Below are 72,089 nucleotides of genomic sequence, written 5' to 3' on the forward strand. Positions count from 1 at the left end.
GCCTTCTTGCGCTCACGGTGGTCACGACCCAAGTTGGCACCCCAGCCCTTCATGAACTGCCGACCACGCTTGGCACAGAAATGCCACGAGTCGATGGCGGATGGGGGTGAGACAAGGACTAGGAGTGGGTGCGAGCCTCCACCCAGCGAGCGGTCACGACCTCGACGAAGCCAGCTTGGGACAACCAAAATGTCTCAAACCGGAATCGGGGAGGGATCGGGGGACGCTCATCGGCGGAGGAGAGGAGGAGGGGGGCGTGGTCAGAACCAATCCAAGTGATGGCCCGGAGGGAAGCAAGAGAGCACCAGAGGTCCCATTCTGGGGAAACTAGGACCCGGTGCAGGACGGACTGGGTTGGAGTAGCCTGACGGTTGGTCCAGGTGAACCTGGCACCAACCCTATCTAATTCGCAGAGACCAAGGTCAGCAATGCAGTCATTGAACATTTGCATACGTGCAAAGTTTACATGCGAATTGCTCTTGTCCTCCGCGAAGCGAAGGAGGTTAAAATCTCCCCCGACCACCACCGGAAGCGAAGCAGCTGAGATCTTCCGGTGGAGCTCCTCGAGGAAGGAGGTGGACCGGCTATGGTCGGCGGGGCCGTAGACAATAATAACCTCCCACTTGAAGTTGATGCGCGCTCATAAAGTTCCATGCTGACAAAAAATTGTCTCCGGTCCATACTACCGACCTCAAAGGTGGCATCCTTGACACCTAACAGGATGCCACCCGAGTGGCCCACGCTCCCACTAGAAGGGAGCCAATGCCAGGCGAAGAGGTGGGAGCTAATACGGTCGAGCTCAGGGAGGGAAAATTTCGTGCGCATGGTTTCTTGGATGGCGACAATGTCTTCATCACGCATGTACTCGATGAGTTGGCGGCGGCGGCCATCATGGCCGAAGCCGTGAATGTTCCAGAAGAAGACACGCATCAAGCAACCATTGGGGGGCTGCTTGACCCCAGGACACGAGATGCGCTTTGGGCGCGGAGAGCGGCGGTGCGAGAACGGGTGCGGCCCCGCAACTCCGCCATGGACAGGGGGAATGCCACTAGCCCGCCGAGGAGGGGGCTGGGTGGCATCCTCTGACACGATCGGCAGGGCGGGAGGCACGAACAGAACAGCTCGGGCCTCCGCGAGGTGACCGTCAAGGATCTCACGGGCCCTAATGGCCTCAATCTGGACTAAGGGGGGACCAACCTCCCCCCTGGACAGGATCGCAGAATCTGACGCAACCTTCGCAAGGTGACCGAGTGGAACCGACTCCAAAGCAGAGAATGAACAAGTAGATGCCGAGGGGGGGGGACTGCCGGCGTACCTGGCTCCAGGTTCCGGGAAGCCGCCCGGAGCTCCGCCCGCTCGTGGATGGGTAGCGCCGGGCCTCCCTCGGAGCGCGCCGCGGGAGGCAGTCACCGGAGAGGAGGACGACCGGCCGCGGCGAGAGTAGACCGCGGCTCGCGGAGGGGGGGCTGGGCGGCCACAGGAGTGGTCACCCGAGTCTCCACCTCCGTGCCCAGAGCCGTCGTGGGATGAAGCACGCAGCCAGGGGGCACCGGAGTCGGGATCGGGCTCGGCAGGGGAGGCGCAGGGGAGGCGACGGGCAGGGCCGGTTCGGCGAGAGGACCCGTGAGCTGGGGAGGGGCCGCGACCGGAGGAGGCGAGGCGGCCACGGGGGGGGGGGGGGGGTCAGTGGGCGGGCTGTTGACAGTCGGAGCCACCACAACCCCACTAAGGCTCATCATCGGGCCCGACGGAGCAGCGATGATCACAACGCCAGGAGAGTGAGCCGGGGATGTCGTCTCCCCCTCGGCGAGCAGCGACGACGGGTCAGGGACCAGCAGCGGAGTGGGGGAGCGAGGGAGTGGCGACCCGGCGGTGGCGGGGGAGCGAGAAGAGGATCCGGGGCAGACGACCAAGCCGACGCTGGAGGCGTCGCTGGCCTCGGGGGACTCGGCCACCGAGCCGAGAGGGGCCTCGAGAGGCAGACCCGGTGCGCTCTGCTGCCCATGCCCGCCGGTGGCCGGAGGCGACGGAGAGCGAGACTAGGACTGGGAGTGAGAGTCCTCTGATCCCCCCTCGTCCTCCGACCAGCGAGAGCAGGGGCGCTGGCAGCCGTGGTAGTCTCCGTCGGCCCCCGGGTTGTCGCCAGGGGGGCCATCGTCGGTGAAGCGGGGACGACCGACGTGGTTCGGAGGCTCGGGGGCGATCTGGAGGTCGTAACCCTGGTCATTGAAGAACACATAGACTGTGGCGTGGAGCCTGGAGGAGTCTAAACACTTGACCTTGACTCGGACCTCCTCTTCCTTGCGGAGGGAGAGCTCGTCCACCACCACCACCTTGCCCAGAATCCTGGACATCTGGCGGATGACAAGCTCAGACCGGGCGATGTCGGGGAGGCCTCCCATAAGGATCCAAGCAGTATCCAGGACGGCCACCGTCGTGGCATCAAGGACCGGCTCGGTGATGTTGATGACGAGCTGGTTGAGGGCGAGGGTGATCTGGCCACTACACGTGGCATAGCCGTAGCTGACGGCGTCGGGGAAGACCACTGAGAAGATGTGACCGGCAGTAGGCGTGACCACCCAGTCCCACTGGCGACGGTAAAGGTGGTTAAGATCGGCCTCGATCATCTCCGGAGAGGCCACCCCGTCAACCACAGTGACGACTGCCTGAAGGGAGGGGGTGGGCGGCGGGATGAACCTCCAGGTGGAAGAAGCCCAGCCCCTCGATACCGTGGTCGTACATCATGAGCTCTGACGACACCAGACGATCTGGGCACAAGAGGGCGGGATGCCCAGGGTCTTTGCAAATGTAGCAGCACTGCGGGATGGAACGGTTGACCTGCGAGTGTCCCGCCACCCCGCAGTTGAAGCAAGGGGGCGAGGATGGTTGGAGATGGGGCCCGGAGCGGAGGAGGAGCCCGGGGCCGGAGGGGGGAGGGCGACCGGGTTGCCGCGGCCCTGGCCGTGGCGCTTCTTCTTCTTGGCGGGGCCCTGGCGGCCGCGGGAGGGGGCGCCGCCCGGGGTGGCCCCCGCGGAAGGGGCCGAGGAGCCGGAGGCGTGGGGTGGCACATACTTCTTAGCATCGGGGACAGGCGGAGGAGCTTGGGCGCGAGGGGATGGGGGGCGTGCAGACCGAGCCGGGGATGGGTTGCGGCCGCGCCGCAGGGACGGAGACGGCGAACGCCTCCGCGAGCGCCAATCCCCCGAGGCTGTCGGGCGGGGAGAGCGAGACCTGCCCCGGGGTTCGCGACGGGCCAGGGATCGATGCACATCACGGCGCCCATCGCGGAGCTCGCGCAGCTCCCGCCAGAGTTCCTCCTCCCGTCGCAAGGCATCGGGGGAGGGGTGCGCAGCCTCGCGTCGGTCGACCGAGCGGCGCTTGGGCCGGGACACCCCCGTCGTCCCACTCGCGCGGCATAGCCTGGCACGGCGGGGGATGGGCGGACGCCGAGGGAGGCCGATCGGAGGAGGAGGGAATAGGCAGGGGGCGACGGGTGAGAGAGCAGGGACGAGGGAGGCGGCGGTGGATGGGACTGAGGCGGACGGGAGGCCTCCTGACCTGAGCCTAGGGCACGAAGCCAGCCCAGGACCAGCCGGCCGATCCATCGGGCGGGACAGGGGCCCAGAGCGGGGAAGCCGGAAATGGGCCGGGACGCGGCCCAGTATGCCATCCACATGCGAGGCGTGGCCCAGCAGGCCAACCGCAGGCGAGGCGCGGCCTCGGAGGCCTGCCGCGGGCAAGGCGCGGCCCAACGAGCGAGCGGGAGCCTCGATCCGTAGGGTTTCCCCCCGAGGAGCATGGCTCGCCGCCGCCGCCACCGCCGACGACCCGACCGGACGGGCCCACCACGGCCGACACCGGGAAATGGAGGCGCGGAAGCACAACGAGGAGGATCCAAAAGACGCGATGAAGGGGCGGAAGGGCGACGCGCGGGCAGCCAGAGCCGCGGACAGCAGATCACGGTGAGCCGCAGGCGGGGGCTGAGATATCGAGGCACCGCGGGTCACCGGACGGTGCCACGACGAGCGCGCCCGACCCTGGTCGGAGCGGCCAACCACCCCCCACGATCGCAGCCGGCGGCGACGACCCCCTCCCACACGCAAGGCCGCGCCTTGAGTCCCACCCGCCCGAGTCGAGCTCGAGGGCGGCGTCGGCGTCCGCTGCGGCCGCGAGCCGGCGGCCGAACCCCACACGCGGGGGGCTGAGCCACCGGCCCGGCTGGGCTCAACGGAGCGACGGGAGGCGGCGGACAGGGGCGAGGGGCGGCCTGCCGGAGGAGACATCGGCTCCTCATCGGCGAGGTCGGCCCAGCGCACACGGGGGGCGGGGGCGTGAACGGGCGAGGGGAGGGGGGCGGGGCGAGCACGTCGCGAGGAGCATGCGAGGCGCAAGGGAGCTCGGCCACCGGGGCGGCGCTGGAGCCCGGGAGGGCGTCGGAGGGGACGGCGAGCGCGAGCAGGGGCGGGTCGCCGCCGCAGTCTCTAGAGCCCGCGTCCATCTCCGCCATCTGGGAAGTAGAAACTACATGTGCTTTACTGTTTATGGCGGTGCATTTGAGCTCGGAAGTAGAAACTACATGTGCTTTGCGTCATCTCTATTTCGTGTAGGATAAAAGATTCATAGATTTTATTCATTAATTTTACTTTTAGCATGTCCCACTCTCCATAATTTGTTCTTTTTTCAAAACTTCAGAGCACAAGGTTATCACCCCCAAGGTATCTGGCGGTCTGGATATTAGGGATGTCAGAGCTCACAACACTGTTATGATCTGCAAGTTCGCCGCAAAAATCCTAAAGGACAATGACATCCCCTGCTATCAATGGTTTGCTCAAAGGTAGTGCCGACAGAGGACACCCTTAGCCAGTTCAAGCTGTGACACCGTCATTTGGAAGACAATTAAATCATGCATTCATTTGGTCCTACAATCCTCCTCCTGCTCTTGGGGGGGAATGATTCTCTTATCTCTTTCTGGCACGATAAATGGTCGTTAATGGGTCGGTTGCATATCGCCTTCCCTACCCTCTACTCTTTTGCTAGAGACCCCTATTGCAATGTTTCTTCCCGGTTCACGCAAGGCAGATGGACGCTCAAACTGCGCCCGAATCTCTCTCCTTTGGCTAGCTCTGAACGTAATCAGCTAGTGCTTTGTTTACATGCAATTCAATTCATCAACAGCAACCTAGACAAGCGCCTGCCATCCATGCGATGTTCAGACCTCAGCACCTTCTTCTACAACCTTTTGACATTCAGAGGTGTCACCTAGCAGTATGGCAGCTATGTTTGGAATGCCATAATCCCTTAAGGCACAAGGTTTTCCCGCGGCTTGCCTTTCAAGGGCGTTTAAACACCAGAGACAATATGACTCGCAAGCATTGGACTACCATATCTCCTGTCGCGGACTGTGCTCTATGCCCTGCTACTGAATCCATCAGCCACATTATTTTGAGATGCCGGCTCGGTGGAGAACTCTGGGGAAGGCTGGGCCTTAGGGATGGCGCTACCGGAGCTGCAGATATTTCAGCTTTTGTTCAGACCATTGCAGAGCGAAACTACTTTGGTCAGCTATGGTGTGTGCTCTTTGCTGCGTGTGCAATGGCTCTATGGCAGTCGACGAATGATCGTACCTTCAACAACAAAGTTTGGTCACCGATGGTGCTATGCCACACTACTGTAGATATGCTCAAACTATGGAGACATCGAGCAAGGAGACAGTTGGAGAAGGAGACGCATGCTTCTTTCATGGGCTAATAGGCTTCGTTGTTGATTTATCAACCTTCTGTAACTCTCTCTCCTCCGCCATCTCCTTCTCCTTCTTTTTTTTGAGTAATATCTCCTTCTCCTTCTGCAACTTTCCTTGGAAGCTCATTGTTTCCATCAAAACTTTACCCAGGTAATTGGCCTCTGGTCACCCGGGCTTCTGCCCGTTTTGAATGCATAAGATAGACAATGATCTGCCTTTTCTTTCAGAAAAATGTTCAGGAGAAGGTGGGCTCATACTTTCAGTGCTGCAGCGCATGGTACTGAAAAGCAAAATTTTCTATCTTTTCTTTTTTTAACTCAGGGGAAATATGGTCGGGTGAAGCCCAATTGCTAAGCTGCTGTGACCAGAGGCCCTGCCTTTTCGTCAAAAAAATTGCTTTTTTATTAGTGGTACCAATTGCTTTTTTGCTAATCTGCTGTGACCAGACGATGTATTTCATTTTCCTTTAACCCAGGGAAATACAGTCGGGTGAAGCAAGCCAAAGCCCAATTGCTAAACTGCTGTGACCAGAGGATGGATTTCATGTACCTCTCGATCTCCATTCTCATTGGACGTTTTTGACAAGTCATGAATGTTAACTACTACTCCCTCCATTCATAATTATAAGATGTTCTAATTTTTTTCGAATTGAATGTATATAGAATTATAGATACGTACTCTCTCCGTAAAGAAATATAAGAGCGTGATCTACATGCTCTTATATTTCTTTAGAGGGAGTATGTTTTAGTGAGTTTGTTCACTCATTTCAGTTTGTATGCAATCCATATTGAAATATCTAAAACATCTCAGGGAGTATTAGACACTTGCAACAAGCAGTCTGTCCAAATATTACAAAAGCTAGTAAAACGCACACTAGAGGCAGATGGTTCAAAAGCACCATTGGATTTTTTGTACATCAAAAGCCTTCCTGCAGAGCTACACACCAAATATTCAGAATCGAGAAACACCAAGACAGTGACTTGAACTACTGAACATGGCCCAGCTGCATCTGTTTACAGCTCCCAGTAGTATCTGGGATCATCCATAGAGTACATCGTACGACAGGCGAGCCAGGGGACGAGGGGAGCGAGTAGTCATACCAGCAGTAGTTCTCGCCGTAGTAGTCATCATTTTCCGTCGCTAGCTCGTTGCGCAGAGAGCGAGCCTCCGTTTCATAGAGATCATCCATCTCGATCACTTCACCTTCATCCGCCTCGATAGTATGGAGTTCGGGGCACGGAACATAAGGCCCTACTCCTGGCAGCTGGACATGCCTGATATTGGCACAGCGAGCTTGGAGTTCAGCGTTAACTTCGATGTGGAGGCATTCTCTAAGGTCGAGGAACTCAAGGTGGGGGCAGCCTTCGAGGATGGCGTATACCCCTTTGTTGGTCAGGCCATAGCCTGCCATCTGAAGGAGCCGCAACTCATGCAAGCTCTCTGCTATGGCAAAGGCCTCCTGATTCTGTCTCGCCTCCCAGGCCTCATCAGACTCCTCCTCCTCCTCGCCTTCATCCATCAATATTGATACTGAGTCGAACCAAGGATAACGGACTCTTAGACGTTTCAACTCTGGGCGCGCTGCGCCGATCCTCGTGAAAAAATGCCATGGCTGCTTCTGATGAGAGCACTCTATCTCTTGTAGCATTGGACATTTAGCTGCAAGCTTAATTACTACGTCCTCATCATCCCAAAAATCCCAAAAGTACATGGTACCGATGAGCCGAATACTCTTTAGTGAGTGGCACTTGCAGAGACAAATATGTAAGTAGACAGGATATCACATGAACCAAGAAAAATCAGACAAATACGGTAAGAGTGGTAAGACTCTATAACAAGTTTAAACAGTAAACATGTTTTCCCCTTAAAGTTAAGTGGTCGGAGACATCTACCGTACGAGAAAGAGGTAAATACACCCGAAGTCATAGAACTTGCACGCGATGGTCAGTTTGGTGCACAAACTTGTAAAATACGTGTTTCTGGTCATCAAACTTGCACGATCATTCATATACGGTCACATTTCATGTACACGAACGTATCCATGGCCTATGTGGCATTCCAGTTTGGCCAGGGCCCACTGTTATCCGCTGTAGCATCTAAATCTGCAGAGAAGCCTTTGCCTTTTTTTATTTTCGTATTAAGCCCCTAAAAATAAAATTAAAAAGCAAGCGATATGGGGGTTTGAAGCTGCAACGTGCCCTAGTAGTCTCACGTGTACAACCACCAGACTATTGACTATTCATGTCTATATAGCACGACTAATTTCTGTATCATATAAACATTGACTGAAAATAAATTTTACAAGAAATATAACACGGAAAAAATGAGCACCGTGGCTCGACCATGTGACCTTGTGGTCAAGGTTAACTAAGATTACCACCGACAACACAACACGTCCAGATGTAAGAAAACAATTTATATTCTTGTGTTTGTGACATTCAAAAAATATTTATGTGTTACAAAAAAGTTATGCGACATTTTAAAAAGTTTCAAAAACTTGTATTTAAAAAAATGTTAATCAACACAACATGTCTAGACTAACATTTTTTCAAATACAAGTTTTGAAATTTATGTGTATTGAAACATATACTCCATATGATACACATATGTTTTGATGTTTTAAATACTCCAGTATACATCTATGTTATGATACATACATATATACATACATATATATATATATATATATATATATATATATATATTAAATACTCCAGTATACATCTATGTTTGGAGTATTTTAAAAAATATATGCTTAATACTTTTGAAACATATGATTAACATTTTTTTCAAATACAAGTTTTGAAACTTTTTTCAACTATGTTTTTAACATTTTCGGATGGTACAAAACATTTTTAAGCTACACAAACAGCTTTATACATTGTATAGGCATTTAAAAAATGTCATGACCAGTTTTTTTGGAATGCACGAACATTTTAAAATGCAACATATCATTTTTAATTACACAAATGTGGTTTACAATGTTTAAACATTTTTTTAAATGTCACACACCTTTTTTGTAACACATAAACATTTATTAAATATCACAAACACAAAAATATATTTTTTTCTTACATAGAACAAGAAGGAATAACAACATGAAAAATATTTATCCCATTTGGATAAGTTGTGTTTTCGAAACCCGGTGGTAATCTTAGTTAACATTGATCACGAGGTCACATAGTCGAGCCACGGTGCTCCCTTTTTTGGGGTTACATTTCTTGTAAAATTGATTTTTCGGCCATGTTTATATGATATAAAAATTATTTGTGCTACCTAGACATGAATGATCATCGGTTTGGTGGTTGTTAACCTGAGCCTAGTAGTGGTACGTCCCTAGTTCGTAACCGAACCATCCCTTGTTTTTCCATTTTATTTTAGGGGCTTTATACGTAAATAAAAAATAATTTTATTTTAGGGGCTTAATAAGTTAAAAAAATAAGTGTATAATACGTAAATAAAGAAAAAGTCTGCAGATCTACCATGCGTCGCGGGCTTACGGTGGGCCCTGGCCATGCTGGCATGCCACATAGACCACGGATACGTCCGCGTACATGGAATGTGGCCGTATATGAACGTTTGTGCAAGTTTGATGACCAGAAACACGTATTTTACAAGTTTGTGCACCAAACTGACCGTCACGTGCAAGCTCTATGACTCATGGTGTATTTACCTCTACGAGAAATATCAAATGACAGTCTGACTACCTCAAGCTTGCTAATTTGTCAATAAGCAACCTGTCATATATATCACATAATGATGCACCATAAATATCAAATAAGACTACTATCTCAAGACAACTTATTTGGCTATAAGCAAGCTGTCGTAAATATGTTTCCCTAATTGCAGAGACAAATACAGCCATACAGATGAGCCAATTTTGTTTTTCTTTGCAAACTACTCTGCTCAAGCATTTGAAGGGTCTTTTTTTTAAAGACCCGGTGTACACCGGCTTCATTGATTTAGCAGAAAGCAAGCGAAAAACAGGGTGATCAACTGATCATGGTGGTTTCGGTACAGATAGTGCAAAAAATAAGGAAAAGGCAAAAACAATCCGAAGGCTCTATCTCGCGGTCCTTTCCCCAAAAGGGGTCTCTATGTCTTTGGCACCGGCTAACCGCCATTGCTCCATGTTACTTCTGATGGCCTGAAGAACGCTCGCTGCATCCGGTATCTTCGCTCTGAAAACCGCAGCATTTCTTTCTCTCCACAGCTCCCACGCAACCATCAAGATCATTGATCTGACCCCTCGCTTGGCGCCAGCTTCAGCCCTCCGGACGATGTTCTGGCATATACTTCTCGAAGAAAGGAGGTGAAGCCTGTCCTCTACAGCCAAAGCTGAGCAGCCGCACCAGCTTGCAATCGTCCGCCACACCTCATCCGAGAAAGGGCAGCTCCAGAGCAGGTGCACTGAAGTTTCCAAACTTCTGAGGCAGAGAGGGCAAAAGTAACCATTTGGCCATCATCTTCTCTGCAAACGATCATTACACCAGAGCCGGTTATGTAGCAGAAGCCACGCGAATATCTTTATCTTGGCAGGGGCGCAAGCTTTCCAAATCAGATGTTTAAAACTGCTCATCCCCGTTGGCTGAAACTACATCTTATACGTGGCACCTGCCGTATAGCTACTCTGTCTCCCCTCAATCCATCTAATCTTGTCCGCCTCATTCCCATTAGTTTGTGCGTGCTGCAGCAGGCGCCACAGTCTCAGAAAATCGACCGCGATCTCCATCATGTTGCCATGCTGAAGATCAATCAACCACTGCTCGTTGTTTAGAGCCCCTGCCACTATTATGTTCTTTCTTTTAGAATGATGAAATAGCATGGGGAAGGCGTGCTGCAGCGAGGACCCCCAACCCATTTTGATTTTCAGAACAGAGCAGTCTGCCCATTACCGATCGTCACAGTGGTGGCTTTGTCGAAGGCCGCCCTGTCATGCTCATCACACGGTGTCTGAAGGCCCACCCACGGTCGCCGTGGCTGTCAGTAGCCTTAGGCTAGTCATAGTGGGAGTAACCTAACTAGTAACATAGCGCATTTCGAGAAATTTTTGCTTATATGACATGTAGTTAATGAGAAGTGGTAACATAATATGTTACTGTTATTGCACTGATGATCTTCTTCAGTAGTTTCAGCACTGTTATTGCAAAAGTTGGCAGCGCTGAGGGAACGCTCCCAACCAGCACTCTTCTGCCTGCGTTCCACCCGGCCAGCCGAGCCTTGATTCTATTCAGGATGAATTGCAGGTGAACTATCTGAAGCCTGGATGGCGAAATTGGAAGGCCCAGGTATGTTATCGGGAACTGAACAGTGTTGCCACCAAAACCCTGTAGCACATCCGACAACGACAGCCCGTCACACCTTATAGGTGCCACAGTCAATACTCTGATTTTAAATGTAGTCCCGTGGCATCACTGAAAGATTGTAGGAAATCCAGGAGGGCGTCAACCTCCTGTTTAACCGGATTTGTAAAAAATTACCGCATCATCCGCGTATAAATTGATACGCATGCTTGTGTCGCGGCCCGGGAAAGGTGCCAAGATGCCACTGTCAGAGCAACTCCAATGGGACGACCCATTTCGTCCGCCGCCATCCGTTTGGGTCGGTGCGGACAAAAAAGAAGACCCAACGCGCCGACCCAAACCCAAATCAAGTCCGCTTCGCGTCCACGTCGATGCATTTGCGGCCCAAATTTCGCCCCAAATACGTCGTCGCGTACGCGGAACGGACGCCACGCGCACCTTCTCGGTGTCCGCCGCATCCCCCGGCGGTCGTCCAACTGCCCGAGGCCTACCTGGTCAGATTAATTTATGACCTCGGGCCCACGCGTCAGCAACGGCGGTCGTCCTTTTTTAAGCCAACCGTGTGGCGAGGCCGTCCTCATCCGCTTCCAGCCAGCCCCCGTCCCCATCTAGCCACACTCGCTCCCCCGTCGCCGGCAAACCCTAGCCACCCCAACCGTGCCAGATGGGGCTCTTCTCCCGCGCCGGCAGCAGCAAGGCCAAGGACAAGTCCCCCGCCATTCCTTTTCCCCCGGAGTTCCTCCCGCCTCCGTCGGCGCCAGCTCGCCGCCCGAGGCAGCGCGTCAGCGTGCCAGTGCACCAGGCGGAGTGGCACTGGCAGCATCGCGTGCCTCTCCCGTACCCCTACGCCACCCTGCCGCACGACTGGCACCTAGATCCGGAGAGGATCCCAGTGCCGGCGGCGCCGCGATCGGCTAGGGCGCATGCAGAGGAGGTGCGGCGCCGGCGGGCGCTCCTGATGCCGGAGCAGCGCCGTGACCCCGCCTACGCAACTGACTCGCCCAACTGGGCTCGTTGATTCGCCTTCAAGCACGAGGAGGCGAGGCGACGCGGTGTTCGCGAAGTCGACCGCACTGTGCCACCGCCACCGCTCGTCGTCCGCGAGGAGGACCAGGCGGATGATAACCCACAAGTATAGGGGATCGCAACAGCTTTTGAGGGTAGAGTATTCAACCCAAATTTATTGATTCGACACAAGGGAAGCCAAAGAATATTCTCAAGTATTAGCAGCTGAGTTGTCAATTCAACCACACCTGGAAACTTAGTATCTGCAGCAAAGTGTTTAGTAGCACAGTAATATGATAGTGGTGGTAGCAGCAACAAAAGTAAAGACAGCAAAAATAATGTTTTTGGTATTTTGTAGTGATTGTAACAGTAGCAGCAGAAAAGTAAATAAGCGTAAACCAGTATATGGAAAACTCGTAGGCACCGGATCAGTGATGGATAATTATGCCGGATGCGGTTCATCATGTAACAGTCATAACATAGGATGACACAGAACTAGCTCCAATTCATCAATGTAATGTAGGCATGTATTCCGTATATAGTTATACGTGCTTATGGAAAAGAACTTGCATGACATCTTTTGTCCTACCCTCCCGTGGCAGCGGGGTCCTATCGGAAACTAAGGGATATTAAGGCCTCCTTTTAATAGAGAACCAGAACAAATCATTAGCACATAGTGAATAAATGAACTCCTCAAACTATGGTCATCACCGGGAGTGGTCCCGATTATTGTCACTTCGGGGTTGCCGGATCATAACACATAGTAGGTGACTATAGACTTGCAAGATAGGATCAAGAACTCACATATATTCATGAAAACATAATAGGTTCAGATCTGAAATCATGGCACTCGGGCCCTAGTGACAAGCATTAAGCATAGCAAAGTCATAGCAACATCAATCTCAGAACATAGTGGATACTAGGGATCAAACCCTAACAAAACTAACTCGATTACATGATAAATCTCATCCAACCCATTACCGTCCAGCAAGCCTACGATGGAATTACTCACGCACGGCGGTGAGCATCATGAAATTGGTGATGGAGGATGGTTGATGATGACGACGGCGATGAATCCCCCTCTCCGGAGCCCCGAACGGACTCCAGATCAGCCCTCCCGGGAGGTTTAAGGGCTTGGTGGCGGCTCCGTATCGTAAAACGCGATGATTTCTTCTCTCTGATTTTTTTCTCTCCGAAAGCAGATATATAGAGTTGGAGTTGGCGTCGAACGGCATCCAGGGGGCCCACGAGGTAGGGGGCGCGCCCTAGAGGGGGGCGCGCCCCCCACCCTCGTGGATAGGGTGTGGCCCCCCTGGTCTTCATCTTTGGCGAGGATTTTTTATTATTTTTTCTAAGATGTTACGTGGAGTTTCAGGTCATTCCGAGAATATTTGTTTTCTGCACATAAAACAACATCATGACAATTCTGTTGAAAACAGCGTCAGTCCGGGTTAGTTCCATTCAAATCATGCAAGTTAGAGTCCAAAACAAGGGCAAAAGTGTTTGGAAAAGTAGATATGACGGAGACGTATCAGCTCCCCCAAGCTTAAACCCTTGCTTGTCCTCAAGCAATTCAGTTGACAAACTGAAAGAAAAAAAAACTTTTACAAACTCTGTTTGCTCTTGTTGTTGTAACTATGTCAAGCCAGCATTCAAGTTTTCAGCATATATCATAACTAACCACATTTGCAATAATTCTCAAGTCTCATAATTACTCATATCAATAGTATAATCAACTAGCAAGCCATAATAATAAATCTTGGATGACAATACTTTCTCAAAACAATCATAATATGATATAACAAGATGGTATCCCGCTAGCCCTTTTTGAGACCGCAAAACATAAATGCAGAGCAACTTTAAAGATCAAGGACTGACTAGACATTGTAATTCATGGTAAAAGAGATCCAATCATAGTCACACCCAACATAGATTAATAGTGATGAATGCAAATGACAGTTGTGCTCTCCAGCTAGTGCTTTTTAATAAGAGGGTGATGACTCAACGTAAAAGTAAATGGATAGGCCCTTCGCAGAGGGAAGCAGGGATTTGTAGAGGTGCCAGAGCTCGGTTTTGCAATAGAGATAAATTGTATTTTGAGCGGTATACTTTCATTGTCAATGTAGCAACTAAGAGATGGCGATATCTTCCATGCTAAACACATTATAGGCGGTTCCCAAACAGAATGGTAAAATTTATACTCCCCCTCCACCAACAAGCATCAATCCATGCCTTGCTCAAAACAACGAGTGTCTCCAACATACAGGTCCCAGGGGGAGTTTTGTTTGTAATTAATTTTGATTTAGTTTGCATAAAGCATGGGACTGGGCATCCCGGTGACCAGCCATTTTCTCATGAGTGAGTAGCGGAGTCCACTCCCCTTGAGAATAACCCGCCTAACACGGAAGATAAGGACAGCCTTGGTTGATACATGAGCTATTCGAGCATACAAAACAGAATGTTTATTTGAAGGTTTAGAGTTTGGCACATACAAATTTACTTGGAACAGCAGGTAGATACCGCATATAGGAAGGTATAGTGGACTCATCTGGAATAACTTTGGGGTTTAAGGGATTGGATGCACAAGCAGTATTCCCGCTTACTACAAGTGAAGGCTAGCAAAATACTGGGAAGCGACCAACTAGAGAGCGACAACAGCCATGCACATGCATTAAAATTAATAAACATTGGATGCAAGCATGAGTAGGATATAATCCACCATGAACATAAATATCGTGAAGGCTATGTTGATTTTGTTTCAACTACATGCGTGAACATGTGCCAAGTCAAGTCACTTAAATCATTCAAAGGAGGATACCACCCCATCATACCACATCATAACCATCTCAATAGCATGTTGGCACGCAAGGTAAACCATTATAACTCATAGCTAATCAAGCATGGCATAAGCAACTATGATCTCTAATTGTCATTGCAAACATGTTTATTCATAATAAGCTGAATCAAGAACGAGGGACTCATCATATTTACAAAAACAAAAGAGGTTGAGTTCATACCAGCTTTTCTCATCTTAGTCAGCCCATCATATATCATCATAATTGCCTTTCACTTGCACGACCGAACGGTGTGAATAATAATAAGAGTGCACGTGCATTGGACTAAGCTGGAATCTGCGAGCATTCAATAAACAGGAGAAGACAAGGCAATAGGGCTCTTGGTTAAATCAACAATAATGCATATAAGAGCCATTTCAACAATTTAATTATGGTCTTCTCCTACTGACCCCCAAAGAAAAGAAAAGAAATAAAACTATTTACACGGGAAAGCTCCCAACAAGCAAAAGAAGAACGGGAAATATTTTTAGATTTTCTTTTTAATTATTACTACTACAGCAGAAAAGTAAACTACTACTAATTTTTTTCTTAACATTTAACAAACACACAAGAAGAAAGCAGGAAGAAGAAAATAAACTAGCATGGATATTACAGTGAAAGAGTATGAGCACCAACATCTAGCAATGAGTGTGTGTGAACATAAATGTAATGTCGGTGAGAAATACGTACTCCCCCAAGCTTAGGCTTTTGTCCTAAGTTGGTCTATTGCTGGGGATAGCCTGGCGAATACCCATAGGTATAGCTGGGGTCGTACTGCGACGAGGAATAGTTGGGATCATACTGATGTGCAGCGGTTATCGCCTGCTGAGCTGCAGCATGGAGTCGGGCTGCCTCCGCTCTCCTCTCATACTCATCTGCCTCCTCTCTGGTGATAGTGTATCTTTGTTTTGCCTGAGCATCAAAGAAGGCAGGAGCAGGGAGAGTAATACAGACAACGTGTCGTTTGTTAAAAATTAAACGATATAAGAGAGGTGATTCAGGCCTCTCGACAAACTGGTGCGAAGCCATGGAGTTATAATCTAAATATGCAGGAGGCAACTCCGTATCACCCTCATGAATATCTATCTCAAGAAAATGAGCTAAGCGGGTTGCATAAATTCCTCCAAAGAAATCTCCATTATGTCTATTATGATGCAACCTACGAGCTACAATGGCTCCCATATGATAAGATTGGTCTCGTAACACAGCACTCCTGAGAATGCTAAGGTCAGGTACACACATGTGACATGCTTCATCCTTAGCATTTATGCATCTACCGATGAAGAGAGCAAAATAATGTATAGCAGGAAAGTGAATGCTCCCTATGGTAGCTTGCGTTATATCTCTGGATTCCCCTATAGTTATACTAGCAAGAAAGTTTCTAAATTCAGATTTAGGGGGATCCCTAATACTACCCCATGATGAAAGTTTGCAAGCAAGAGTGAAATCCTCTAGGTCCATGGTATAAGATTTGCCATAAAGATCAAACATGACTGAAGGAGAATTACGCGAAGATGAATACCCAAACCTCCTCACAAAGGAACTTGTGAGATCATGATACTGGGGGCATTTGTTAGCCTCAAAATCCTCAAGACCGGCATTGCGTAAATATGCTTTGTATTCTTCTTTAATTCCCGCACGGTTCATAAAATTTTCCGACGGCCATTCACAAGGCCGTACTGGAGCGTCTCTTGGTGGATCCTCGTCAGCATCGCGCATAGCAATCATGGGTCCTTGCTTCTTAGAAGAACCACCTTGGAACATCTTCCTAAGCATATTGTCTTTCTCTGAAAAATTTCTGAAATTTTTAGTAACTTCAAACAAAAGTGAACCAACTTCAATAAAACTGATAGCAACTACTCCTACAAGTGCCTAGAGCCTAAATCAAGCATTAGAACTACTTGGAACCATATAAATTCAACATGCAAGATCAAGAACATGGTCACCTATGCAGCACAAATTAGCAAAGAATAAAGCACTAGAACAAAAACTAATTGGACCAATGGAGGAGTCACATACCCATAAACAATCTCCCCAAGCAGTTTTGCGAGAGGTGCTTTGAGCAAGGAGATCGAAAATCACAACAAAAGTGGCTGGAACTCGTGCTTGAGTTGGTTTTTCGGGTTTGTGTGTGAAAGTGCGTTATATCGACTAGAGGGGGGGTGAATAGGCGATTTTTATGAAAGTCTTCAAAACGTGGAAGTTATGAAGACAAACGATAGAAATAAACCTATTACCCTGCAGCGGAAGGTAGACTACACTAGGCAAGCCATAGTCTAGTATTCAATAGAGTGAAAGCACAATGACTAATAGCAGCAATGTAGTAAGGATCAGGTAGGAAGATATTGTGAAGCCACACATAACACGCAGTCACTCAGTGAAGACAAAAGATAGTGCGAACATACAATGACTTCACAAGGAGTAATAGTAAGTAAAGGGAAGGGAAGATGAAACCAGTGACTCGCTGAAGACAATGATTTGTTGGACTAGTTCCAGTTGTTGTGACAACTGTACGTCTGGTTAGGGCGGCTAGGTATTTAAACCTTAGGACACACAGTCCCGGACACCCAGTCCTAAACACGCAGCTCAGGACACCCAGTCCTCACCGTATTCCCCTTGAGCTAAGGTCACACAGACCTCGCCCAATCACTCTGGTAAGTCTTCAAGGTAGACTCCCAAACCTTCACAGACTTCGTTCACCGGCAATCCACAATGTCTCTTGGATGCTCAGAACACGACGCCTAACCGGCTGGAGGATGCACAGTCCTCAAGTGTAATAAGTCTTCAGATCACACAGACAAGAAGACTTAAGTGATGCCTAATTCTCTTTGGCTCTGGGTGGTTAGGGCTTTATCATCGCAAGGAATTCTCTCTCAAAGGCTTCGAGGTGGGTTGCTCTCAAACGACAAAAGCCGTATTCTGAATCTGAGCAGCCAACTGGTTATGGTTGTAGGGGGTGGGCTATTTATAGCCACTTGGCAACCCGACCTAATTTGTCCGAAATGACCCTGGGTCACTAAGGAACTGACACGTGTTCCAACGGTCAGATTTCAAACTCACACGACAACTTTACTTGGGCTACAAGCAAAGCTAACTTGTCCGACTCTGGACAAGATTCGCTCTCAAAGTCTTCGCTCGAAGACATAGGTTTTGTTTAAGCATCACTTCAGTCATTCTGACTGGTTCTCTTGGACCCCACTTAACAGTACGATGGTTCCTATGACTCAACACAGAAGAAAGAGAACTACGAAAGATCTAAGTCTTCGAGCTCCATAGGCTTCATGTGGTGTCTTCTCTTGTCATAGTCTTCAATGTGAATATCTTCATATACCACCTTTGACTTCAATGTCTTCATACATTTTTAGGGGTCATCTCTGGTAGGAAAACCGAATCAATGAGGGACTTCTACCTGTGTTATGCTGCAATTCTCACAAACACATTAGTCCCTCAACTAGGTTTGTCATCAATACTCCAAAACCAACTAGGGGTGGCACTAGATGCACTTACAATCTCCCCTTTTTTGGTGATTGATGACAAACTAGTTGAAGTTTTCAACGGGGAATATAATCTGTGAAATTGTAAAGGATAAGGAATTGTCTTCATAAGTTGCAAGGGCTCTCCCTGAAGATGTGCATATAAGTAATTTGCTTTTGGAATGCAAATGCACATGGCAGGTTGTACTTGTGGAGATCCACTTCAACTTATGATGACAATCCACTATGAATGTGAAAGTATATGAAGATAACGACATGCATAATGGAAAATGGACGTCTGCAGAATGATCTAAGTGCGGAATTTATCGTCGCACATGCGGAATTTATCATCGCAACACAAGGTGGCAGATAAGTAGCAGACGACCATTTAGTTTACGTGTTACAACTCAAAGAACCAAATGTAGCAAAACGAGAGTTGTAAGCACGAAGCAAAATATAAAGCACCCGCCCATATGGACCCGCTTGAAGACTATCAACCTCATATGCTTCTCCCCCTTTTGTCAGTAAGGACCAAAAAGGTTTGAAGACATAGAGCATCTACTCGTTCCCATGAGGAGTAGGTGAAGCAGCAGGGTCGTTGGTGGTGTTTGGTGGTGCTGAAGAGCTTGGAGCAGAGTCAAAGCGTGTTGAAGGAGGTGGCAGTGAAGTAGCATCGTCTTCATCCTCGATCACTCTGGCATTCACAGTCACAGCAGAGGAAGAGAACTCAGAGTCTTCAAGGGATGGAGTTCGTCGTAGCACTGCCCTTTGAGAAGGTGTGGAGTCAAACTTGAATCGCTCAGTGAAGCCATCCTCTTGAAGATTATCTTTAGAACACATCAGCGTTAGCCCTTTCCATGTGCGGCGAGAGGTTTCATGGGCAACAAAAGCATTCTTGGTGGCAAGATTGCGAATGCGATTAACATCCACCAAGAGGCTTTGCATCTGACGCTTCAGCCAGTCATGATGCCTATCCTGTTTCTGATGAAGAGCCACAAGAAGCTCTCGGTCGTTGAGAACACGAGTGCGCTTCTTGGGTCGTGGAGCAGTTGTACTGTCAGTGGCTTCAGTGAGAGCAGGATGCGGTGCACGTGTAGTGCCAGCCAAAGGATACACACGAGTTACGGCTTCCACGCCTTCAACGTTCTAAGAAAAACTCTGATGCTCTGCATTCTGAAGACTTAGGGGTTCCTTGGAAGGCTCAGTATAGATGGCTTCAATTGACATATCCACACTAGGCAGAAAAATCCGATGATTGCGAGCAAATGGCTGATATGAGATAGTGGAGTGAAGTTTGATCAGCCGCATGACCCATGGGGCATAGAACTTCAAGCCAAACATATCAGAGCCTGATGCAGCAAGTTGGCGAATGAAGAAGTCCTGTGCATTGAAGCATTTTCCATGAAGAATATAGAAGACCAAAGTCTTCATTGCACCTTCAAGCTTGGCATGTGGAGAGTGTCATTTGATTGGCCAGAGAGTTCGCCTTATGATGTGATAAATGGTTCTTGGCAGATACTCAAGGTCTTCAACAAAGAACTCCGTGGGATAAGCAACATCTTGGGGCAATGGCTTCATCATACTGAGCATCTGACTCATATTAGGTTCAGTCTTCTGAAAGATGCTCTCAATAGCTTCACTATGAAGCTGACAGCCATGCTCGTATAGATCGCCAGGAGTGGGCAAACCAGTGAGCTCAATGATGTCAAAGGCTTTGGCTTTGTGATGAACGTTTCCTGTCATCCACTCCAGGACCCAAGTCTTCGGATCTCTGCTATACCCGCGGATGTGAAGTGTGGCATAGAATTGGAGCAGCAACTCTTCATTACAATGCTCTTGGTCAGTGACGAATGGCAGCAATCCAACTTCTTTGAAGCAATCCAGAGCTTCTTCCAGACAGGGCAGACCGGCTATAGCTTCAATGTCAAGACGCTTGTGGGGGAAGATGCGACCTTGATTGTATAGAATGCAGGAGTAATAGCTTCGCTGCGGATAGCTCCAGGACCGATTAGATGATATCCTTTCCCTTGAGTAGGGGTTCTTGGAGCTATTGAAGAATGTGTTGTCTGCTCTGAAGCCATTGATATTGAAGGAGCCAGGTGCTGATGCAGGACCTGGGAACCTTGGCAATCTTGGGATTGGCTTCTGTACCTGAGGCCTGTGCTCAACATGATAGTCGAACTGGGGACCGGCAGCAGACTCAGGAACAGAAGTGGCGGGATCAGTGGCTTCGCTGACTTCTAGTGCTTTTGTTGGTGAGGGCTCCACATTAGCTTCAGCCATGACAGCATCAGTGGCTTCAGTGGTGTTGGTGGTGGCAGCCTCAAGATGTTCAACCTCCACTTGACGAGCAGGAGGATCGGTCACGATCACGTTCTCCTCGAGAACTGCTTCTTGGTGGGACAAGGGAGTGACAACTTGTGGGACTTCATCTTCCACGGCTGATGCGGCCAGATTGTCTTCAGCAGAGACTTGAGGCCTTGGACCTTTGCGAAGCCTGCGCAACGCGGGTGACGCCTGTGGAGTTGCTGTTGGCTGGGCCTCAAAGTCTTCTTCCTCTTGTGGGCGATCCGCCCATGAAGCATCCTGTGCAATTGGCGTCAGTGGACGACCAATGCTGATGAGTTCGCTGTGCGTGAGCACAGGCGATGATACATGTTGGTGCTCTAGCTGAGGAAGGGCTGCATCATCTTCAACATGGTCATGGTGACCAATGTCTTCAGCAGCGATGGGATCAGCTGCTGGAAAGTCTTCAGCTTCATGAGTCTCTGTGAAAGCAGGCTCATGGACAGTCAGTTGACATTCTTGTGGATCGGCGTCGGGGTGAACCATGGAAATGGGTTCAACAATCAAGGGCTCTGTGGGAGAGGCTTCAGGATGTTTCCTCTTCCTAGCTTCAGCCTCAGCAGTCCTCGTCTTCTTGAGCTCTGAAGCGGTTGACCGGATTTTTGGCTTTGAGCCAGTCATTCTAGTTGGGAAGACAATGGGATCTGCTTCCTGCCTTGGTGCTTCAGGTTCAGCCATAGCGGGCTTCTTCTTCTTCTTTGCAGCCATCCTGGGGTCGATGCCAGGACGCCCAAGGGCCTTGCGCTTCTCAGCCTCATTGTAGGCTTGCACACATCTGTCAGCCAGAACCTTCATGCGCTCACGCGAACCCTGAGCTTCTGCACGTTTCTTGAGAAAGGCTTCCTTGAGCTCGTGCAGCATAATCTTGAAGTTCTTCACATCTTGCACGCTGAGCTTGGCCATATGCTTCTTGAACTGAGATTTCTCAAAGTCAATCTTCTGCTTCAGTTCAACAATGCTCTGGGCGATAGCTAACTCTGAAGCAATGGCGCCATGGAAGGCGACACTGAGGCCAATGGGTAGTTGGAGATCTTCGAAGCTGATGTTTGGCGTGTCAAACCATTCATCAATGAAGTTGTGGATGATTGTTATATCAAAGAGAGGCAGATCATTGAAGATTTCTGCTTCTTCTTTGCTCTTGATGAGTTGCTCAAGAGCGTCATCTGCAAGATCTTCATCACTTGATAGATCAATGGCATCATTGCGCAGAATGGCAGCAGCTGTTAGCTCTTGGCCGGTGTGTGGCAGAGGCATCTTGACCTTCTGGGGCTTGGAGATGCGTGATAAATCTTTGGACTGCACACTGTCTTCAGGAGGTGCAATTGCCAGTGGCTTCGCCCGTGAGATTTTTGGTGAAGGGGCAGGCTTTGAAGCTTTAGGCTTCTTCAACTTCTTTGGCTTCGGCGCTGCAGGCGCTTCATCTGATTCAGCGTCAGCTGCAGGCTCATTCGCTGCAGTCCCTTGAACCAAGATATGGGTGATGAGGCCTTCAAGGTTGTAGAAAGGACCGACGACATTGGGTTCTGCATCTCGTGTGCCATCAGCCCTTGGAGCTGAGGGACCAGGGTTGAAGTCTAGTCCCAATGTCTTCTTGTTTTGCTTCGCTGAGTTCTGGGCAAACTGGAAGTTGCGCTTGAACAGAATGTTGTCACGACACCATAGTAGTGACGATGGGTGTGCATCAACAGGCTGTGGCCCACGGACCATGCAGGGATAGAAGCCTTGTTCAATGGCTTCATCTCTGGACCTGGGTTGAAGATTCTTGTATAGGATGTCTCCCTACGGTCTCTTGATGGCATTTTTCTCAGCATATTCCTGGGTTACAAATCGGTATTTGAACCATTGTTCTGCCCAATATCTTCGAATCCATTGGATTCGGGTCTTGCGCTGATTCTAATCCTCTTCAGGATCTGTCTTGTATAGTTCTGAGAGGTCATCTGGCAGATCTCTAGATGTTTCTCCACGACGCTTTCTGCCACCCTTCCTTGCTGATTTCTCTGAAGCCATGAACTTTAAACTGAAAGGCTTCAACACGTTCAAAGGCTTCAAATATTTTCGCTTGCTGGACAAATAGGAACTTGCTTCGGGAGAATTTATATGATGTTGTAAGAATTCTGCAAATGAATGCAGACTATGAGAACCAAGGGATTCTCCCACGGACATGTACCTGTGACAGCATTAAGGTGCGAGGGAAGGGGAAGAGGTCATATGCATTCTCAGAAGATTTTGAATATAAATCAGTTTAGAAGACATTGACCTCATCGTGCGAAGACATTCACTCATAGATAAGGAGTTGGTTCCAGATTTGTACGAATCCAGAGATTAGTACAAGTGAGGAATCTAACTACTTTGTGAAGCATAAGTGAATATACTAGGCATGTTATGAGATGCAGTATGAGAGAGATCTAACTTGTGTTAATAGAAGCTGCTTGTGGTAGAAAGTGACAAAGCCATAGGATCAATGGTGCCGTAAAAAGGAAGTTTTATTTACCACACTAAGAACTGCTAGACGGAGTGGAAGATGAGGCCGAGCAGTTCGATCTTCCGTGCCCTAACTTGGCGACGGAGGACACCTACGGCGACGGCGGAGAGGACGATGTCCGCGGTCGGCGTGAAGACGGCGTCGGAGAGGTTGCGGCAGCAAAGCGCTTCGTCGCCGGTGTCGTCGAGGGCTAGCGGTGGCGCTAGGGTTCATGCGAGAGTGGAAGAAGAGATAATGACCGCCGTGAAGTGTGTATTTATAGGTATAGGGGCGGCACTGCGTTATTACACAGGTGCCCCTGGCGATTCGCATCTAAGGAACACGTGGCCATTATGCGGAATTTTGGGGTTTGTTTCACGTCCCACGCACGCCTGGATTGTCGGGTGGTCGTTCCTACTTCTCCGGGTTTCATGTGGAGGAATGAGCATTGAAAACGGACTTAATGGTTGTCTCTGTATCTTCTGCTAACAAGGACGCAGGGAAGACATTCGACAGTTTCAATAGAATGCATATGATTTGGAGAGATAGAATTTGAGATAGAAAGCATAGAGAGGTTAGGGTCCGATCACATTCACTTAGTTCAAAAGATTCAACAAGAAGACATAGCTATAAGTGAATGCTGTAGAGGACAGAACACTAGTATATATATATATATCTATATAATCAACATAGTGAAGATAATCATGAAGACATGTTGAGATTGAAGCCAAACCAAATGTGAAGACATAGCAAGGTAATGCCATGAGTGAAACACTTCAAAATAGAACATTTGGTGGTGGCGTTACCCACCGTATATGAAGTATTAGACCCAGACACGGCGCACAATTATCGTGGCGCTCCGAAGTCAAATTCCACATTAATGTATTCACACTTAGAATGTATGTCTTCATTGATTGAAGATATACTTTACTTCGTGTGTTGCACATCTAAGTCATCAATATGCATAAGGGTTAGGATGTGTGCCTGATCACAGGACATTTGAGGATTCCAGGATATTTAGCTCACACTGTAACTTGCAAAATCTCTTCTCATCCAAGGGCTTGGTGAAGATATCTGCCAATTGCTCTTCAGTGTTGACGTGTATGATATCAATATCTTCCTTCACAACATGATCTCTGAGAAAGTGATGACGAATTTCAATGTGCTTTGTCTTAGAGTGCTGAACTGGGTTGTTGGCAATCTTGATGGCGCTTTCGTTGTCGCAGTAGAGTGGCACTTGCTTCAGATGAATGCCATAGTCTTTGAGCGTTTGCTTCATCCACAGAAGCTGAGCGCAGCAAGATCCAGCAGCAATGTATTCAGATTCAGCAGTGGAGAGAGATACACAGTTTTGCTTCTTTGAAGACCAACATACAAGTGATCGTCTCAGAAAGTGACATGTGCCTGATGTAGACTTGCGATCAACTTTGTCACCAGCATAATCAGCATACGAGAATCCAACCAGATCAAACTCTGAGCCCTTTGGATACCATAATCCTAGAGTTGGGGTGTGAGCCAAATATCGAAGAATTCGCTTCACAGCTAAGTGATGCGACTCCTTTGGTGCCGCTTGAAATCGAGCACACATGCAAACACAAAGCATAATATCTGGCCTAGATGCACATAGATAAAGTAAAGAACCAATCATGGAGTGGTATACCTTTTGATCGAACTCTTTACCATTGTCGTCAGGACCTAGATGATGCTTGGCTGGCATTGGCGTCGTGAAGCCTTTGCAGTCTTGCATACCGAACTTCTTCAGGCAATCTTTGAGATACTTCTCTTGAGATATGAAGATGCCATTGCGTTGCTATCGTATTTGAAGACCGAGAAAGAACTTCAGCTCTCCCATCATAGACATTTGATATTGCTCTTGCATCATATATCCAAACTCTTCACTGTACTTCTGATTGGTGCAGCCGAAGATAATGTCATCCACATATATTTGGCACACAAACAGTTCACCATCATATGTCTTCTTGAAGAGAGTGGGGTCGAGAGAACCAGGTATGAAGCCTTTGCTCTTCAGGAAGTATTTGAGTGTGTCATACCAAGCCCGAGGGGCTTGTTTGAGGCCATACAGTGCCTTGTTGAGCTTGTATACCATGTTAGGATGTTTTGGATCTTCAAAGCCAGGCGGTTGTGCAACATACACTTCTTCTTCAATCTTGCCATTGAGAAAAGCGCTCTTCACATCCATTTGATATAGAAGTATGTTATGATGATTTGCATAGGCCAGCAGTATGCGTATGTCTTCAAGTCGAGCCATAGGAGCAAATGTTTCATCGAAGTCAATGCCTTCCACTTGAGTATATCCTTGAGCAACGAGACGAGCTTTGTTTCTGACAACTTGACCATGCTCATCTTGCTTGTTGCGGTATATCCATTTGGTGCCTATTATGTTGTGCTTCCGAGGATCGGGACGCTTGACCAGTTCCCATACATTATTCAGCTCAAACTGTTGAAGCTCGTCTTGCATAGCTTGAATCCATTCAGGTTCCATGAAGGCTTCTTCAACTTTCTTGGGTTCTGTTATTGAGACGAATGCGAAGTGCCCACAGAAATTTGCTAGCTGAGTTGCCCTTGAACGAGTGAGTGGACCGGGTGCATTGATGCTATCAATTATTCTTTCAATCTGCACTTCATTGGCAACGCGAGGATGTACAGGGCGAAGATTTTGCTCTTGCTGATCATTGTCATTGTTAGAAGGAATGTCTTCAGGCTGAGCATTGTCTTCATGTTGATCAGGTGCTGAGATGATAAGTTCTTCTTCAGGATGAGCTTCAGAAGGTATAATTTCTCCAGTTCCCATTAGCTTGATTGATTCACTGGATGGAACTTCATCTAGCACATTTGGCAGTTGCTCTCTTTGTGAACCGTTGGTCTCATCGAACCGCACATCCACTATTTCAACCACTTTGTAATGAAAGAGATTGAAGACTCTGTAGGAGTGCGAATCCTTTCCATATCCAAGCATAAAACCCTCATGTGCTTTTGGTGCAAACTTTGAGGTGTGATGTGGGTCCTTGATCCAGCACCTGGCGCCAAATACTCTGAAGTAACTGACATTTGGCTTCTTGCCAGTAAGGAGCTCATAAGATGTCTTGTTCAGAAGCTTGTGAAGATAAACACGATTGATTGTATGGCATGCAGTATCAATGGCTTCAGGCCAGAATTTTCTTGGAGTCTTGTATTCATCTAGCATCGTTCTGGCCATCTCAATGAGTGTTCTGTTCTTGCGTTCGACGACCCCATTCTGCTGTGGCGTGTACGGGGCTGAGAATTCATGTGTGATGCCCAAGGTATCAAGATATGTATCAAGGCCAGTGTTCTTGAATTCAGTGCCATTGTCACTTCTGATATGCTTTATCTTGGCGCCATAGTTGTTCATTGCTCGATTGGCGAAGCGTCTGAAGACATCCTGCACTTCAGTCTTGTAAAGGATTATGTGCACCCAAGTATATCTAGAATAATCATCAACAATGACAAAGCCATAGAGACAAGCAGTAGTAGTAAGAGTTGAGTAATGAGTGGGACCGAAAAGATCCATGTGAAGCAGTTCGAAGGGTCGAGTAGTGGTCATGATTGTCTTCGAGGGATGTTTGGCCCTCGTCATCTTTCCTGCCTCACAAGCACCGCATAAGTGATCTTTCTTGAACTTGACGCCCTCGATGCCTATGACATGCTTCTTCTTTGCCAGGGTGTGGAGGTTCCTCATGCCAGCATGCCCAAGCCTCCGATGCCAGAGCCAGCATTCTGAAGCTTTTGCTAGAAGACATACGGCAAGCTGTGGTCCTGCTAAGAAATCTACCACGTACAAATCATCTTTTCGATACCCTTCAAATACTAGAGACTTGTCAGATTCCATTAGAACAAGGCAACGATATTTTCCAAATATTACGATCATGTTTAAATCGCAAAACATTGAGACAGACATTAAGTTGAATCCAAGGGATTCAACAAGCATGAATTTATCCATGTGTTGATCCCTTGAGATTGCAACTCTACCTAGACCCAATACCTTACTTTTACCAGTGTCAGCAAATGTGATGTGGCTCTTGTCGGATGGACGTAAGGTTGAGTCCATAAGAAGGCTTCTTTTGCCAGTCATGTGATTTGTACACCCACTGTCAATAATCCATTGTGAAGACGCTGGTGTCGTACCCTACAGTGCAGTTAGGGGGATAGGCTTCACGAAGAGCATTGTGAAGCAAAAAACATTTGACGAACCAGTGGGTTATGAAAGCTTAGATCCAGATTAGGACTAATAGGGAGAGTAGCAAGTGATTCAGGAACGAAGTACATAGTAAGACCATTCGGGCATTTGATCTTGCGCCCTACAAGATGTTTAAGGTCCCCAGCAATAGCGTCAGACGATTTTGATTTTCTGCTAGAGACCTTTCCCTGCAAAAGAGAGTTAAGCTTTCTTAGCCACCCACATCTTCAAGGGTGGCTTAGAAGCAATAAGTCTAAGTGTAGCATCTGAGAACTTTGGCTTTGGAGCCCTAGCAAACAGTCTTGCAGGCGGACAATAGTACTCATAAGAATAAGCAGAATAGTTCTTGGTCTTATGAACATGGCGGTTTGATGAACCGCTCTCATATTCATATGCCTGAGTATGGTTTCCCTGCAAAACATTTGCATTAGTGCGACTCAGGTGAGTCCTCTGTCTGTATGAAGCCTTTGGACCGTATGAAGCCTTTGGTCTGAGGTTTGTCTTCTTCACGTGAGGTGTCATGATGACATTCACAGGAAGATTCTCCAGACACCTTTTCAGAACCCAGATCTTCTTTATAGGCGGTCCATTCCTGCAGTTAGTACCAATGTACCTGGCAAACACTTCACCATTCTGATTCTTAAACAGTTTATAGTTTGCATCAAGGGATTCATCAATGATAATGGGGTTAGCACAAGTGAAGCCAGATAGATTGGATGGATCTGCTGAAGGTTCCTTTGCAGCAACCCACGTGGTTTTGGGGTACTACTCAGGTTTCCAGTAAGAGCCATCAGCATTCATTTTCCTTACGAACCCAACACCCTCTTTCCTCGGGTTTCGGTTCAGAATCTGCTTTTTGAGGACATCACATAGTGTCTGATGCCCTTTAAGACTTTTGTACATCCCTATTTCAAGCAATGTCTTCAACCTAGCATTCTCATCAGCAATAGCAGTGGTATCCTCAGCAGAGGGGTTAGTTACCACATCAACAGTTGAAGATATTGCAACAGTGGTAGCAGTAGAACATTCAGCAGCAGAAGTAGCATTATCACGCTCAATGCATTTAAGACATGGTGGTTCAAATCCTTCCTGAACGGAACTGATCTGTTTGGAGTGAAGTGACTCGTTTTCCTTTTGAAGATCTTCATGAGCCGCTCTCAATTTCTCAAGATCTTGCTTCCTTTGAAGATAATCATAGGAAAGCTTTTCATGAGTTGTTGAGAGAGTTTCATGACGACTTTCAAGTTCCACATACTTAACATGAAGATTTTTTATGTCTTCAATTAAGGATTCAGATCAAGTCATTTCAGCACCTAACAGATCATCGCTTCTGTCTAACAGTTTTTGAATATGTTCCATAGCTTTCTGTTGTTCAGTTGCAATTTTAGCAAGTGTTTTGTAGTTGGGTTTTGAACCACAATCAGAGTCATCGTCACTAGATGTTTGATAGTGAGTAGTGCGTGTGTTTACCTTGGCACCGCGTGCCATGAAGCAGTAGGTAGAAGCAGAGTAGTCCTTGTCATTTGCATCGGTGTCGGTGATGAAGTCATTGTCTTCAGTGTTGAAGATGGACTTGGCAACGTATGCAGTAGCCAGACTTGCGACGCCTGAATCGGACTCCTCCTCAGACTCCACCTCCGCCTCCTCAGAAGCGGACTCCTCCTCTGAATCCATTTCCTTGCCAACAAACGCACGTGCCTTGCCAGATGAGCTCTTCTTGTGTGATGAAGACTTTGAGGAAGACTTGGAAGAAGACTTTGAGTATTTCTTCTTCTTCTTGTTGTCAGAGTCATATTCCTTGCCCTTCTTCTTCTTTTTGTTCTCATTGTCCCATTGTGGACACTCAGAGATGAAGTGGCCAGGTTTCTTGCACTTGTGACATGTTTTCTTCTTGTAGTCGTGAGCAGAAGCTTCAACATTCCTTGAGCTTGATCGGGAAGACTTTCCGAAACCTTTCTTCTTGGTGAATTTTTGGAACTTCTTCACAAGCATAGCAAGTTCCCTTCCAATGTCTTCAGGATCATCCGAACTGCTGTCAGATTCTTCTTCAGATGAGGAGATAGCTTTTGCCTTCAAGGCACGAGTTTGCCCATAGTTTGGACCGTAGATATCTCTTTTCTCAGAAAGCTGAAACTCATGTGTGTTGAGCCTCTCAAGTATGTCAGACGGATCGAGTGTCTTGAAATCAGGATGTTCTTAAATCATCAGGGCTAGGGTGTCAAACGAACTATCAAGTGATCTCAGTAGTGTCTTGACAACTTCATGTTTGGTGATCTCAGTAGCGCCAAGGGCTTGAAGCTCATTTGTGATGTCAGTGAGTCGGTCAAATGTGAGCTGGACATTCTCATTGTCATTTCCCTTGAAGCGGTTGAAGAGGTTGCGAAGAACACTGATTCTCTGATCTCTCTGGGTTGAGACGCCTTCATTGACCTTGGAGAGCCAGTCCCAGACCAGCTTAGATGTTTCCAAAGCACTCACACGGCCATACTGTCCTTTGGTTAGATGACCACAGATGATATTCTTGGCAGTAGAGTCCAGTTGAACGAACTTCTTGACATCAGCAGCAGTGACACCTTCTCCAGCCTTGGGAACGCCGTTCTTGACGACATACCATAGGTCGACGTCAATGGCTTCAAGATGCATGCGCATCTTATTCTTCCAGTAGGGATATTCATTTCCATCAAAGACGGGGCACGCAGCGGAGAGTTTAATTATCCCTGCAGTCGACATAGCTAAAACTCCAGGTGGTTAAACCGAATCACACAGAACAAGGGAGCACCTTGCTCTGATACCAATTGAAAGTGCGTTATATCAACTAGAGGGGGGTGAATAGGCGATTTTTATGTAAGTCTTCAAAACATGGAAGTTATGAAGACAAACGATAGAAATAAACCTATTACCCTGCAGTGGAAGGTAGACTACACTAGGCAAGCCATAGTCAAGTATTCAATAGAGTGAAAGCACAATGACTAATAGCAGCAATGTAGTAAGGATCAGGTAGGAAGATATTGTGAAGCCACACAGAACATGCAGTCACTCAGTGAAGACAAAAGATAGTGCGAACATACAATGACTTCACAAGGAGTAACAGTAAGTAAAGGGAAGGGAAGATGAAACCAGTGACTCGCTGAAGACAATGATTTGTTGGACCAGTTCCAGTTGCTGTGACAACTGTACGTCTGGTTAGGGCGGCTAGGTATTTAAACCTTAGGACACACAGTCCCGGACACCCAGTCCTGAACACGCAGCTCAGGACACCCAGTCCTCACCGTATTCCCCTTGAGCTAAGGTCACACAGACCTCACCCAATCACTCTGGTAAGTCTTCAAGGTAGACTCCCAAACCTTCACAGACTTCGTTCACCGGCAATCTACAATGTCTCTTGGATGCTCAGAACGCGATGCCTAACCGGCTGGAGGATGCACAATCCTCAAGTGTAATAAGTCTTCAAATCACACAGACAAGAAGACTTAAGTGATGCCTAACTCTCTTTAGCTCTGGGTGGTTAGGGCTTTATCCTCGCAAGGAATTCTCTCTCAAAGGCTTTGAGGTGGGTTGCTCTCAAACGACAAAAGCCGTACTCTGAATCTGAGCTGCCAACCGTTTATGGTTGTAGGAGGTGGCCTATTTATAGCCACTTGGCAACCCGACCTGATTTGTCCAAAATGACCCTGGGTCACTAAGGAACTGACACGTGTTCCAACGGTCAGATTTCAAACTCACACGGCAACTTTACTTGGGCTACAAGCAAAGCTGACTTGTCCGATTCTGGACAAGATTCGCTCTCAAAGTCTTCGCTCGAAGACATAGGTTTTGTTTAAGCATCACTTCAGTCATTCTGACTGGTTCTCTTGGACCCCACTTAACAGTACGGTGGTTCCTATGACTCAACACAGAAGAAAGAGAACTACGAAAGATCTAAGTCTTCGAGCTCCATAGGCTTCATGTGGTGTCTTCTCTTGTCATAGTCTTCAATGTGAATATCTTCATATACCACCTTTGACTTCAATGTCTTCATACATTTTTAGGGGTCATCTCTGGTAGGAAAACCGAATCAATGAGGGACTTCTACCTGTGTTATCCTGCAATTCTCACAAACACATTAGTCCCTCAACTAGGTTTGTCATCAATACTCCAAAACCAACTAGGGGTGGCACTAGATGCACTTACAGTGTGAGACAGAGGAAGAAGATGGGTGCTGGGATAAGTGGAGGAGGGCCACCGTGGGCCCACAAGGCAGGGGGCATGCCCTAAGGGGGGGCGCCCACCACCCTCGTGGCCAGGTGGCAGCTCCTCCCGCGGTAATTTTTGCATAGAAAATCCTCAAATATTCCTGAAAAAATCATATTAAATTGGCATGGCATTCCGAGGACTTTTATTTTTGGGATATTTTTATATTGCACGGATAAGTCAGGAAACAGACAGAAAAATACTATTTTTACTTTATTTCTACTAATTAACAGAAAGTATAGAGAGGGTACAGAAGTTTGTGCTTCTAGTTTCATCCATCTCATGCTCATCAAAAAGAATCCACTAACAAGGTTGATCAAGTCTTGTTAACAAACTCATTCCGATAATCATGAAACCGGAGAAATTTCGAATAACACTAAGTTACCTCAACGGGGATATGCACATCCCCAATAATAAGTATATCATATTTCATTTTGACAGTAGGAAGAGGAAATTCAAAACCTCCAATTATAATCGATGGAATTTTTCCAATGGAGTTGATACTATGAACTTGAGGTTGTTTCCTCGGAAAGTGTACCATATGCTCATTACCATTAACATGAAAAGTGACATTGCCTTTGTTGCAATCAATAAAAGCCCTGCAGTATTAACAAAAGATCTTCCAAGAATAATAGACATACTATCATCCTCGGGAATATCAAGAATAACAAAGTCCATTAAAATAGTAACGTTTGCAACCACAACAGGCACATCCTCACAAATACCGACAGGTATATCAGTTGATTTATCAGCCATTTGCAAAGATATTTCAGTAGGTGTCAGCTTATTCAAGTCAAGTCTATGATATAAAGAGAGAGGCATAACACTAACACCGGCTCCAAGATCACATAAAGCAGTTTTAATATAATTTCTTTTAATGGAGCAAGGTATAGTAGGTACTCCGGGGTCTCCAAGTTTCTTTGGTATTCCACCCTTAAAAGTATAATTAGCAAGCATGGTGGAAATTTCAGCTTCCGGTATCTTTATTTTATTAGTAATGATATCCTTCATATATTTAGCATAAGGATTTGGTTTGAGCACATCAGTTAATCGCATACGCAAAAAGATAGGCCTAATCATTTCAGCAAAGCGATCAAAATCCTCATCATCCTTTTTCTTGGATGGTTTGGAGGAAAAGGCATGGGTTTCTGAACCCAAGGTTCCCTTTCTTTACCATGTTTCCTAGCAACAAAGTCTCTTTTATCATAACATTGATTGTTCGATTGTGGGTTATCAAGATCAACATCAGGTTCAATTTCTACATCATTATCATTACTAGGTTGAGCATCATCATGAACATCATCATTAATATTTTCATTAGGTTCATGTTCATTACTAGATTGTGTTTCATCATCAGACATAAATATATCATTTGGATTATCAGGTGGTTCAGCAATAGGTTCACTAGAAGTTTGCACAGTTCTATCATTTTTCTTCCTCTTCTTTTTAGAAGAACTAGGAACATCAATATTATTTCTTTGAGAATCTTGCTCGATTCTCTTAGGGTGGCCTTCAGGATATAAAGGTTCCTGAGTCATTCTACCAGTTCTAGTAGCCACTCTAATGGCATAATCATTTTTCTTACTATTCATTTCATCAAGCACTTCTTTTTGAGCCTTAAGTACTTGTTCTACTTGAGTGGTAACCATAGAAGCATGTTTGCTAACAAGTTTAAGTTCACCTTTAATATTAGCCATATAATCACCCAAGCGTCTAATCATATAAGCATTTTCTTTTAATTGTCTACCAAAATAAGCATTGAAGTCGTCTTGCTTAAACATAAAGTTATCAAACTCATCCAAGCACTGACTAGCAATTTTAGTAGGAGGGACTTCAGCTTTATCATATCTATAGAGAGAATTTATCTTTACTACCTGTGTCGGGATATCAGGATCAGGAGGTTCTTCAATAAATAAAGAATTGAGATCATATGTTTCTTCAACAGGCGGTATATTAAGACCATGTATTTCTTCAATAGGAGGTAAATTCTTAACATCTTCAACTTTAATACATTTTTCTTTCATAGATTTCTTTGCCTCTTGCATATCTTCGGGACTGAGGAATAGAACACCTCTCTTCTTCGGAGTTGGTTTAGGAATAGACTCAGTAATTGGAGCAGGAGCTGGCTCGGGAGGTGCCCAATTATTTTCATTTGTCAACATATTATTCAATAGAATTTCAGCTTCATCCGGTGTTCTTTCCCTGAAAAGAGAACCAGCACAACTATCCAGGTAATCTCTGGAAGCATCGGTTAGTCCATTATAAAAGATATCAAGTATTTTAGGTTTCTTAAGAGGATGATCAGGCAAAGCATTAAGTAACTTGAGAAGCCTCCCCCAAGCTTGTGGGAGACTCTCTTCTTTAATTTGCACGAAGTTGTATATTTCCCTCAAAGCAGCTTGTTTCTTATGAGTAGGGAAATATTTAGCAGAGAAGTAATAAATCATATCCTGGGGACTACGCACACAACCAGGATCAAGAGAATTAAACCATATCTTAGCATCACCCTTTAATGAGAACTGAAATATTTTGAGTATATAAAAGTAACGCGATCTCTCATCATTAGTAAACAGGGCAGCTATATCATTTAACTTAGTAAGATGTGCCACAACAGTTTCAGATTCATAGCCATAAAACGGATCAGATTCAACCAAAGTAATTATATCAGGATCAACAGAGAATTCATAATCCTTATCAGGAACACATATAGGTGAAGTAGCAAAAGAAGGGTCGGATTTCATTTTATATCTAAGTGGTTCTTTGTTCCATTTAAATAATAACCTCTTAAGCTCATATCTATCCCTGCAAGCTAAAATAGCGGCAGAAGATTCCATATCAAAAAGATAACCCTCAGGGATAACAGGCATATTTTCATCATCACTATCATCATCGTATTCAGATTCAATAATTTCTTTTTCTCTAGCCCTAGCAATTTGTTCATCAAGAAATTCACCAAGGGGCACAGTAGTATCAGGCATAGAAGCAGTTTCATCATAAGTATCATGCATAGCAGAAGTGGCATCATCAATAACATGCGACATATCGGAACGAATAGCAAAAGCAGGTTTAGGTGTCGCTAGCTTACTCATAACAGAAGGTGAATCAAGTGCAGAGCTAGATGGCAGTTCCTTACCTCCCCTCGTAGTTGAGGGATAAATTGTTGTCTTAGCGTCTTTCAAGTTCTTCATAGTGTCCAGCAGATATAAATCCCAAGTGACTCAAAGAATAGAGCTATGCTCCTCAGCAACGGCGCCAGAAACTAGTCTTGATAACCCACAAGTATAGGGGATCGCAACAGCTTTTGAGGGTAGAGTATTCAATCCAAATTTATTGATTCGACACAAGGTAAGCCAAAGAATATTCTCAAGTATTAGCAGCTGAGTTGTCAATTCAACCACACCTGGAAACTTAGTATCTGCAGCAAAGTGTTTAGTAGCACAGTAATATGATAGTGGTGGTAGCAGCAACAAAAGTAAAGACAGCAAACATAATGTTTTTGGTATTTTGTAGTGATTGTAACAGTAGCAGAAGGAAAGTAAATAAGCGTAAACCAGTATATGGAAAACTCGTAGGCACCGGATCAGTGATGGATAATAATGCCGGATGCAGTTCATCATGTAACAGTCATAACATAGGGTGACACAGAACTAGCTCCAATTCATCAATGTAATGTAGGCATGTATTCCGTATATAGTCATACGTGCTTATGGAAAAGAACTTGCATGACATCTTTTGTCCTACCCTCCCGTGGCAGCAGGGTCCTTACGGAAACTAAGGGATATTAAGGCCTCCTTTTAATAGAGAACCGGAACAAAGCATTAACACATAGTGAATACATGAACTCCTCAAACTATGGTCATCACCGGTAAGTATCCTGATTATTGTCACTTCGGGGTTAACGGATCATAACACATAATAGGTGACTATAGACTTGCAAGATAGGATCAAGAACACTTATATATTGATGAAAACATAATAGGTTCAGATCTGAAATCATGGCACTCGGGCCCTAGTGACAAGCATTAAGCATAGCAAAGTCATAGCAACATCAATCTCAGAACATAGTGGATACTAGGGATCAAACCCTAACAAAACTAACTCGATTACATGATAAATCTCATCCAACCCATCACCGTCCAGCAAGCCTATGATGGAATTACTCACGCACGGCGGTGAGCATCATGAAATTGGTGATGGAGGATGGTTGATGATGACGACGGCGACGAATCCCCCTCTCCGGAGCCCCAAACGGACTCCAGATCAGCCTTCCCGAGAGATTTTAGGGCTTGGCGGCGGCTCCGTATCGTAAAACGCGATGATTTCTTCTCTCTATTTTTTTCTCTCCGAAAGAAGATATATAGAGTTGGAGTTGGCGTCGGAGGGCATCCAGGGGGCCCACGAGGTAGGGGGCGCGCCCTAGAGGGGGGGCGCCCCCACCCTCGTGGACAGGGTGTGGGCCCCTGGTCTTTATCTTTGGCAAGGATTTATTATTATTTTTTCTAAGATGTTCCGTGGAGTTTCAGGTCATTCCGAGAATATTTGTTTTCTGCACATAAAACAACATCATGGCAATTCTGCTAAAAACAGCGTCAGTCCGGGTTAGTTCCATTCAAATCATACAAGTTAGAGTCCAAAACAAGGGCAAAAGTGTTTGAAAAAGTAGATACGACGAAGACATATCAGCGGAGGCCGCCTACCAGGCAGCCCTTGCGGCGGTCTACCGGGAGAGCGAGGAGGACGAGCGTCATAGGGCGGCAACGGCCGAGGAATAGGAGGTGGCGTATGAGGCGGCCATGGCGCAGGCCATGGCCCTCTTCGCGGCGGGCGACTGCGTCCTGCCGCCAGTGACCCCGTCGTCCCCTGTCAAAGCCGAGCCACAGCCGGAGCCAGAGTCGTCCCCCATCGAGCGCTATTCCTAGACGGGAGTAGTGCGCGAGTGGGTCAGCGCGCCACCGGTTTGGGTTGGGGCGACACCCACGTAGGAGGCGGCGTACCTCGAACATTGGCGCCAGCGACGGCTGGTCGAGGAGCGCCGCCACGGCGAGTACCTCGAGATGCTCGAGCGCGATGCGGAGGAGACGCGCCAGGCCGCGGCGGCACAGCCCGCGCCCGACATGAACGCCCTCTGGAACACGGCGTTCCCCTGGGTCGGCCCTGCGCCGATGCTCATTGACAACCCCGAGAACGACGACGACGCTTAGGGCAGCGCACCGCCTCGTAGTTTAGTTTGGTTTTAATTTTCTTAAATGAAAATGTGGACACGTGGACTCTCGCCGGCCTTCATCACTGGCTTTAATGTTTAATTAATGTTGTTTTTATTTTAAATATGCATGCAGTCTTTTTTCTCGCGCCTTCCAAATGGGTCGGGCCAGCGTTGGGCGCATGCGTCGACCCAAACGCGGAAGCGGACGTTCGTGTCCGCCTGGCCGACCCAAGCGGACAAAAAGCGGACAAAATAGTCGTCCGGCCCATTGGAGTTGCTCTTAGTTGCCACAACCAGCAAGGAATGAAGAGGAACAATAGCAAGGATGAACAGCAAGGGCGATAGGGGATCGCCTTGCCTGAGACCCTGCCTATGCCATATTTGCTCTCCTGGTGCACCATTTAGCAGCACCTCCGACGATGCCGAGGACAAGATCAAGGAGATCCAGTCACGCCATCTTGAGGTGAACCCCAACCTCTGCAGTAGCTCCAGCAGGTATTCCCACAACAGTGAGTCAAATGCCTTCGTGATATCCAATTTAAAAAGCAGTGCATGCTTCTTTTTGCGGTGCAACGCTTTAACACAACCATCCACATGGAGATAGCTGTCGTGAATGCATTTCCATTTATGGAAATCTGTTTGTGCCGGCGAAATCATGTGCTTGATTGCCTTTGTGATGAGCTTCGCGATCGAGTGAATCAAGCTAATTGGCCTATAGTGATTCAGTTCGGTGGCCCCGTCCTTTGGCAGCAAGGCAATGAAGGCTTTGTTCAAGTCTGCAAAATTTACCCCCGCGGGCTGATAGAATCTCTGAAAAAGCACCATGATATCATCCTTGATTATATGCCAACATGATTTGAAGAACCTGCCAGAAAAACCATCTAGCCACCGGGGATGCCGCAATTGCAGCCCACACTTCAGGTTTCATGAAGGGAATGTCCATGCCATGCAGCAGCGTCTTTGTTTTCTTTCGCCCAAGAATCCCCACAAATAATCATGGATTGTCTGTGCCTTCTCATAGTGTTCAGACTTCTCCACATCGGCAACTTTGATTGAGTGGATGAATTTTTTCCTCCTATGGGAACGCATTTTCGCATGGAAAAACTTTGTGCTAGCATCACCTGCCCTGAGCCACGTAATCCTTGATGCCTGACACCTCATAGCCCTCTCTATGGCCGCCAGCCCAAGCACCTTCATCTTCAGAAGCTTGCGCAGTCTGAATTCATCTTCGGATAGATTTCTGAATTCATGTGACACGTCCAGCCAAAGAATTATCCTGTTGGCCATGTGGAGCTGTAACTTTGCACCCCCGAAGAGCGCTTTTCTCCATGTCTTAAGATCCAAAGCCACTCTCTGCATTTTCATCTTAACCCTGACGAAGGGGCAGTTGTGCGGCACTAATCTCTCCCATGCATGTTGCACCGTCCAAAGAAGTGAGGGAAACAAGGTAAGAAGTCTTCAAAATGAACCCTGACACTTTGAACGAAGCTTCAGCATTAGCCAACACCAGAGGGCAGTGGTCCGAGAACGATGTGGATGCAGCCATCAACATATACCCAGGGTGCATGGTTTCCCAAGCGATGTTGCAAAAGACCTTGTCGATGCTGCACAAGGTGGGTTCTTCACACTCGCTGCTCCAGGTAAATCTTCTGTTTTTGCACTTTATTTCCTATACCCTGCCAGATCAATTGCCTTGCGAAATCTCCCCATTATCCTTCTGTTGAGATTTGTGTTGTTTTTGTCTCTTGCCTCGTAGATCATATTGAAATCATGTAGGATCGAAAGTATGTCTAGAGGGGGGGTGATTAGACTACTTGACCAAATAAAACTTAACCTTTTCCAAATTTTAGTTCTTGGCAGATTTTAGCTAATTTAGGACAAGTCAAGCAATCATCACATAATTCAAGCAAGCATGCAAAGAGTATATTGGCAGCGGAAAGTAAAGCATGCAACTTGCAAGAATGTAAAGGGAAGGGTTTGGAGAATTCAAACGCAATTGGAGACACGGATGTTTTTCCCGTGGTTCGGATAGGTGGTGCTATCCTACATCCACATTGATGGAGACTTCAACCCACGAAGGGTAACGGTTGCGCGAGTCCACATAGGGCTCCACCCAAGGGTAACGGTTGCGCGAGTCCACACAGGGCTCCACCCACGAAGGGTCCACGAAGAAGCAACCACCCACAAAGGGTCCACGAAGAAGCAACCTTGTCTACCCCACCATGGCCATCGCCCACACAGGACTTGCCTCACTAGCGGTAGATCTTCACGAAGTAGGCGATCTCCTTGCCCTTACAAACTCCTTGGTTCAACTCCACAATCTTGTCGGAGGCTCCCAAGTGACACCTAGCCAATCTAGGAGGCACCACTCTCCAAGAAGTAACAAAGGGTGTGTAGGCAATGAACTCCTTGCTCTTGTGCTTCAAATGATAGTCTCCCCAACACTCAACTCTCTCTCATAGGATTTGGATTTGGTGGAAAGAAGATTTGAGTGGAAAGCAACTTGGGAAGGCTAGAGATCAAGATTCATATGGTAGGAATGGAATGTCTTGGTCTCAACACATGAGTAGGTGGTTCTTTCTCAGAACATATGAGTTGGAATGGTGTATGTGTTCTGATGGCTCTCTCATCGAATGAGGAGGAGGTGGAGGGGTATATATAGCCTCCACACAAAATCCAACCGTTACACAGTTTTCCAATCTCGGTGGGACCGAATCAATAAACTTGGTCGGACCGAAAATGTAAACCTAGTGACCGTTAGAGATTTTCGGTGGGACTGACATGCAACTCGGTAGGACCGATATGGTTAGGGTTTGGGCATAACGTAATCTCGGTGAGACCGATTACACAAACTCGGTGAGACCGAATTTGGTAATTAGCTAACCAGAGAGTTGGTTAGGCAAACTCGGTGGGACCGATTTGCTCTTTTGGTGAGACCGAAAAGTTACAAAGGGGAAACACTGAGTTTACATTGCAATCTCGGTGGGACCGATTCGCTCTTTCGGTGAGACCGAAAAGTTACGAAAGGGAAACAGAGAGTTTGCAACCCCATCTCAGTGAGACCGAGATCCTTATCGGTAGAACCGAATTGCTAGGGTTTGGCAGTGGCTAATGACAAGTGAAACTCGGTGGCGCCGGATAGGAAGAATCGGTAGGACCGAGTTTGGCTTAGGGTTTAGGTCATATGTGGATATGGGAAAGTAGTTGAGGGTTTTGGAGCATATCACTAAGCACATGAAGCAAGAGGCTCATTAAGCAACACCTCATCCCTCCTTGATAGTATTGGCTTTTCCTAAAGACTCAATGTGATCTTGGATCACTAAAATATAAAATGAAGAGTCTTGAGCTTTTGAGCTTGAGCCAATCCTTTGTCCTTAGCATTTTGAGGGTTCCACTTTCACATCCATGGCATGCCAATCATTGAGCTTTCCTGAAATAATCATCTTGGAATAGCATTAGCTCAATGAGCTATATGTTGTTATGAATTACCAAAACCACCTAGGGATAGTTGCACTTTCAATCTCCCCCTTTTTGGTAATTGATGACAACATATAGATCAAAGCTTCGACAAATGATAATAACCATGAAATATATCGTCGCTTTGAGAAGTATGTGATAAGTAAGAGCTCCCCCTAAAATTTGTGCATATTTAAAATTTGCTTTGGACTGCAAATGCACAAGGAGTTAGAGTCATGGGTTACTCTTCCATGTCACATACATCTTGGTGGAGCGCTTAAAATGATAAGAATAAAATACATGCACTCATCACCAAGAATAATGAATGATCACATAAGATAGATAAGATAATAACATTAAGCAAGCATTAAGTGTAGCTTATGATCAAACACATGATCATCAATGTCTCACAAATAATGACGTAGTATCTCAAGCACTCAAAAGCAAACAAGTTCGAAAAACCACCAAATAAAGCAAGAGAGAAAAGCAACACTCTCTCTCTCGAAGCCTATGATCTATACATCTTCTCTCCCTTTGGCAACAAGTTACCAAAAAGTTCCTAGAAAATGCATAGCACTAGATCGATGCTCAGGCTTGATCTTCTGGTGGTGGTGGAGTCCGGATCACTCCAAGGACGAAGGCTTTGGTAGATGCTGAAGTAGACGCTGGAGTTGGAGCTGAAGTAGATGCTGGGCTGGTGGAACTGAGGCTGTGGCTGGTGCTGAGGTGGTGGCTCTTGTGTCAGCAACTGGCACAGTAGACGACCTCGGACCTCTTGGCACTCTGGCAAAGGCATGAGTAGTAGTCTGGCCTCTCCTCTCCTGCATGTCCTCCTGGAGCTGCTCTACTGCAGACTGAACTTCCATTACTTTGACATCCAAGTCATAGAACTTCTGTTCAATGATTCTCTCTAGGCTCTGCTGATTCTGAGTGAGGGTGGCCAGACTTTGCTCAATCCTCAGCGTGGATGCAATCAAGTAACCAAACTGCTCTTGTTTGGTCTTCAAGAAGTATTCAGATGCCTCCTCTTGAGTTGGCATCTTGGCAGCTTTCTCCTTCCTTGCCTTCTCCTTCTTCGCGTATGCTTGGGCAGACGATGGCTCGTTCTCAGTCATCACAACTTGATTGTCCTCAAAATCTGGATGGATGGGCAAATGTTCCTTGTCCAATAAATATATGCCCGTGCCCATCTTGGAGTTGATGAGCTCCTGAATCTGAGGGGCATATCCGCAACTCCTCTTCTGATCTGCTGCAGTCCTTTTGATAGTTTCCACTATGAGGCTCATCACCTTGAACTTCTGAGGCACATCAAACACATGTAGCAAGTTGATAGCATGTCCTCTGATCATCTTGTGATCACCTGACTTGGGCAATAAGGTGTGCCTCAAGATCCAATTGATAGTCGGGAGCCCTGACAGAAGGTAATGTACTGAGCCAAACTTGAAGGTATCAAGTGCTTCATTTGGGATCTCCTTGTACATATTTGACATTGAGTTGTGGTCCATTTTCTTCTTGGCATAGATATCCAAGTCATCATCTTGCTCCTCTGGGGCATTTATGATCTGTGCCCACTCAGCAACTGTGGATTGGTACCTTGTACCCTCAGACATCCATGTGATCCTCCCATCTGGATAAAAATGTGCTGTGGAGTAGAACTGCATTATAAGCTCCTCATTCCACTTTGTGAGCTTCTGCCCAACAAAGTCAGCTACTCCACAAGCTATGAAGCTGTCTTGCACTCCAGGATAGTGCTCCTCATTGTCCTTGATGTATGTCCAATCAACCCATCGCATATCACAGACAATGGGCTTCTTATCTAGCAGCACTGTCTCATAAAAATCCTGCTGCTCCTTGGTGTGAAACTTGTAGTCAACTGCTGTCCTTCTCCTTGAAGCATACGTGTCTGCTTCTCTCCATTTCCTCAGCCCTGAATCTCTCCTGAGCTTCATATCTTCAGCCACAGGATGAGCATCGTTGTGGTCTGGGATCTTGGGCTTTAGCTTCCTTAGGACATTCTCTTCCTCTTCTTCTGCAGCTTCAGGCACTGGGGCCTTGTTCTTCTCAGCAGCTGGGATGCTTCTTGTGTTCCTCTTTGGCTTTGGCTTTGGAGCTGGCTTGGCCTTGGAAGCAGCTCCCCCTGATTTTATGGCATCTCCCATTAGCTTGGGTGCCTTGGGTGCTGGTGCAGCTACTTCTTCTTCTTCTTCCTCTTCCATGATGGAAGCTTTGCCAAGCACTCTAGCCACAGTCTTCTTCACCCTTTCCTTTCTTTTCTTGCTCTTAGCTGCAACTGGCTCTATGGGCTTCTCAGTTGACATTCTGGCCTTTGACATTGGCTGCCTGCCTGCTGGCCTTTTGATTTTCAGGCCTGGCTTAGTGCCTTGAGCTGGCTCAACTCTCTTGGAGGTGGCCTCTTCCTCTGCCACATAGTCTTCATCTTCGGAGTCTGAAGTCCTCTTCTTCCTCTGTCTCGTGGCAGCCTTTGGCAAGTTTCTAGGGGTGCTCCTGCTACCTTCATCAGAAGAACTTGAGGGACTAGTGCCCTCACTCATCACCACTTGCTGTTCTGACACATTCTGGCTATCACTTTGATCAGACATGCTGCAAACTCTGACTGCTGACCCTGTGAACAGATTATAGATGAGGTAGAAAGGATGAGCATCACAAAATGCAGAGATTTTTGCAAAAAGAATGATCCAAAAACTTAGTTTTAGTTTCCCACTGAAATCATCTCGGATCTACCGATTTTCAAACTCGGTGATACCAAAGCAGTTTTGGAACCTAAACTAGTGAACTCGGTAGGACCGAGTCACAGTTCGGTGGCACCGAGACTGCTAGGGTTTCACAGAGTTCCAAAATCGGTCACACCGATAAGTAATTCTCGGTCAGACCGAGTCTCACTTGTGCAATGGCATAAGCCAAATCGGTGGGACCGAGTTTTTCAACTTGGTGGGTCCGAGATGGTTTCGGCGGAAACCTAAACCTAGAATTTTCGAATCAAACCTAATCTATGAGTTCATTGACTGGATAGAAGTTTATCAAACGTGGCTAGAATCAATATGATCACAATGTGCTAGGAATCAGATTGGGGAATAGCACAAAGATCAAGTCCATACCCTAGTTCGGCGTGGACTTGCTACGGCGGCAACGGCGGGGCAGAATTCCCGTTGACGGCGACGGAGACCAGCGACTGGAGGCGGCTGGCGGCGAGAAGACGATCCGGAGACCACGAGGGCAGAGCAGGCTATCGCGCGGGCGAAGGGGTTCGGAGAAATTTCCAAAATTTTGCCCGTGACTATATATAGCCCGACCCTGTCGGTGTGACCGAGTGGAACAACTCGATGGCACCGAGATTCATAACTGTGTGCAGTTACTGAAACTCGGTGTGACCGAAATGTTCAAATCGGTTGCACCGAGATCGAAAACCTAGATCAACTTAATGATCTCGGTAGGACCGAAAGTGGGGTATCGGTCAGACCGAGAATCATAAAGAGGTTTTGGAAGTTTAAGTCTATGACGAATCGGGGACTCCGAGCGCTCCTCACACAGAGTGGTTCGAATCTGACTTGATCAAATTTTGTGATGCAGCATGAATAGAGTTTGAGACGAGAAAAGCATAGATAGCTAGAGGAGGTTCTTAGGCATTCTTGTCCATCCACTTGGCAAAGAGAAATAAAGCCGAACAATCAAAACAACAAGTGGATGTCCTCGAATGAGTAAAATATGCAACCAGCATGCTCACACAATAAGAAGGCAAATGAAATATGTGACAAGGCATGCACAACCAATTCTAGCATCTATCAAGCAATTTGCGATGACTAGGTCATCTATATATGAGTATATTGACTTAGGAGTCAAGTGAGAGCACTTGATCATAGGTCATACTCATCGTTTAAGCTCAAGTGGGGTTACCACTTTTACATAAGGCATTGTTTTGTTCACATCTTTAGAGTTGCTTTAGCTCAAGTCTTAGAGTAAAGCTCCCCCTAGATGTGATATCCCCCCTAAGAGGGATGAACTAACCTTGGGTTTTGTCGATGATGACTTCATGTAGATGTTGAAGATGTGGATGCTCAATGTTGATGTAGATCACTTGGAGCTATCCATTTGAGTGAATTGCACTTTCAATACCTACATGGGTTAGTCCCACAAGGAACAAACAAGGATATCCATAGACATAGAGTGATGCACACAAAAGATGATGTCCATGAAAACTTTTAGGTTACCTTGTCCCTTGTCTTACCAACAAGAGGGTTTGTGACTCCTTGAACTAGTGCATGATGTGGAAGTTGATTGCACTTGTTGTTGCCAAAATGATAAGAGTGAGGTATGTTGGCGGAGTCACCCTCAAGAACTCTCTAGTTCTTCTTCTTTTGGATCCACATCATCTTGATGGGAATCCTTGGAGTTGTAGTCGTACTTGATGAAGTGGAACTTGAAGTAGTCTTGGGAATCCACTTGACTAAGGTCTTAGGAGCTTCTTCAAATGCATCAATTTCCTCTTGAAGCTTGTCCTTGCCTTTTTGCTTGTAGTCTTGTGGTGGAAGATCATCTTGAGCTTGTGTCCCCTTGAAAGAAGCATCATACTTCTCTTGTTGAGGGACAAACCTTGTCTTGGGGTATTGATCTTCTTCCCACTCAACTCCATTGGCATTGAACTTCCGTTCAAAACCAACACCTTGATTCTTCCGGTGCATTCCTTGCTTGTGCACAATTTCCTCGAATTGCTTACTCCCGGCAAGGCTTTTGTACACTCCTTTCTCTATAATTCCCTTCAATAAGCTATTTTCTTGCTCAAGTGTAACTTGTCTAAGAGAATCATTAGTGGAATCAAGAGAACTACTAGAAGCAACAATATTGGATTTAACATGATCATTGTTACTGCTAGAGGAAGAATCTTTCTTGTTCTTGTTACTAGACTTGACTTGAGGCATGTAAGTGGATAAGAGTAAACGCTTGGCAATGTAAGAAGAACTTTTCTTGCGGAGATCATCATTGATTGCTTTTAAGAACTCATGCTCTTGCTCAAGATTGAGCTTTTCAAAGCGTAATTTCTCATGAGCTCTTAAAAGTTCTTGATGATCTTTGAAGATAGTTTCATGAGCTAACTTAAGAGTGTTTAGTTCTTTAGTTAGAGCCTCAATTTTCTCCTTATCATTGTCATTCGTTTTATCTTGATTAGCATGATTAATTGACGTTTCATCGTAGTATTCATCAAGCAAATCATCACCTAACAAGTCATCTTCATCACTATTGAAATCAACATACTCGGGGTGTGTTACCTTAGGACCTTTGGCCATGAAGCATCTTCCAATTCCTTCATTTTGTGAGTCAAATATGTCGTAGGAGTTGGTTGACACAAGTGCTAGACCGGCAACACCTTCATCTTGAGTATCTTCGGAGTCGGAGTGATAACTTCTCTCGGAGTGGCTATCGGAGTCAGAGCCGGATACCCATTCACCAACATGAGCTTGATGTCTTCATCTTGTGTAGCTCCTTGATGATTTTTCCTTCCTTTACGAATCCTTGCTTCTCCATGAGTATCTTCGTTCATAACGATCATCTCTACTCCTTCTCTCTTGGTGGTGATTCTTTGCTTCTTCTTCTTGGAGAATCTTCTCTTCTCTTGTAGGGAGCCGTACACTCATTGGAATAGTGTCCGGGTCTTCCACAATTGTAGCAGTTTCGCTCTCGACTAGAAGATCTTTTGTCATTGTAGGACCTTGACTTGAAGCTTCTATATTTGCTTCTACTCTTGTAGAACTTGTTGAAGTTCTTCACCATTAAGCTCAATTCTTCATTGAAGTCTTGTTTCTCACTTGATGATGTAGGGGCTTCACATGAGGCTTTATAGGCACCACTTGATTTGTTGTGAAGTTCCTCTTTATCCTTAAGTGACATCTCATGAGCAACAATTCTCCCAATCACCTCCGTTGGCTTGAGATCTTTGTAATTGGGCATCATTTGGATCAATGTGCACACGGTATCGTATTTTCCATCCAAGGCTCTTAGGATCTTCTTGATGATGAATCTGTCGGTCATCTCTTCACTTCCTAAGCCGGCAATCTCATTTGTGATGAGAGCAAGCCTAGAGTTCATTTTAGCGACACCTTCACCATCCTTCATCTTGAACTTGTCAAGTTGGCTTTGAAGCACATCCAACTTGGATTCCTTGACGGAGTCGGTACCTTCGTGCATATCAATAAAAGTGTCCCAAATTTCCTTCGCATTCTCAAGATGGCTAATTTTGTTGAATTCTTCGGGGCACAATCCGTTGAAGAGAATATCACAAGCTTGAGCATTGTATTGCAACATCTTCAACTCATCCGCGGTAGCTTCACGGCTTGATTCTCTCCCATCAAAGAAGTCACCTTGCAAACCAACACACACAATAGCCCAAACGGCGGGGTTATGTCCAAGAATATGCATTTTCATTTTATGCTTCCAACTAGCAAAATTAGTACCATCTAAGGACCTCTATGGTGATAATTTCCCTCGCTAGACGCCATACTCTCCTAGGTTGTGAAACCAAGGCTATGACCACCAAAAGCTATGGAGATCAAGCAACTGGAGACCAAAGCTCTGATACCACTTGTAGGATCGAAAGTATGTCTAGAGGGGGGGTGATTAGACTACTTGACCAAATAAAACTTAACCTTTTCCCAATTTTAGTTCTTGGCAGATTTTAGCTAATTTAGGACAAGTCAAGCAATCATCACATAATTCAAGCAAGCATGCAAAGAGTATATTGGCAGCGGAAAGTAAAGCATGCAACTTGCAAGAATGTAAAGGGAAGGGTTTGGAGAATTCAAACGCAATTGGAGACACGGATGTTTTTCCCGTGGTTCGGATAGGTGGTGCTATCCTACATCCACATTGATGGAGACTTCAACCCACGAAGGGTAACGGTTGCGCGAGTCCACACAGGGCTCCACCCACGAAGGGTCCACGAAGAAGCAACCACCCACAAAGGGTCCACGAAGAAGCAACCTTTTCTATCCCACCATGGCCATCATCCACACAGGACTTGCCTCACTAGCGGTAGATCTTCACGAAGTAGGCGATCTCCTTGCCCTTACAAACTCCTTGGTTCAACTCCACAATCTTGTCGGAGGCTCCCAAGTGACACCTAGCCAATCTAGGAGACACCACTCTCCAAGAAGTAACAAATGGTGTGTAGGTAATGAACTCCTTGCTCTTGTGCTTCAAATGATAGTCTCCCCAACACTCAACTCTCTCTCATAGGATTTGGATTTGGTGGAAAGAAGATTTGAGTGGAAAGCAACTTGGGAAGGCTAGAGATCAAGATTCATATGGTAGGAATGGAATGTCTTGGTCTCAACACATGAGTAGGTGGTTCTTTCTCAGAACATATGAGTTGGAATGGTGTATGTGTTCTGATGGCTCTCTCATCGAATGAGGAGGAGGTGGAGGGGTATATATAGCCTCCACACAAAATCCAACCATTACACAGTTTTCCAATCTCGGTGGGACCAAATCAATAAACTCGGTCGGACCGAAAATGTAAACCTAGTTACCGTTAGAGATTTTTGGTGGGACTGACATGCAACTCGGTAGGACCGATATGGTTAGGGTTTGGGCATAACGTAATCTCGGTGAGACCGATTACACAAACTCGGTGAGACAGAATTTGGTAATTAGCTAACCAGAGAGTTGGTCAGGAAAACTCGGTGGGACCGATTTGCTCTTTCGGTGAGACCGAGTGGAACTCGGTGAGACCGAAAAGTTACAAAGGGGAAACACTGAGTTTACATTGCAATCTCGGTGGGACCGATTCGCTCTTTCGGTGAGACCGAAAAGTTACGAAAGGGAAACAGAAAGTTTGCAACCCCATCTCGGTGAGACCGAGATCCTTATCGGTAGAACCGAATTGCTAGGGTTTGGCAGTGGCTAATGACAAGTGAAACTCGGTGGCGCCGGATAGGAAGAATCGGTAGGACCGAGTTTGGCTTAGGGTTTAGGTCATATGTGGATATGGGAAAGTAGTTGAGGGTTTTGGAGCATATCACTAAGCACATGAAGCAAGAGGCTCATTAAGCAACACCTCATCCCTCCTTGATAGTATTGGCTTTTCCTAAAGACTCAATGTGATCTTGGATCACTAAAATATAAAATGAAGTGTCTTGAGCTTTTGAGCTTGAGCCAATCCTTTGTCCTTAGCATTTTGAGGGTTCCACTTTCACATCCATGGCATGCCAATCATTGAGCTTTCCTGAAATAATCATCTTGGAATAGCATTAGCTCAATGAGCTATATGTTGTTATGAATTACCAAAACCACCTAGGGATAGTTGCACTTTCAAATCACCATTTAACATCCAAGGTTCAGCTGAAGGGGGAGCGACAACAGCTAGCTCAAACAAGAAGAGCGCCTTCTGGTCATCCTCTAATGGCCCGTAAACCGTGGTCATCCAAAAATGCTCTCTGCTGCTAAGGATTTCAACTCTAACTATGATCGAGAAGGAGGCAATGGCGTGTGTGATTACGTTGACCTGTTGCTTATCCCAAAAGATAGCAGCGTCGCCCCGTGCCCCCAACCCCGGCAAGACCACACAGCCCTGAAGCTGGCTACCACCTATTTCTGACGCAAGCTGAGGCGACCACATATCCACTTTCGTTTCCTGCAAGTTAAGGATGGCGATCCTATGCGCACTGGCTACCTCCCGAGTCGTCGATCACTTCGCGAGGTTGTTTAGTCCTCGCACATTCCATGACATGATCTTGTAGTTTGAGTTACTCATGGGGAGACCGATCATTGCTCTGTCAACTATAGTTACTATTGAAAGAAACACAATACACCTTACATCATGCCGTGGGGCGGCGACGGCCACCAATAGACCCAAGAATCCATCTATCATATATAGCTCTACCACTAGCACCAACCATATGATCACTACACATGAAGGAAACTAGACCTAACTCAAACTGATTGAAGATCAGCCACTGACGAAACCTAACGAGGACTACTGACATGACCACTCTGCATCTTCTCCGCCTGCCATGCCCGCGGCAATCTTCATGGCGGCGAAGTCAAGGCACGTCAGCTTCACAGTGGCAGCAATGTCCTTGGCTGAAAGTGGTTCCTCGAAGCGCTTCAGCAGCTCAGCCACGGCCTCGGGGGTCATCTTGTCATTTGGCCTAGGCCACACAGCTCCTGGATCAGGTGCAGTGCTGCCCGCTGGGCCACGGGCACCGTGCAGCCCATGGCCGCCTGGCGAGCGCTTTGATGCGATGGTGCAGAACTTGCCCTGGTCTTTGGTGAAGCAGAGTGGTGTGCACGCGGCGGCGGTCGTGGAGGCACCTCAGTGAACAGTCTTGGGGTGGCCACCTCATCCGAGCTTCCCTCGTCGGTGCCTTCGATGTACATGCGCCCCACCTGCTGCGTGCTCGCAGTGACATGGAATCCCACCACTGCAGGGGTAAAAGAATTGAAGCAGGGGTGCACCAACGACGAAGCGAGGTTAGCGATGCACGGCAGGATGTCGTCCTCAAGATGCTCTGTTTCCTCTCTGAAGTTGTTCTTGCTCTTCCTCAAATGTGGCGAAGACCATCCATCGTCCTCGAAAGCCAGCAGTGTGACCAAAGCCTCGAGAATGGCATTTTCCATCTGGAGCTGCATGCAGTCCGTGTGCGGGGGAAGGGACAGGGTGCGCCTACCGGGGAACGTGAAGAAAGCAGCGACAGGGTCTTGCTCCTGGATCTCCTGGCATGGTGAGGCTTGGGGTAGCAGGGGCTGCGAAGGCATAGCGTGCAGCAAAGGGGTGGCGCACACCCTGGATGCATGCACCGCCCGCTCCTTGGAGCGACCTCTAACCTAGCCAGCCTGGCGGTGCTCCGCCGGTGTTCTGTTGCGATGCCTAGGCCGATGTCAGTCGACTTGCCCTTTATGTGGTGCCTCGATGACGTCCGTCGACTTGCCCTTCGTGTCGCACGAGCTACCCAGGAAAGCATCCTTCCTGGTGCTGTCGTCGTCGTGGTCTCGCCTGTCGTGACCTTGGGGATGCCCACCACAGCCCGTGGCCGCAGCCAGAGGGGCAGCGCGGCGCCCGCCACCCGACTGCCCATCCTCAATGCCCCCAGTCCAAACTCCAAACTCCAATCGCAAGAAAGGGCGGGTCGTCATCTTCGCCTGAAGATGGCATCCCACTCTAGCCCGAATGTGATGATCGCGGCGAGAGGGGGACCAATCCTCCACTCTGCCGATGTGCAGTAGGAGGTCGTAGCGACGGACGCCCGATGGCGGCGGGACGCAGCGATCCGGAGGCGAGAAGCCCAGGATTACATCAACGTAGACAGCCCCGCGCTTGAGCACCCACAACGCATGTCTGGTCGGGATGTGGGAGACATCCCACACCCAGAGCCAGCACGTGAAGGTCTTGGTATGCCCTCTCTCCAAGGTCCGGCTATCCAGCTGATCGATGCGGCCAAAGTCCCCGAGCGCCTCCTCCGCCCCCTCAAGCGACTAGAACTACATCGGCAGGTTCTCCACCACCAGGTGCAAGGAGTACTTCATCAGTGCCACATGGTCGTCTTCATGCCAGGCCTAGATGTATAACTTTGCACCATCTACCTTGAGGATGCTGCGGCGCACCGCATTGTCTCAATGCACCAGTAGGCCGAAGTGCACCAGGAATGCCTCCGGGTGATGAGCGGTGACCCGCAGCTGGTAGGGCGACAAGCTGAGCTGTGCCTCAATCGCCCTCCCCACCACCATGGGATTGGTCATGTGGACCCTGTCCACGGCAGAGAGGGTGACCGTGTGCTGCCGCAGGATGTGGTCCTCGTGCTCGAGCATCGGGGAGGCCACCACCACCTTGTTGCTAACGCTAGGGCGCCTGGACGGGTCGCGGTGGAGGAAGCGCTCCATGGCCGCCAGCGCGGGCGGCAACGGCAGGCTCGTCGTCGGAGGGAAGACCAGGCGATCTCTCACCGGGGCCTCGGAAGCCGCCGTCTGAGGGTGCGCAGGAGCAGCCTTGCTCGGGCCCCCGTTCTTGGGATTTTGCGGACGCTCTCTATCGAAATGGCCTTACAGCTCACAAATGATGCAGCGGAGGGGGTCTCGACAATCTTTGCGATGGTGCTTCTTGCTGAGGCAGCGAAAGCATGTCCCCTTGAACTTACTTAAGATGGCCTCGCGGCCGGCCGCAGAATCGAAGGCCTTATGGCGGTCCGAGCACCGCAGCCTCGGGCGCTCCCTTGCGACTGCGGGGTCAGAGCCCACACGCGTGTTCTTCCGGGATGAGACCTCTGTCCATCCATCGGCGTCTCCCGAAATGGCAATGTTGACCAGAGGAGCAGGGGCGACCACAATGGATTGAAGGCGTGCCTGCCTGAAATGGGGCGGCGCAACCAGATCCGCTGTGCCGAGCCCATGCCTCACGTTGGACGACTCGCCCTGCTGTAGGATACGTGGCATCGAGGCCTAATCTGACCCTGCATCCGCCGTGGCCGGTGATGAATGCAGGGTAGAGGGAGGTGATGGCCCGCGCGATGCCGAAAAACTACCATGCAAAGGCTGCGCACCGCTGGGGGAAAGGATGCGACGCGGAGGAGGGGGCAGCTGGTTGTCCATAATGGCCGGATCTGTGGCCGCCGCAGCTGGAGTGGCCACCGATGCACGGAAGGGGAACAAGAGGTGCACCTACCCTAGCTTGTCTGGATTGTGGAATCGTAGCGTTTGTTTCTTTGGTCTTGAAGGGTCATTTGGACACCTAGAAGAACACTATTATACATATGTCACAATAAAATATCATAAAAGGCTAAAAACATGTTTAGCAAAAATGCATTGGCCTGATTTGATATCACTTCAATTCCTAAATTAAATTCATGCTTTGTGGCCAACTTATTAAGCTATTAAGTGGAGGTAAATACTGCAAACAGTGTATCAGTGCTAAGAAGACTGCCAAATTTGACACATATAGAATAAGAGACAAAGTGCGGAAATTCAAGAATGCAAAGAACAATACCTGCTTGCAATGTAATTCAAGAGTTCACCAGTGACAAACTTCTGAGCCCAGAACGATTCCACCCGTCCATCGGAGCGATCTATAGCCACTTTTGCCATTCTGCACATGACCTTTTCCGCCTTTGATAAAACCACCTTGTGGCGTGTCATGTCCACAAAACGCCACAACTCAGGGGACTTGGCTGCCACCAGCCATGAGCGGCACACAAGTCCCGCTCCCATAAGAATCTCAATGGTCCCAAGCTTCATGAAGATTGCAGAAAGCGCATCGAGTGGGAGCTCGGACCAATCCGTGATATCAAACACGATAAATGGGTTTGGCTCCACCTCCATTGTGCAAGGTAGCTCCTAAAAACGAGGTGTCATCACAAACATCCAAGGATGGCTAAATATAGCAAGAGCTTTAAATTCGCACAATGAGAGACAGCTTTACCACAAGAGAGACAAAGCTTATACAATACAGTAGGAGTGGCTTCTCCCATGGTACAAGATAACATAACTTTTAACAAGAAAACCTATGTGTGATCAAATGGTTTAGGCTGAAGCAACAATCAGATAATTAGCTGAGTATGAAATACCGCTTTTATCTTTTTTAGGGAGGGTGTAGCGATGGAAAAGCTCGGCCTGTTTGCAGAAAGAAAGTTATGTAGAACAACCATCCAATTTGGTGCCAAAGGCAGTGTGGGGCCCCAAGATGAACTCTTGATTAAACTTTCCAATCGATGATAAGCCAATCAGACCAATTTAGTAAAGCAATCCACCCCTGTCATCTCACAATCCCCCCAATTTTGTTTTACCCAATCATCCATGATCCATCAAACCAGTAACGCACCTCTGTAATTGTAGCTGATAATTAGCCCAGTACAAATCCCTTTTTAAAAGCCTTTTTAGGGAGGATGTAGCAAAGCAAAGCTCAGCCTGCTTAGGGAAGAAAAGTTCTGCAAAACAACCATCCAATTTGGTGCCAAAAGCACTACCCCAAGATGAACTCTTATTTAAGCTACCCAATTGACGATAAGCCTATCAGACCAAGTTAACAGATGAATCCACCCCTATCGTCTCAGAATGCCCCCAATTTTGATTTACCCAACCATCCATCAAACCAGTATACACACCACTTTGTACTTGCGCAGGTAGGCCTTGAGGGGTTTGATGTCCTGAAGGCCCTGCCTCGCCATCTCGGATAGCAGGTCATCAATGGACATGGCCTCATGCTTCGCCCTCTTGCATCTGTCGCTCTCGCTGCTCGCCCTGCAAAGCACCGACTGGTCAGCCGCCGAAACCAAAGGCTGTTCAAGCCAAGCAGAGGGAAAAGTTGTATATAGCATGGTTCAAAGAGGAAAGGAGTGACGTGGTTCAAAGAGGAAAGGAGTGGGGGAGTAGTGGGAAAAGTTGTATATAGCATGAATCTAGAACGTGGTTCAAAGAGGAAATGAAGGGGGGAAGTTGTATAGCATGAATCTAGGATGTGGTTCAAAGAGGAAAGGAATGGGGGAAAGTAGTGGGGAAAGTTGTATCGCATAAATCTAGGACGTGGTTCAAAGAGGAAAGGAAGGGGCGAAAGTACTAGTTCAAAAAAGGAAAGGAAGGGACAAGGCTGTAGAGTTTGAGCAGGACTAGATTTGCTACGCTCACATAGGGAAAGGTGTCTAAAGATAACAAAACTGGGACCAACACAAATATGCTCCTTGGTTGTTTGTTCTTTGTTGCAACAGACTGTGCATGACCACAGTACATCGGTAGATGCACATGGTGCTGGTGCGTCCACTATCCCGTGCAACTCATTAGCTGTTGTTAATTTAAGGCTCTGTTTGGTTAAAAACTCCCTAGTCCCTACCTGCTTGGTTCCAGGGACTAAACATGGACTAGAGGTTATTAAATGACATGCTAAAATACCATGTTACCCCTAGTAATGAACTAATAGAGACAAGGTGCGATGCGTGGCAAGGGCAACTGTTGGAAAAAGTCCCAAAAAGACTCCCTCGGGGTCTTCTTTCTTTAGTCCCAAATGCCCACTTTTAGTCCCTAAAAGTCCCTCATGTTTGGTTTAGATGGGACTGACACGGAGTTTTTTTAGTCCCTACACCAAAATGTCCCTGTAAACAAACACCCTCTAATAATGCCGCTGGAAAATTGATGCAATGCCAGAGTTAAAAGCAAATTACATGTTTAACGAATTTTATTGTTAATATAATCTCTATGTTAATAGTAATAAATGCCATCATTTGAGAAATGCTACTGTCTTGCTTTCTTTCCCATTTAGATAAGGTAGATGCTTCTTTTTATTGGCTTCTGTGTCATCCACCATTATTGACCACTAATTGTTTCCTTTGCACCTCTGTATAAACAGGGTTATCTACTTCACCTCGTTGCCATTGTGACTTTTTGTTGCACTGCACAAAACACTTTTGTTTTAAGAGTGTTTTGTGCAGTTCAACCAAAATGTCACACCAACAACGTTGCTTGATCGCTTGATCTTAGTAGAACTGCACAAGAGGAGATCTTACTTCCTATCCGTTAAGGCGAATTTGGTTCAGATCTTCTTCTTGTGAGTTGTTTTAATTCCGCATCATGAGAGGTCAGTACTAGCCTTCTTTCACATGATTCTGCAGTGTGCTTTCACATGTTGTGCTACTTGTACGATAATGTTGCTTGATTTTAGTGAACTGCACAAATGGAGACAAGACTTCCAATTTGTATGTGCACCGTAATATCCCATTGAGGTAAGATAAGGATATTTCACAACCGCTGGCCTGTATTTTGCCACTTTCATCAGAAAATTAAGTTTAGTACTATACTTGTGCTCCCTAATTTACATGCCAAATCTTACATTGAAGGTGAAGCTTGTCTGTTATTGAACCAAGTGATGAAGGGGAAGAACAAGTGGAAGAAAAACAAAAATCAACTCCCGGTGCTGTAATGAAGCACTGGAACTATGATGACACAAGTAATGATATAGTTTTGCATCTTAATTTATTGCTGTGGCTGGAACGAGCAATTGTTTTGCCACTGATTTTATGCCACTCTTGATGTAATATGTAAATATCTCTACTTGTGCAAACGGGGATCTTCTTTGAAGATACCATATATTTTAGTGAAACTGCACAAGAAGATGTTGGAAACATTAAACTAATCGAGGAGTATATAGTAAGCATGGCCACCACCGTAGATAGCAACAGATGGTTCTGGAGAAGTGCTTCATCTGTATGCTCTACACAATAAGCCTCCTGACAAAGGTTGGTACTCGCCCACTGATTTCATCCATATGATTGAGCTTTGTCATCTCTATTGGTGTTGTGCTACTGTTTAGATACTGCCATGAAAAAGTGGTATTGTCCTTGAGAAGTGCTTCATCTGTGTTGTTTTAAATATTTCCTTTCCTTTTTTCGAGCAAACAGGGATGCTAGCATTTAGTAGTCCTCTTGTCTTTGCACAATAGGATCATCTTCCTTTGAAGAAGAATATGGAGTACGTGAAGTGACTAGTTCCGATTATGCCAGGATGAAGAAGCCATGTCTATCTTCTCATCAGAAGGAGCAGTTGAAGGATGGTTACATTACTCCCCACAAGACCAAACTAACTTCAGCTCAGAAGGACTGACAAATCTCTATTTTTTTGCTGTGATGCGCGAGTACAATGTTGTTCTAGGATTCTTTCTGGTGAGTTCCATTTTTCTAAAAGTGTGCTCTACATGGACCATGTATGTGCCTGTTGAAACTGTCAATTCATAGTACAATTTGCTTTATACTAATCACTTATTTGTATTTGTGCAAACAGGGGTGCTCAGCTTGATTTCAATGGGAACTGCACAAAATGTTCATGAATATATCGAATCATTCATTTCCACCAGAAGAAAGGAGGTGCCGATAAGTTCAAGGCATTGCAACATATAAGGGTGAAATCATACAAGCTACGCGCGAATTTGGTTGATTTTGGTGGAACTGCACAAAAAGAATAGCTGGTTTATTTAGCACGAGGTGCCATGTCAATGTCTGAACTGATGGCAAACCCTGCCCATTCCACAATCGTAGGCATTTGATATTTTGGAATGGGACAACCTTGTAAAATTTTGCTCATTGATTTTAGCAAGACATGTGTTTGATATTTTCGAATGGGACGCCCTTTGCTGTCAGCAGCGTCGATCATTTTTTTCTTTATTCTTTAGTTGTGAAGCAAATATTGCCTCTGACATGTGAGTCGCTGAGATGCATAATCATCGATTGTTTTGAATGTTCTCTATGAATTGCCAGGCCTGTGTGTTTGATTGCAATGTACAGAAACGCTAAAAAGCTGCTCAAACTCTTTGTACTCCTTCTGTTCCTTTTTACTTCGCACATTGTGAAAGTGCATACTTTTTGTATAAGATTGGTCAAAGTAGAGATACTTTGACTGCAGACAAAACTTGTATGCAGACTAGAAAGGACCGGAGGGAGTACATGTGAAACTGCTGCAAACGAGGTGATCACCCTGGGAATAATGCTAGTACGTATTATTTTGCATGTTCATCCAATACCAGTGATACAGGAATTCGAACTAATCGAAATAAATTCATTCATACATGGTCGGATTTCATATAAACATGCCGGACTTCATTACATTTCATACATTCTTCAACTAAAAAGGGGTGCGTTGGAGGTATAATTAATTAACTGAAGCTACCCACCTGTGTCCCGCTGAGCCGAACAAAAGCTTCAGTGACTTAACTGCAGGTGCAGTTGCGTAACTGACATGTGGCCTGTTGGGCCCACGTGTCAGTCAGCCAACTGCACCAGCAGTTAAGTAGAAGCAGCGTTCTTCTCCAGCGCAGCTCTCCGACTCCACATCACCGCCAAGAAGCTAACCGGCCGTCAATGGTCAACCCGCCTAGCTTGGCTTCAACCGGAGGGTAGCAGCGGGGGCCTTACTTGGACCCGAGCGACGGCGACCTACCATGTTCTACTCTTCCTCGTTTTCTGTGTAGCACGGCCTCGTTGGTAGTGGGGCGGGGCCTCGGCGGAGCCGGCGATGTCCTCTGTCTCGTTGCCGGCAGGGTGGGGCCTCGGCTGAGAAGGCGATGTCCTCTGCCTCGTTGTTGGCAGGGCGGGGCCTCGGCGGAGCCGGTGGTGTCCTCTGCCTCGTTGTTGGCGCCGCGGGGCCTCGGCGGAGAAGGGCCTCGTCGACGCCAGTGAAGCGGGGACTCGTCGGACCCGGCATTGTCCTCTGCCTCGTCCTCGGTCTCGCCAAACAGCGCCTTGCCCGCTTCATCGCCCTCTTTGCTAGCCTCTTTGTAGGCGGCCGCAGCCTCCGCCACCTGCATGCGGTACCGCCAGCGCTCGAGGAGGCCCTTGCGGGCGGAGCGATACGAGTCGAGCAGCGCCTCCTGTTCCGTTTGCTCCGCGGTGATATGCTCCTCCGCCTGCAGGTGCTCCTGGAGGAGATGGTGGTTGTAGGCGGCGTCGGCCTGCGCCTCCCGGAACTGCTCCTCATGCATCCGCCTCACCCTATCCATATATTGGGCACGGGCCTCGCCGATGGTCATGGTGCAATGCACCGGCGAGGATGGCGCGGAGGAGGGGGTTGGCGCTGGATCATCGACTACCATGTTCTCCATTGGGATGTCGTCGTCCCCCGGCTGCCTGCCGGCCAGCCGGTCGGCAGCAATGGCTGCCATCTCCTTGTGGTCTGTCGTTCGCCCATCCCGAAGAGCGCTGGAGTGTGAGGAAGCCGTGGTGGGCAGTAGTAGTGTGGACAGGAGAAAGGGAATGGATGCGGATGACTGCGGCTATGGCCGGCGCAGCAGTTTATATAGCAATGGTGGGCGGGCGGAGGGACGGACGTGTGGCGCCGGAGTAGCTACCTCGGCAACCGCGTATCATTAATGTGGGCCGTAGATGGACGGACGGACGGCACTTGTGTCATTTGAAGGCGGAGCAATCGCCTGCACCGGGAAGCGGGGCGGGCGGCGTTGACTGTTTCGGGCGAAAAGTGCGTGCGGGCAAGGAGATGACTTTACTTGGAGAGGATGACAATGGGGACCCACCAGGTCCATAGCCTCACGTACGCAAGTGCCTCCTTATTATATATATATATATATAATTTATTTTGCTTCCTCCTGGTTTCCTGACATCACGATCCCACATCATTGTCAACCTATGTAGTACTCCCTCCTTTTCGGTTTATAGGGCTTATCTCAAAATTTTAATTTTTCCATTTTATAAGGCTCAATTTGGTTGTTCCCCATCACATGTTCAGACTTTAAGGTGCATTAAATCATTGCATGCAAGTATTAAGAGAAAACTGACCAATGCATGCACTTTATGTATGCATGCATTGCAATTAATGCATTCGTAAACATAATTTTTTGAGGAAAACAAGAGCATTAATTGGGTGCTTTTGCAAACTACAAAAAATATTCCACCACTCATCATCTACCTTGGTTGGTGAGATTTTTGAGCTGAGCCTTATAAACCGGAAAGGAAGGAGTAGTCAATAAACGAGAGAATTGCACAAGAAGCGGCCGACAGCTGGGACCAAGCAGCTCGAGCAGTATTTGTGTTTTTGAGGTGTGAGCACTGCAGATTTTTTCGATGTTTAGCCCAGATATTAATTTTTCTCCTCTGAACAACAACGAAAACATCGCTGCAGGTATTAACTGGGCAGGCTATGGCCCATCTAGCCCAGGCCAGATATCCAGCCCAGATATTAATTTTTTTCAAGCTGAAAATGGCTAGCCCAGCTATAGTTTTTTTAGGAATACCCAGCCCAGGTCAAGTTGTTATTCTCCGCCCCGCTGGGCTGCAAATCTTTCCTAGGAGGGATGCATTAGGCTTAACAAAAAAAATGGGCTTTAAGAAATAATAAATGGGTTGTAGTTATAAAAACTGGGCAGTAACTATAAAAAAATGCACCAAACACGTGATTACTTTATAAAATATTGTTTTTGGATATTGAAATTTTTAATTTCATTAATTGTTGCGAGCGCAATGTTTAGTTGGATTTTTACGTAATATAAATTTATATTGAAATTGTATTTAATCTGACTAGAAATTTTGGGATAAAAATATTTCGGATCCTATCAAAATATGGAAAAAAATTATTGAATTCTGTTTTGAACGGTTGGTTGAAATGGGTTGTACTTTTAACAAGCTGTAAATGGGTTGTAGTAAATTCCATTAGAATTCAAAAATGGGCTACACATTCTTACAAATCTCAAATGGGCTATAAGTTCTCTGCCACACACTTTTGGCCTTACTAAGTTGACGCGTCCCCTAAAAAACAGAGTTGACGCGTATGCAAGGCTTTGTCAACTTATAGTCAACACACGGTTCTAACAGCAGTGGCCGTTGGATGTCCATCCAATGGATGTCGTGCTTCTTCTTCAATCTCGGATATTCTAGCTTCACCTGCCCAAAAAATGATTCCTCCCCCTGACATCTGGGGCGCACCGTTTCGGAAGCTGACCTGTGGGCCTACTAAGTTGACGTACCAAGGGCTTTGTCAACTTAGTCAATATAAATGATTCTAGCTGCAGTGACCGTACGATGTCCATCCAACGGCCGTCGTGCTTCTTCAACCTCTGGTCTTCTTGCTCCAGCCGCCCAAAGCAGCACCGGTCGTGTCGTCTGCTCCTGCCTCCCATGGCCGGCGGTGCTGCCGCGGAGGCCTCACCGCCCCTACTACTCCCACCGCTGGCCAGGCCATCCCTCCACTAAACCACACCCCCTGTTATTCTGCTGCGACGGCAGCGCAGCCGAACCAGTGAACCCTCGTACTCCTCTCCGCGTGTGCATCCACTGCCGCGTCTTCCCCAGCTCCGCGTCGTCCCCTTCCTAGGCCTCGCCGTCGTCCACCGCCCTGGTGCTCTCGGCGCGGCGTGGTCAACGTGGTCAAGGAACGACTTCCATCGGACGTGGACTGTACGTGGAGAGGCTGACAACTGGGTCCACGGCACCCGCAAGGAAGTGCCTCCTTATTACGCGCAAAATAATTATTCCTCCACCTGAAAGCGGGGACCCACCGGACGGGCCACCGTATTTCGCGAAAAAAAATGATTCACCCCCTGACTGCTGGGACCCACGAGCTACATCTTCGTTCGCAAGGAAGTGCGTCCGAGAAAAAAACGGTTCGCCCCCCTGACTGCTGGGACCCACTAGCTACATCTTCGCACGCAAGGAAGTGCGTCCGAAAAAAACGATTCGCCCCTCGACTGTTGGGACCCACCAGCTACAACTTCGCACACAAGGAAGTGCGTCCGGGCAAAAAAACGATTTGCCCCCCTGACTGCTGTGACCCAGCAGCTACACCTTCACACGCAAGGAAGTGCGTCCGGGCAAAAAAACGATTCTCCCCCTGACTGCTGGGACCCACCAGCTACATCTTCGCAGGCAAGGAAGTGCCTGACAATCGGGACCCACCTGGTCGAAGCGTACGTAGCGTTGTCATTCTGGTCGCGAATGTGTACATACATACTGGTCGATGTAGAGGCGCGCACGTGTTGTAGTAGAGGCGCGCACGTAGCATGTACACATACGTACAGCGGCCAGGGTGCAAGAAAGAAAATACGGCCACGTATGTGTACATACGGGCAGGGTCTCGAATGCCTACTCACGCATACGTACAGCCAGGGTGATACGTCTCCAACGTATCTATAACTTTTGATTGCTCCATGCTATATTATCTACTGTTTTGGGCATTATTGGGCTTTATTATCCACTTTTATATTACTTTCGGTACTAACCTATTAACCAAGGGCCCAGCCCAGATTTGCTGTTTTATACCTATTTCAGTGTTTTGAAGAAAAGGAATATCAGACGGAGTCGAAATGGAACGAAATCAACAGGAGAAGTTATTTCTGGAAGGAAACACACCTGATAGACTTGGACTCCACGTCAGGAGATACGGGAGGAGCTCATGAGGGTAGGGGCACCCCCCTAGGGCGCGCCCCCTGCCTCGTGGGGCCCCCGTAGCTCCTCCGACGTACCTCCTACACCCATATATACCTACGTAACATAAAACTTCCAGAACGGAAGATAGATCAGGAGTTCCGCTGCCAGAAGCCTCCGTAGCCACCAAAAGTCAATCGGGACCCTGTTCCGGCACCCTGCCGGAGGGGGGAACACTCACCGGCGGCCATCTTCATCATCCCGGCGCTCTCCATGACGAGGAGGGAGTAGTTCTCCCTCGGGGCTGAGGGTATGTACCAGTAGCTTTGTGTTTGATCTCTCTCTCTCTCTCGTGTTCTTGAGATGATATGATCTTGATGTATCGCGAGCTTTGCTATTATAGTTGTATCCTATGTTTCTCCTCCCCCTCTTCTCTCTTGTAATGAATTGAGTTTTCCCTTTGGAGTTATCTTATCGGATTGAGTCTTTAAAGATTTGAGAACACTTGATGTATGTCTTGCCGTGGATATCTGTGGTGACAATGGGATACCACGTGCCACTTGATGTATGTTAAGGTGATCAACTTGCGGGTTTCGTGACATTGGGAACCTATGCATAGGGGTTGGCACACGTTTTCATTGTGATTCTCCGGTAGGAACTTTGGGGCACTCTTTGAGGTCCTTTGTGTTGGTTGAATAGATGAATCTGAGATTGTGTGATGCATATCGTATAATCATACCCACAGATACTTGAGGTGACATTGGAGTATCTAGGTGACATTAGGGTTTTGGTTGATTTGTGTCTTAAGGTGTTATTCCAGTACGAACTCTAGGGATGTTTGTGACACTTATAGGAATAGCCCAACGGATTGATTGGAAAGAATAACTTTGAGGTGGTCTCGTACCCTACCATAATCTCTTCATTCGTTCTCCGCTATTAGTGACTTTGGAGTGACTCTTTGTTGCATGTTGAGGGATAGTTATGTGATCCAATTATGTTAGTATTGTTGAGGGAACTTACACTAGCGAAAGTATGAACCCTAGGCCTTGTTTCCTATCATTGCAATACCGTTTACGCTCACTTTTATCACTTGCTACCTTGCTGTTTTTATAATTTCAGATTACAAATACTCATATCTACTATCCATATACCACTTGTATCACCATCTCTTCGCCGAACTAGTGCACCTATACAATTTACCATTGTATTGGGTGTGTTGGGTACACAAGAGACTCTTTGTTATTTGGTTGCAGGGTTGCTTGAGAGAGACCATCTTCATCCTACGCCTCCTACGGATTGATAAACCTTAGGTCATCCACTTGAGGGAAATTTGCTACTGTCCTACAAACCTCCGCACTTGGAGGCCCAACAACGTCTACAAGAAGAAGGTTGTGTAGTAGACATCAAGCTCTTTTCTGGCGCCGTTGCCGGGGAGGTGAGTGCTTGAAGGTATATCTTTATATCTTGCAATCGAGTCTTTTAGTTTCTTGTTTTATCACTAGTTTAGTTTATAAAAGAAAACTATAAAAAAAGGAATTGAGTTTGTCTCATACGCTTCACCTTTTTAATATCTTTCGTGAGTATGATGGAAAGGATAATTGTGCTCAAGTGCTAGAAGAAGAAATCTATAAAATGTTTGGCACTAAATATTTGAATGATGAGCATGATAGCAATGTTGTTAGTATGAATTCCTTGAATATCCATGATGCTAATGATATGCAAAGCCACAAGCTTGGGGAAGCTATGTTTGATGAAGATGATATTTTTTGTCCCCCAAGCTTTGATGAGCAAATTTATTATGATGAAAGCATGCCTCCTATCTATGATGATTATTGTGATGACACGTATGCTTTAAAGAATAATGATAACCATGAAACTTGTCATCTTAATCTTAATTTTCAATCACATGATAATTATTTTGTTGAGTTTGCTCCCACTACTATTCAAGAGAAGAATTTTGCTTATGTGGAGAGTGGTAAATTTTGCATGCTAGTAGATCATGAAAAGAATGCTTTAGGTGCTGGTTATATTGTTGAATTTATTCATGATGCTACTTGAAATTATTATGAGGGAGGAATATATGCTTGTAGGAATTGCAATAATATCAAGTTTCCTCTCTATGTGCTTAAAGTTTCCATGTTATGCTTGTTTTGCCCTCCTATGCTAGTTGATTATTGTTCCCATAAGTTGTTTGCTCACAAAATCCCTATGCATAGGAAGCATGTTAGACTTAAATGTGCTAGTCACATTCTTCATGATGCTATCTTTATGTTTCAATTCTTATCTTTTATGTGAGCATCTATGAAATCATCATGCCTAGCTAGGGGCGTTAAACGATAGCGCTTGTTGGGAGGCAACCCAATTTTATTTTAGTTCCTTTCTTTTTTCTCCTCTTTAGTAATAAATAATTCATCTAGCCTCTGTTTATATGTTGTTTTATGCTTTTAATTAGTGTTTGTGCCAAGTAGAACCTTTGGGAAGACTTGGGGAAAGTCTTGTTGATCATGCTGTCAAAAACAGAAACTTTAGCGCTCATGAGAATTGCTGCCATTTTTATTTGGAGAGTGCTATTTAGTTAATTATTTTTGAAGATGATTAATAGATAAATTCCTCAGGTCCAGAAATTTATTTGAGAATTTTATGAGTTTCAGAAGTATACGTTTGATCCAGATTACTACAGTCTGTTCGGTTTTTGACAGATTCTGTTTTTCATGTGTTGTTTACTTATTTTGATGAATCTATGGCTAGTAAAATAGTTTATAAACCATAGAGAAGTTGGAATACAGTAGGTATAACACCCGTATAAATAAATAATGAGTTCATTACAGTACCTTGAAGTGGTCTTTTGTTTTCTTTCGCTAACGGAGCTTACGAGTTTTCTACTTTAAGTTTTGTGTTGTGAAGTTTTCAAGTTTTGGGTAAGGATTCGATGGACTACGGAATAAGGAGTGGCAAGAGCCTAAGCTTGGGGATGCCCAAGGCACCCCAAGGTAATATTCAAGGACAACCAGGAGCCTAAGCTTGGGGATGCCCCGGAAGGCATCCCCTCTTTCGTCTTCATTCATCGATAACTTTAGTTGGAGCTATATTTTTATTTACCACATGATATGTGTTTTGCTTGGAGCATCAATTTATTTTGTTAGGATTTGCATGCTGTTATTTAGAACAATGTTTTGCATCTTTTATTTCAATAAAAGTGGCATTGATAGCCTTTACTATGCCTATTTTACAAGTCTTCATGTTGTTGTTTGAAAACAGAAAGTTTACCGCTGTTGCAATAATTCCCTAGAAAAGTCAGAATGTGATAAAATGTTTAAACCTTTTGCATATTAAGCTCTGATAAATTTACTACAGTGGTAATTTTATTTCATAATTTTTTGAGCTAGGGAAGTATGGATGTTGCAGCATTCTTTACAGACTATCCTGTTTAGGCAGATTGTTGTTATGTTTGCATTGTTTGCATATGTTTGCTTCTTTAATGATTTTATTTGAGGATAGGACTATTAAATATGCAGAGGAATTTAGTATTCAATGTTGAATAATAATTTTAGTGATTTTCTACAGTAGAGTATGATAAGGTTTTGGCAATGGTTTATACTAACTTATCTCACGAGTCCTTGTTGAGTTTTGTGTGGATGAAGCTTTTGAGATTTAGGGAGACCGTGATATGAGAGGAATTAAGGAGACACAAAATCTCAAGATTGGGGATGACCAAGTCACCCCAAGATAATATTTCGAGAAGTCTCAAGCATCTAAGCTTGGGGATGCCCCGGTTGGCATCCCACCTTTCTTCTTCAACAACCATCAGTTAGTATCGGTTGATCCTAAGTTTTTGCTTCTTCACATGATGTTTGCTATTCTTAGATGTCATTTTATTTTGCTTTGCTTGCTGTTTGAATAAAATACCAAGATCTGAAATTCTTAAATGTTAGAGAGTCTTCACATAGCTAAATAATTATTTAACTACTCATTGATCTTCACTTAAATCTTTCGGAGTAGTTTGTCATTTGCTCTAGTGCTTCACTTATACCTTTTAGAGCATGGTGGTAGTTTTATTTTGAAGAAATAGATGAACTCTCATGCTTCACTTAGATTATTTTGAGAGTCTTAAATAGCATGCTAATTTTCTTAAAATCCTAATATGCTAGGTATTCAAGAATAATAAAATTCTCTTATGAGTGTGTTGAATACTAAGAGAAGTTTGATACTTGATAATTGTTTTGAGATATGGAGATGGTGATATTAGAGTCATGCTAGTTGAGTAGTTGTGAATTTGAGAGATACTTGTGTTGAAGTTTGTGATTACCGTAGCATGCATGTATGGTGAACCGTTATGTGACGAAGTCAGAGCATGATTTATTTATTGATTGTCTTCCTTAGGAGTGGCGGTCGGGGACGAGCGATGGTCTTTTCCTACTAATCTATCCCCCTAGGAGCATGCGCGTAATACTTTGCTTTGATAACTTCTAGATTTTTGCAATAAGTATGTGAGTTCTTTATGACTAATGTTGAGTCCATGGATTATACGCACTCTCACCCTTCCATCCTTGCTAGCCTCTTCAGTACCTTGCATTGCCCTTTCTCACATTGAGAGTTGGCGCAAACTTCGCCGGTACCATAAACCCACCATATACCTTCCTCAAAACAGCCACCATACCTACCTATTATGGCATTTCCATAACCATTCCGAGATATATTGCCATGCAACTTTCCACCGTACCGTTCTTCATGACACATTCATCATTGTCATATTGCTTAGCATGATCATGTAGTTGACATAGTATTCGTGGCTAAGCCACCGTCCATAATTCTTTCATACATGTCACTCTTGATTCATTGCATATCCCGGTACACCGCCGGAGGCATCCATATAGAGTCATACTTTGTTCTAGTATCGAGTTGTATCATTGAGTTGTAAATAAATAGAAGTGTGATGATCATCATTCAATAGAGCATTATCCCAATAAAAAAAGAGAAAGGCCAAAGAAAAAAAAAGAAGGCCCCCAAAAAAAGGGGAAATGCTACTATCCTTTTTTCCACACTTGTGCTTCAAAGTAGCACCATGATATAGCGAGTCTCATATATTGTGCTTCAAAGTAGCACCATGTTCTTCATATAGAGAGTCTCATATGTTGTCACTTTCATATACTAGTGGGAATTTTACATTATAGAACTTGGTTTGTATATTCCAATGATGGGCTTCCTCAAATTGCCCTAGGTCTTCGTGAGCAAGCAAGTTGGATGCACACCCACTTAGTTTCTTTTGTTGAGCTTTCATACATTTATAGCTCTAGTGCATCCGTTGCATGGCAATCCCTACTCACTCACATTGATATCTATTGATGGGCATCTCCATAGCCCGTTGATACACCTAGTTGATGTGAGACTATCTTCTCCCTTTTTGTCTTCTCCACAACCACCATTCTATTCCACCTATAGTGCTATGTCCATGGCTCACGCTCATGTATTGCGTGAAGATTGAAAAAGTTTGAGAACATCAAAAGTATGAAACAATTGCTTGGCTTGTCATTGGGGTTGTGCATGATTTAAATATGTTGTGTGGTGAAGATGGAGCATAGCCAGACTATATGATTTTGTAGGGATAGCTTTCTTTGGCCATGTTATTTTGAGAAGACATGATTTCTTTGTTAGTATGCTTGAAGTATTATTATTTCTACGTCAATATGAACTTTTGTCTTGAATCTTATGGATCTGAATATTCATAACACAAGTAAGAAGAATTACATTGAAATTATGCCAACTAGCATTCCACATAAAAATTATCTTTTTATCATTTACCTACTCGAGGACGAGCAAGAATAAAGCTTGGGGATGCTTGATACGTCTCCAACGTATCTATAATTTTGATTGCTCCATGCTATATTATCTACTGTTTTGGGCATTATTGGGCTATATTATCCACTTTTATATTACTTTCAGGACTAACCTATTAACCGGAGGCCCAGCCCAGATTTGCTGTTTTATGCCTATTTCAGTGTTTTGAAGAAAAGGAATATCAGACGGAGTCGAAACGGAACGAAATCAACAGGAGAAGTTATTTTTGGAAGGAAACAAACCTGATAGACTTGGACTCCACGTCAGGAGATACGGGAGGAGCTCGCGAGGGTGGGGGGCGCCCCCCCCCTAGGGCGCGCCCCCTGCCTCGTGGGGCCCCTGTAGCTCCTCCGACGTACCTCCTGCACCCATATATACCTACGTAACCTAAAACTTCCAGAACGGAAGATAGATTGGGAGTTCCGCCGCCAGAAGCCTCCGTAGCCACCAAAAGTCAATCGGGACCCTGTTCCGGCACCCTGCCGGAGGGGGGAACCGTCACCAGTGGCCATCTTCATCATCCCGGCGCTCTCCATGACGAGGAGGGAGTAGTTCTCCCTCGGGGCTAAGGGTATGTACCAGTAGCTATGTGTTTGATCTCTCTCTCTCTCGTGTTCTTGAGATGATACGATCTTGACGTATCACGAGCTTTGCTATTATAGTTGGATCCTATGTTTCTCCTCCCCCTCTTCTCTCTTGTAATGAATTGAGTTTTCCCTTTGGAGTTATCTTATCGAATTGAGTCTTTAAAGATTTGAGAACACTTGATGTATGTCTTGCCGTGGATATCTGTGGTGACAATGGGATACCACGTGCCACTTGATGTATGTTAAGGTGATCAACTTGCGGATTTCGTGACATTCAGAACCTATGCATAGGGGTTGGCACACGTTTTCGTCGTGATTCTCCGGTAGGAACTTTGGGGCACTCTTTGAGGTCCTTTTTGTTGGTTGAATAGATGAATCTGAGATTGTGTGATGCATATCGTATAATCATACCCACGGATACTTGAGGTGACATTGGAGTATCTAGGTGACATTAGGGTTTTGGTTGATTTGTGTCTTAAGGTGTTATTCTAGTACGAACTCTAGGGCTGTTTGTGACACTTATAGGAATAGCCCAACGGATTGATTGGAAAGAATAACTTTGAGGTGGTCTCGTACCCTACAAAAATCTCTTCGTTCGTTCTCCGCTGTTAGTGACTTTGGAGTGACTCTTTGTTGCATGTTGAGGGATAGTTATGTGATCCAATTATGTTGGTATTGTTGAGGGAACTTACACTAGCGAAAGTATGAACCCTAGGCCTTGTTTCCTATCATTGCAATACCGTTTACGCTCACTTTTATCACTTGCTACCTTGCTGTTTTTATAATTTCAGATTACAAATACTCATATCTACTATCCATATACCACTTGTATCACCATCTCTTCGCCGAACTAGTGCACCTATACAATTTACCATTGTATTGGGTGTGTTGGGGACACAAGAGACTCTTTGTTATTTGGTTGCAGGGTTGCTTGAGAGATACCATCTTCATCCTACGCCTCCTACGGATTGATAAACCTTAGGTCATCCACTTGAGGGAAATTTGCCACTGTCCTACAAACCTCTGCACTTGGAGGCCCAACAACGTCTACAAGAAGAAGGTTGTGTAGTAGACATCACAGGGCTCGTGTAGATGGCTGGGTCGGAACGGAGAAACAGTGTCGTCGTCGTGTTCATGGGGAGGCAACAGAATGCGTCATGTCATGGGGAGGCAATGGAATGCGTCGTGTTCAATAGGAGGCAACGGAATGCGTCGTGTTCAACAGGAGGCAACGGAATGCGTCATGTTCATCGGGAGGCAACGGAACACGTGGGAGCCAACCGGCTGGGCCGGAACGGAATGCGTGGTCGTGTTCATCGGGAGGGCTTGGACGGAACAGGCGATGGAAACGAGGCCTAGTGTACCACAGAACGGAGGAAACGGACCTCCTACGGTCGAAACATGGATCCTGTTGATCGGGAGGGGTGTGGCATACCGCAAAACGGAGGAAACGGACCTCCTACAGTCGAAACAGGGGTCCTGTTTATCCGGAGGGGTGTGGTGTACCGCAAAACAGATGAAACGGACCTCCTACGGTCGAAACGGGGGTCATGTTCATCGGGAGGGGTGTGGCGTACCGCAAAATGGGACTCCACGGGATACTGTTCATCTCCACCGTCGACCTCCTCCAGCCTCCACGGGCTACCATCGACCTCCTCCATCCTCCACGGGCTCCTGTTCATCCAGCCTCCACAGCGCGCTACTCCACCGGCTACTATTCAACCACCCCTCCACCATCTACTGTTCATCCAGCCCTCCACACCACGGGGTCCTGTTCAACCACCCCTCCACGGGCACCCCTCCACCGTCTACTGTTCATCCAGCCCTCCACACCACGGGGTCCTGTTCATCCAGAGGCAACGCCACCGCTCACTGTTCATCCACCCCCCCTCCCCCGCGCGGGCAACGCTCACTGTTCATCCAATCGATCGGCTTCAGTTAGCAGCAGTAGCGAAGGAATCGCTCGATCGGGTTCAGTTAACAGCCATCGATCGATCGCTCAGGTTCAGTTAACAGCCATCGATCGATCGCTTGGGTTCAGTAACGCGTAGCCTGCAGTGCAATCACTCGGGTTCAGTTAGAGCCCAACGCCTCGCTTGGGTTCAGTTAGAGCCAACGCCTCGCACACACGCGCGTACGTGTACGAGAGAAACGCGCATCGCTCGGCCCCCGACCTCCCACCGTAACCGGGATCTCCCCGAAATTTTCCTCGCCCTCGCTTCTACCATGGTTTTTTCCATCATGGACGGCCCAAAGAATGTCATGCAACTGTGTCTCCGGCCCGCCCAGGACGAAAAGCCCATTTTCTATCATGATTTTTTGTCATAGAAGTAGGAGCCCACCACATCTATGATGATACCGGGTTTTGTCACAATTATCGTCATAGAAGTGTCATATGTATGACAGAAAAAAAATTCGTTCGGCCCAAAATGTCATGGATGTGTCTTTTTTTGTAGTGCTCGTAGCTATATTGCACACTGCGAGGCTCTTGTAATTAGCTGTTGTTTCACTCTTTTCGTTGTACCATATTATCATATCTATATTGACTTGTTCCAAATGCAGAGGAAAGCCCGCAAGGACCAAAAAGTACTTGAACCAAATGCTGTGGAAATCTTCAAGGACTGTCACACCAGCAAGAAGAAGGACATGACTACACCAGTCAAAGCCGCTGTTGTAAGTCCTTAATCCTCATGCCTTTTAACTACTACTTACTATGACTTGTGCCTTGAACTGCATGGTTTGCAGCCAATGTCTATTACTCTTTTCAATTTTATACACAATTGTATTAGCGTATCATTGCACCTTACAAGGTATAAAAGAGAGGAGTGATGTTCCTTTGATCTTGACCTGTAATCTAGTTATGTGCTGCACTTGCCCACATAACGTTACAATTGCCTGTTTGTCTATTCTCAGTTGTTTTGTGATATGAATGATGTCATACTATGCTTACCATATTATAAACTTCGTATCTTTATCCTTAGCCCTCAATACAATGTGAAGAAATAGACAATACATTAGCGATGGTACATGGTCATATGTTTGGAACCTGGTTTTATTATGTACTTTGCAACAAATTACAACTATTATTTTACATGGGTTCACCAGAATAAGTTCTGTATATAGACCAAAGCTATGTTGTTTGGTTTTGCTGCCTCCTTAATATCTTCTGTTCTGGTACTACTAATGTAAAACCACAACTTTTTAGTGAGCTATGGAAAAAATGGTGGAACCACCACCTTCTGAAGGTGGCGAGGCAACTATAACCGCAATGTCAGCTCTTGCTGCAGTGGGTCAGTACCTATCCACTAACAGTGCCAAAAGCACGTTCCTACGTAATACTGGCTTGGTTGTTAAGGCAATCTTGTCCAAACGCCTCACGATCAAGATATGCAAGCTCAAAAAAATGTTGTATCTGCGCTCCAGACACAAGTCCACTCCCTAACAGAGACCCTTTGTGAAACAAGGAGAGACATTGTTCGATGTTATCAAGATATGCATGGTTTTGAAACCAGACTATCAGACATTTGCTATGTTGTTCAGGAGGCTAGGAGAACTGAAGGCAAAGGTTATGGTGCTCCATCGGACAATACAGCATGAAAACGTAACAGTCAGGTCAAATGAACTAAGCTTCTGAACTTCTGGTGGTGCATTTATGTAACACCCCGGATGTAACTTACCCAATATGTATTCCAACTCTTGCCATTTCCGGCATTAAGTTATTTTATTTTCTCGGGTTCGGGTTTTTGTCTCCGTGTGTTGTTGTCGTTGTCATGCATCTCATATCATGTCATCATGTGCATTGCTTTTGCATACGTGTTCATCTCATGCATTCGAGCATTTTCCCCGTTGTCCGTTTTGCATTCCGGCGCTTCGTTCTCCTCCGGTGGTCAATTCTACCTTTCTTTCGTGTGTGGGGATTAAACATTTCCAGATTGGACCGAGACTTGCCAAGCGGCCTTGGTTTACTACCGGTAGACCGCCTGTCAAGTTTCGTATCATTTGGACTTCGTTTGATACTCCAACGGTTAACCGAGGGACCGAAAAGGCCTCGTGTGTGTTGCAGCCCAACACCCCTCCAAGACGGCCCAAAACCCACCAAAACCTTCTCCATCATCTAGAGCGTTCGATCACGATCGCGTGGCCGAAAACCGCACCTCATTTGGACACTCCTAGCTCCCTCTATGCCTATATATACCTCCCCCTTTCCAAATCTCGGATCCCCTCTCTCTAAACCCTAAAAATCCCAGATCCGCCGCACCGTACGTGTCCGGACGGAGCCGGACAATTTCCACCCGCCACCGCCGCCAACCATGTTCCGCCACATGGCGGGGCGCGTGCCCACATCGCCGCCGGCCCGGCAGGCCCGCACCGGGCCCTCCAAGCCAATCAGGCGCCGCCACCCCTTCGCCCGCCGATCCGCTCCGCCCGCCGCCCGGCTCCCTCGCCGTGCCGCCGTGAGACCGTGCCGGCCGCCGCCCTGCGCTCGCTAGCCACTGCGCTCCTCCGCCCGGGGCCCTCGTCGCCGGCCATCGCCCCGGCCGCCGCGCGGCCGCA

The 72,089-nt window shown here is 46.6% G+C and overlaps 1 pseudogene; it reads right to left on the minus strand.

The window, feature by feature from the left end:
* Positions 1-6,753: 6,753 nt before the first annotated feature.
* On the minus strand, positions 6,754-52,600 carry LOC125546911 (F-box protein SKIP19-like; annotated as a pseudogene).
* Between the last annotated feature and the right edge of the window lie 19,489 nt (positions 52,601-72,089).

Source organism: Triticum urartu, chromosome 3A (genome assembly GCF_056163025.1).
Source record: "Triticum urartu cultivar PI428250 chromosome 3A, HENAU_Tu73, whole genome shotgun sequence".
Taxonomy (NCBI): domain Eukaryota; kingdom Viridiplantae; phylum Streptophyta; class Magnoliopsida; order Poales; family Poaceae; genus Triticum; species Triticum urartu.